Source organism: Pongo abelii, chromosome 11 (assembly GCF_028885655.2).
Source record: "Pongo abelii isolate AG06213 chromosome 11, NHGRI_mPonAbe1-v2.0_pri, whole genome shotgun sequence".
NCBI classification, from domain to species: Eukaryota; Metazoa; Chordata; class Mammalia; order Primates; family Hominidae; genus Pongo; species Pongo abelii.
In genome coordinates this window covers 96,219,304-96,291,392 of record NC_071996.2, presented here as the reverse complement: position 1 = coordinate 96,291,392, position 72,089 = coordinate 96,219,304, and the positions used below count along the sequence as shown (strand labels likewise).

Genomic DNA, 72,089 nt, shown 5'->3' with positions numbered 1-72,089 from the left:
ATTAAATTGGCAATGGCAACGCATATAGTCAATAATATTTCAATGATCAAATAATGAATGATGAGTAAAATCATTGTAGAACATTTTATTCAAACTTTTCTTATCTCAATGAAAACAGTGTAATGTCAGTAAATCAGGACAATTTCAATAAAAGAAAAATATTAATGTGCTATAAAAATACCAAAAGTAAATTAGTTCTATGAGGATTTTAGTAAAATACATGCAACTTAATTTTCCCACAAACATGGTTTCAAGTAATTTTAATAAAAAAGATAAAAAATTTTAATAAAAAAGATAAAACATAAAAGGATAATAAAAATGTATACAGAGGGAGTCAGTCAGAGGCATAACAAATTAATCACACATTATCAGTGCTTAGAGTACATGCCAATATTAAGTCTGTTATTATCATTATATAAATTATATAATCTGTTTCTAATTATGACACAACTGAATGAGGAAAACATCTTCCATATTTCAAATAATTTTAATAAAATAATGAAAAAGTTGTTACAATTGACAATATTAACATTTATGTGATGATGTCAATAGTGTTTAAAATTCTGTAGGTTCAGTATTATAGAAATTAACTATCACATAATTTTATATCAAATTTTGGATAGTTGAGCTTTTTTGTTGTTTAGAGCCAGAGTAGAAGACATTTTAATATTAGTCCCATCATATTTTCCATTTTTACATACAATTTTTATGTATTTATGTACTTATGCACTGGGACAAAATATCAAAATACATAATTATACTGTTATTTATTCATAGTCAAATGTGTTGCAATTATGTCAACATGTAAATTTCTCAAGAAATCTGTGGTCCACTGAGAATACTGGAATGACTTCAACATTTTAGTAGAGCAGATATTTATTTTTATTATTGTGAACTAGGAAAGTCAAGCCTTCTATGTTTGGAACCTATATCTGCCTCAAGCGTCTGTCCCATTTTTCTGTTCCTATTTCCAAACTCCCAAACTTTCCAAACATCAAAACTTGAACTTCAAATTAAATGTTGTTCATTTCCTTTGAAACCCAAGCCAATTAAGTACTTACTTGCTTACACTCCATGAAAGTAACTGTTAAAAATGTCAACAGTGATCTTCATGTTATTAAACTCAATATTCAATTCCTATTATTCATCTTACCTAACTTGTTAATACTTGGCAAAGGATCTTCTGCTTGCAGTTCTCCACTGGCTTTTATTCCTTCTCAATCTGCTTTGGTGGTTTCTCGTTCATTAAATGGTAAATGTTGGCGTAGCCAATGACAATTACTCCTATCAATTTTTACACAGTTACACTCATTCCACAGGTGGTGTCATTCACTGACAACTTTAAATATCAACAATTCCCTAATGATTCACAATAATTATACTTTGCTTAACTAGACCTCTGAACTCCAGACTTTTATGACCAAATTTGCCAACTTGTCATTTTTTCTTAGATGTGTACTAAATATCTCAAAATTATATAGTACAGATTCAAACTACTGATTCCCACCAACACCAGATTTCTCATGTCCCATCTGTGTCTGTTTTTAGGCTGCCATCACAAATTACCACAAACTTGGCGGCTTAATACAACAGAAATTTATTCTCTCGGTTCAACACCTTGAAATAAGATGTTATCAAAATTGGTTTATTCCAGAGGTGATGAAAATGAATCCACTTCATGCCTTTCTCCTAGCTTCTGCTGATCACCAGTAATCTTTGGTGCTCCTTGGCTTGTAGAGACTTTACTTCAATCTCTGCCTCTATCTTTACATTGCCTTCTTCTCTTTGTGTCTCTGTGTCCTTTCCTGTCTCTTATAAGGACATCCTCATTGAATTTGGGACCTGCCCTAATCCAGTATCATCTCATCTACATCTTTATTTTAAGGATCTAGAAATACCCTGATTCCAAATAAGATCACATTCTGAGATTCTGTGTAGATAGGAATTTGGGGGAAGATACTAGGTAATCCACCACATCCTCTATTACTCATTTCACTAAATTACAACTTTATTCTTGTAAGAGGACACAATCCTCATGGTGATTCTTCACGCTTTTCTTTCTCTTCTATGCACATTTGATCCATCAGATATTTTACAGTTTTTAGCTTCAAAACTACCTCCAGAATTCAACAGCTGCTAATCACCATTGCTTAACACTGGTGTAAGTTACCATCATTTCAAACTTGGGTTATTTAAAGTGACTCCATAATAAGCCCCACGTACTTTTCCTTTGAACTTTACCCTTAAAAACACTCAGAAAAAAGCCAATGTCTTCACATTATCCTATATAATGTTCTATTCCCACACAAGCATCTCTTCTTTCCTTTGTTTATTTTAATGCAGATATGGTTCCCTCCAAGTTTCTCAAACACAGCAAGCATCCTTCTTTAATAAGTAACGCGCAATTACGGTTGTATCATTTAGAAAAAAATTTCTCTATACGTTCTACATTGTTCACTCCTGTACTCTTTAATGGTTCTGTTCAAACAGCACCTTTTCAGAGAGAGCATCCCTGACCACCTTAGATAAATAATATTATTTCTTCAATAATCTCTTTATTCTACCCTTTTTCCCCAGTTCTTATAACCACTTGATCTTATTTATTTATTTGCTTAGGTGTTTATTGTCTTTCTTACCCAATAAAATGCAAACTTCTTGAGGTTAAGGACTATTTTACTTTTAGGTCCATGTATATTACATAATAGGTACTCAGATAATATTTCATGAATTAACGGATTAATCCATCTGAAGTTCTGTCTTTACATGATCAAACTCCACTTGCAAATAAAAAGTCTGTCAAAAAGCCAGGAAGCTTCTGCTGGCATCGGCTTCTGTACCATGCTTCTTTGACAGTGATTCGATTCCTGAAATAAACATTGACTTAGAAATATTCTTAGTGTCAGAAAATGAAAAAAAAAGATAATTTTTAACTAGTGCAAAAGAATAACATATTTTTCACAGAGTAAAAAATAAATTGGTGTTTAAAATATAATTTTTAGCATTCTCTTTGATATTGCTTTGTCATTTGTAATGGACAACTTAAACTCTTTAATAGATATTTTATGGTTTATCTATACATTTTAATGAAATGCAAGAATGTTATGACTGCAATAAGTGGAAAAATAGTAAAGTTCCATTTACAGAACAAAAGGTTTTTGATGTGATGTCAAAGGCTCTTTAAATATATAATTCATCCCATCTGTTAGTCTCACCACATAGCCAGCTGTGAGGTTTATAAGTTAAAAAAAAAAAAAAAAAAAAAAAAAGGAAAGAACGAAAGCTTGGCAATTCATAGCTCTGTTTTGATTAGCATAAACTTCTGCTTTCTTGTCAGGAAATCCCTCTCTGTAGATCAAAATATCTTGCAAGTTGCCATTTCTTCTTCTCTCATGATGTTTTATGATTAAGAAATGAAAAAATATAAGCAAGATACCACATTTTGGCTGAACGAAATTTTCTATGCAATGTCCAATAGTGCACGTTGCCACAGTTTGTTAGATGGTGGCACACCTTAAATATAAAGATGTCATCGATTCCAAATTTCAAACTGTGTTGAAAAGTGAAATTCCAAGGGAGAACATATACAGGAAATTTGTGCCAGAACTACTTCCCAAAAGCAATATCAAAAAGAAATGAAAAAATAATTTTTCTAATTGGAAATATGTGGGGAATATAAGGTAGGAAGAATTTAATTAATAGATTTGGAGTAAGGCCAGAACTGCAGGGTTAATACCTTTGGTTTTTCAAAGAGTGCCGTGGGATCTTGAATACCTATGGTAGTCAGTAGAACTGGCAAGTTTTACTCCAGATTAATCATAAAGCAGCTTTAAAAATTTTTTTGGGGCCGGGCGCAGTGGCTCACACCTGTAATCCCAGCACTTTGGGAGGCTGAGGCGGGCAGATCACCTGAGGTCAGGAGTTCAAGACCAGTCTCAATATAGAGAAACCCCATGTCTACTAAAAATACAAAATTAACTGGGCGTGGTGGTGCATGCCTGTAATCCCAGCTACTCGGGAGGCTGAGACAGGAGAATTGCTGGAACCTCGGAGGTGGAGGTTGCAGTGAGCCAAGATCGCACCATTGCATTCCAGCCTGGGCAACAAGAGTGAAACTCCATCTCAAAAAAAAAAAAAGTTATTTCGAGATAACGTTTTATGCAAAGTATGTCATGTGTGATTTTCATGGTTTTTTTTTTTTTGGGCAAATGACATACTTTAGCACAATATGACAATTTTGAGGGTCTTTCTTAGGAGAAATTGTCAGCATCCAATAAAGCTATTTCAAAATATTAAACATGCTAACATTTACAAAGCACAGCAAGTGAAATTTCTTACTGTATTTTTAAATAAGCACATTTATTTTAATACTTCTGATTCGTGTGTGTGTGTGAATGTGTGTGTGTACATGTGTGTGTATGTTTTCCTTTTCATTTTTTTAAACTTTTATTTTAAGTTCAGGGGTAAAAGTGCAGGTTTGTTACATAGGTAAACTTGTGTCATGGGGGGTTGTTGTACAGATTATTTCATCACCCAAGTATTAAGCCTAGTACCAATTAGTTATTTTTCCTTATCCTCCCCCTCCTCCCACCCTCCACTCTCCAATAGTCCCCAGTGTGTGTTATTCCCCTCTATGCATGCATGTGTTTTTATCATTTAGCTCCCGCTTAGTGAGAACACGCGGTATTTGGTTTTCTGTTCCTGTGTTGGTTTGCTAAAGATAATGGTCTCCAGCTCATCCATGTCCCTGCATAGAACATGACATCCTTCTTTTTTATGGCTGCCTAGTATTCTACCATGTATATGTACTACATTTTTTTTTCTAGTCTATCACTAATGGACATTGAGGTTGATTTCATGTATTTGCTTTTGTGAATAGTGCTGCAAAGAACTTATGCACACATGTGTCTATATAATACAACAATTTATATTCCTTTGGGTATATATTTAGTAATGGGATTGCTGTGTCAAATGGTATTTATGTCTTTAGCTCTTTGAGGAATTGCCACACGGTCTTGCACAATGGTTGAACTAATTTACATTCCCACTAATTCACAATCCAAGCTGATTCCTAACAAAGCTATGGCAGAATGTAGTTAACTACCAACTCTCCACCATGCATACTAATGTAATTCATTTATATTTAATAAAAAGCTTTTAAAGTAATTGAACACCTATAGGAACCATAATAATTGGTGGCCGAGTATCTCATGATACTAGTTTCCCATTGGGAAACTGACAGTGACTGTGCTTATATCATCCCATCACTCTTCTTGCCTCTGTTGAAATGGCTGATTAACTCCATGGATGGCCACCTTAGGGAGTGGTTATCTAGCCACATCTTTGGAGTTTTCTTTAAAACACATGTTTTATTTTTTTGCAGTATGGATAACTGAGATTTTTCCAAATCTTTTAGTCCTGGTTTCCTTATGGTTAACAATTTATTTAATTTATTTTTCTTATCCTGTACTTTACTATAAGCAATAAAGAGAAATCAGGTGATATCTTTAACTCTTTGCTTAGAAATTTCCTTAGCTAAATATATAACCTCTTTGCTTTTAAGTTCTACTTTCCACAAAACACTAGAACGTAGTTCAGCCAAGTTCTTTATAACACGGGTCATCTTTCCCTCAGTTTCTCATAGCACGTCTCTTATTTCCTTTTGAAATCTCATCAGAATCACCTCTAACATTCACATTTCTACCAATAATCTCTTCAAGGGAATCTAACCTTATTTTAGAATGCACTTCAAAATTTTCCAATCTATACCCATCACCCATCCAAACCCAAAGCCACATTTTTAGGTGCTTGTTACAGCAGCATCCCACTCCTAGTACCAAAATCTGTCTCAGTCTGCTTGGATTGCTATTATATAATACCACAGATTGAGTAGGGGAAACCACACCAATTTATTCTCTCTGAGTTCCAGAGGCTAGAAGTCCAAGATCAAGGTACTAGCATGGTTAGTTTCTGGTGAGGTTTCTTCCTGGCAGACAGACAACTGCCTTCTTGCTGTGTCCTCATGTGGCCTTTCCTCTGTGCACAGGTGAAGAAAGAGAGCTCTGATGTCTCTCTCTTTTTTTATAAGGATGCATGTCCTATTGGATTAGGATTCACCCTTATGACTTCCTTTAACCTTAGTAACCTGCCTAAAGGCCCTGTCTCCAAAATAGTCACTTGTGGGTTAAAGCTTCACATATGAATTTTGGGAGGACACAATTTGGTCTACAACAACTTACATGTGCACATTATATATCTATCTAAATTGTTGCTCTTTGCAATAAAAATATGAACATTATTAGAATGTCTTTTTGAAGGACAATCTAACATATTTGGGGAAATATTCCAAATGGTTTCATAAAAGAGTTTTCAGAATGAGTAACGTCATTAGATTATTTTTACTTACAATAATATATTTTATGTATTGTATTAATATTGTGCATGCACACACACACACATATCCCTTAATATATGATATCTAACTTCCCCTAAATTCTTCATATTACTATTTTGGTTACATCATGGAATGACAAAAATGAATTAAGATGTGGCATATGGGTCAGAAAACTGAAATATGATTCACCATGAATAAAATTATAGTTGTTAAAACTATTAATGTTTTTTATATCATTATTTATCATTTGTTTCTTATACCTGTCACAAACTTAATCAAATCAGTTGCCTGTAATTCTATCAATACAGCAGCTAAACCATAAAGTGCACTTAAATGTTTAGTGTCAGATCAAATCTCCAATATTACACTTTGTCACCATATCTAACTACTAAAATATAAATTGTTTTGTTTCAGTGTGCTGGCTTGACTGCTATTGTGAGTGCAATAAATAATATTCCCTGGCACTATAACAAAAAAGATTATTGAAAAGAGATAGCTCTGTTTGATAAAGAGGTGTGAAATCTGTGGGAAGGAGAGGTTTAGTTTAGAGACCATTTCTGCCACTGAATATTGTACAAACAAAGGAATATTTTTACAAACAAAGCAATACTTTTACAAACAAAGGAAAAATTTTTCAATTTTATTCTGAATAGACAAAGATTGCTCTCCTCATATTGGTTTGTTCAATTCATATGTATTGATTTAGGTAAAAATATTTTGTATTATTTTATACAATTAGAAAATAGCCTACGTGCCCCAGTTTTTTCTAATTTATACAGCCTCACTCCAACTTATAGACTAACTAATACATGTTCTTGGTTTGAAATAAGGAAGCTAAGAATTAATTGATTATAAAAGTATAGATTAGGATAGTTACAAAAAGTTAATGAAAAAAAAACAGCAAATGATTTTGTGGAACATGTGCCACTAAGGAAACATGCTATTTTTCGTAAAAAATAAGACTGCATTTATCATGATTTATTTCACCATCACTAAGACACTGTAGGAATTTCTAAACTCTTCTCTATGTGCAATATAAAGTATTATTCCTTTGTTTTATATTTTTATGATCGTGATATTGTTTCAAAATGTATTTGTTTTCATCAGGATGTTAAGCATTTCTTTAATATAATATTTGTATAAAATTAGAAAATATTGAATTTTATACAGATTCTCCTTCTACTACAAGGATACACATATATATGTGTGTGTGTGATATAACAATATGTGAATTTTATAATCAATTAATTATAAAACAATATATTAATTATTATAAACATACACACACATACACTTGTATATATACACATACAGTCAATCATTTTAGATTCTGGAGATATACTGTTATTCATTTAAAGTGATAATATTCTAAACTGGGAAATTCATTCATATTTATTAGTTTGATATAATTCAATTAATTGGAAAGACTACATATTTTGCTTTCTTTTATTGATGTGATTTTTAAAATAAACTATATTTTGTTACTTACCTTGCTGACCATGCTAGAATAAGACATTCACAACTTGAACTTGCAACATAAACAGTTAGAAAACTACATGAAACAATTGTTAGCAGATTTTGGACAAGAGGAAGCACCAGACTGTGATCCCTAACAAATGGAAACAAAGAAAGTTGAGAGTTCATTCACTATGGCTTTATACTTGAAGGCAATTTCAGAAATTCAAGGACGTGGATAAGGTATTCAATATGAGCCTGGCAGTTTCACTGAGTTAAAAAAGATAATTGGCATTTAGAAAGTCTAAGGAAGCTTGAAGTCAGAGGGCAGAGTTTCAGGAAGGAGATATGTAGAAAAATAATCTCAGAGATATACAAAGAACCTTTGCTGTATATTGGACTGCACATTTATAGATGCCTCCCCTTAAAAAACAACGGAAATTTGTAAACTGAACTATTCCCAGAGTTCACCCAGGTTGGATTGACTTTCAAGTTTTGACCAGCCAAGGTGGAGAATTGTTAGGCATCAACTGGGGTATTCAACTTAATGGGCACACTCAGTGTGAGATGATATACCCATGTTAGCATGTATTTCTGTCCTGTGTTAGCAATGTTTACAAGCAGATAACTGATTTGAAAGTAATTTAACTGCTTTAACAATAAAAGCCACAAATTTTCTTTTATGATGAAAAAAATAATATTCAAACATTTAAAAGCATAATATGTACCATTTTTGACATCAAAAATTCTGTTTCTAGACATGCCAAGAGGCATAAATGTGTATGTCGAAACTCCTAAGAAAATTACAAAACAATAAAAACTTACTAAAATTAATCAGAGCATTTAGTCAGTGAGTTAATCAGCAGGAAAGGTCACGGGATACAGGGGAATATAAAATATCAATTATAATTTTATAAAGTAGCAACAAACAATCAAAAAGAGAGATTTTAAAGGTAGCACTCATAACATAAAAAATAAAACACAAAAATTTAACAAAGATGTGCAAGATTCAAACCTGAAAACTATAAAACATTGCTGAGAAAAATTAACAAAGACATAAATAAATGTATAAAAAATTTGATATATAAGATGATGATTCTTCCCAAATTGAAGTATATGTTAAAGGCAATCCCAATCAATATTAATCACATGAGGCTTTAATATAAAAATAAATCAATAATAAAATTTATATGAAAATCCAAAAAATATTGCACAGTCAAAACATTTCTGATTTCAAGATTTATTATTTTCCTATAGTAATCAAGACAGTTTGGTGTTGAATTAAGGTTAGAAACAGATTGATAAAACAAAATAGACTCTAAAATAGGCCCACGTATACATGACAAAAGGGTGCAGTTAAGTCAATGGTCAAAATTAGTCTTTTCAACAAATAGTGCTGAAATTTCGAGATATTCCAATGACAAAGGACTTTAACTTAAACTTTATCTCTCACTATGCATACACACACACACACTCTCTGTCTCTCCCTTTCTCTTTTTTTCTCTCTCACCCCAAATAGTCAAAATGGAACACAAAACTAGGATAAAACTAAGGATAAACTCTAAAACTACTATATTTCTAGAAGGCAACATAGGGAACAAGTATTGATGATGTCGGGGTAAGCCAAAAAAGAAATAACATTAAAGACAGCAAAAAAAATTCCAAACAGTGTGAGAAGAAATATAAAGATTGTAGTTCATAAATACTAAAACGTTTTGCAATGAAGAAGACAAATTAAGGAAATAAAAATATAAGTCACATAATATGTGAAATCATTAATTATATATGTATCTCAACAAACTACTAGTATCCAAATCCATGAAACTCTACAATTTCATAACGAAAAGGCAACCCAATCTGAATAGATGTTTTATAAAATATGCAGGTAACCAACAAGGACATGAAAATAGGCTCAACAACATTATTCATCAAGCAAATGTTAATTAAAACTACAAAGAGGTAAGACTACAGACTACAAACTACATCATATTATAATAGGTAAATTAAAGTGACTGGCAGTACCAAGTGTTGGCCAAGATGTACACTTAGGGAAATGATCCTGGCCAGAATGCAAAAGGTTAAATTCACTTTGGGAAAACACTACAGGAGTTTGTTCTCAAGTTTGATATGGCTTTAATGTATGATTCAACATTTATACTCCTAAATATATGAATCTGGAAGACATTACGAATAAATCTGAACAAGTTTATAGAGAGCAAAAAAACCAAACCCACAAGAGTCCATACTATACATTCTAATTATCTATAATTCTAGGCAAGACAAATCTAATCTACAGTGACAGAAAGCAGTTCAGTGGTTACTGGGTCCAGGTGTGTATAGAGGTAAAATGATGAGAAAGTGTCACAAGAAATGTTGTCATTGTTATGGAAGCCTTCTGTGTTTTAATTGTGGTACTGGTTACATAAACATACGCATTTGCCAAAACGCATCAGTATGGGCATTTAAAATGGGTGCACTTTATTGTTTGAATTGCACCTCACTGACCAACAAGGAGACCACCAGTCTCTACTAAAAATACAAAATTAGCCTGGCGTGGTGGCATATGCCTGTGACCCCAGCTACTCGGGAGGCTGAAGCAGGAGAATCGCTTGAACCCAGGAGGCAGAGGTTGCAGTGAACTGGTATTGTGCCCCTGCATTCTAGCCTGGGCAACAAGAGCAAGACTCCATCTCAATAAATAAATAAATAAATAAATAAAGTTTCTTTTAAACTAGATTTTTTTTTCTTTTTGATTTACTGCCTTTGAGAGACAGAGTTCATTTTTAGCTAAAGTTTAGGCCTTCTTAGAATACAACCTCATAAAAGATATATTTGTATAATTTGTTTTGAAAATAATTCATTTTTTTTTATTCTATGAGATACACTATAGACTGTTCAACCAATCACATATTATACAAATTTAAAATTAAGGTATGTTTTAGAAATACAAAGATTTCTTACTTCACAAAAGGAAGAATACATTTAGAAATAAAATGTTTCACTAACACAATTGCTAATTTTTTTGTATGAATATGTAGCAGAATTAATTTCTGCTTTCAAAACATTAAAAAATGTAAAACATATAAATGCTCACTTTTTATTATGTCTTCTTAATTTATAACATGAAAAATAGATTTTATAGTCCTCATCAATTTTCTGGAAAAAAAATGATTGATTGATAAAGGGGATACGTTCCAAATGATAAACATATTGTAAATCTTTCACAATTTTATTATCATCATCTAAAAGCTATCTGGATAGTCAATGAGATTTTCCTCTTTCTGATTATCATTTGCCTAACAAATCACCTCAATACTTAGTAGAGCAAAACAATGGCAATATTTATTTTTGCTTACCAATCTTTAATTGGAGTAGGTCTTGGTGGGGACTTCTCTGCTTGGCACGAACTGGGGTGGCATGAAGGTTGGAAGTGAGATTCATGTGAGGGTTTTCTCACTCATATTGAGTAGTCAATGCATGCTGTCAGGTGAGACTATCTGACATCGTCACTTCTTAACTTTCTCAAAGTATAGTGGCTGGGTTTCAAAGTAGAGTATCTTGAGAGAGAGGAAGACAGAGAGAGAGAGAGAGAAGACAGAGATGAAAACTTCTGAAACCACTTTGGAAAACTATTGGCAGAATTTACTATCAACATATACATACGTTATGACCCAGAAATTCTAGTAACAAGGTAAATCCAATACAGAAATATATTTATACCAGAACATATATACAATAATTCTAATAGTAGCAGTTATTACAAATAAGGAAAAATAAATACTGGAAACAACCCAAATATTCATCAACAGTAGAATGGAAGTACAGCTACTCAGTGGAACACTATACAAATTATTGCCCATACAATAACGTGGATAGATTCACAAGCCTTTTTCTAAGAGGATGCTTGCAAATAAAGCCAGACTCAAAAGTACCATAATGTATAATATAACTTGTATAAAATTGAAATCTCTAGAGAATAAAGTCTGTGGAGATAGAAGTCAAAATTGGTGTTACCTTGGGAGGGGGTTATTGCCCTGTGGAGGGGTTAGGGGGAGGTGGTTTTATTTCTTGTTTGGGTGCCAGTTATATTGGCAATTTTATTTGACAAAAATGCATTGATCTGTGAACTTATTATTTGTATGCTTTAGTGTGTGAATATTATACTTTAATAAAAAGTATACTGAAAATACATGCAGAGATCAATATTCATGTAATTTATATATTCCTTAATTACATTATGCTTTGAAATTATTTTAAATGCATGCCTGTGTGCAGTTAAAATACAATTTTCTTTTCTATATTTTTTAAACTAAAAACAAATATAAAAAGTTTTAAGGAGCCAATTTTTATGTAAGAGCTGTTATGTAAAATTCAGTCAGGAAAATGATTGCCTGTTAACAAGGAAACAGCTCAGGAAGAGTGTAAACCTAGTCTTTGAAGGCACCAACTTCAGAAACCTAGCTCAAGAACATATGGGTTGGCATAATATAATCACATTGAATTTTTCTGTTTTTAAGACATTCCTTTTTAAAATCCATATGTAGATGAAATGGAAAATGACAGAGAAAACTGTGAATTAATATTATAGTCAACTTCAAAATGACTATTATTCTCTTAGATTGTGAATATATTCCTACTTGATTTAAGCTGTTCAATCACTAATAGATTGAGGAAGTCAGCTTTATTTAGACCATATTGTAAGTAAAAGTAAAGTCACAAATTGCTTCCACATATGAAGCAATGTTCATTTATACATTTTTTATTCATTCATTCAGCAACTATATAAAAGTATGAAAAAAAGACAGTCGTGCTACCTTTTCATAAAGCCCAATCTAATGGAGAGTGCTATGGACACAATTATGCTATCTCCTCCCCAATTAATACATTGAAGTTCCAACCTCAGGGCCTCAGAATATAAATAAATGGATCCATTAGGGTGATGCTCTAATCCAATATGACTGGTGTCCTTATAAAAAATGGGAATTTGGCCAGGTGCGGTGGCTCACACGTGTAATCCCAGCACTTTGGGAGGCCGAGGCGGGCAGATCACGAGGTCAGGAGATTGAAACCATCCTGGCTAACACGGTGAAACCCCGTCTCTACTAAAAATACAAAAAATTAGCCGGGCATGGTGGCGCGTGCCTGTAGTCCCAGCTACTCGGGAGGCTGAGGCAGGAGAATGGCGTGAATCCGGGAGACGCAGCTTGCAGTGAGCAGAAATCACGCCAATGCACTCCAGCCTGGGCTACAGAGCAAGACTCTGTGTCAAAAAAAAAAAAAAAAAAAAAGGGAATTTGGATATACAAAGAAACACTAGGAATGTACACACAGAGAAAAGGCCAGGTGAGGGCACAGCTAGAAGGAGACTATCTACAAGTGGAAGAGAGAGGCCTCAAGAGAAATGTAACATGCAGACACCTTGTCTTTAGGCTTCTAGCCTCCAAAACTGTGAGAACTGCTCTTCTATCTTCCAGAAAATAAATTTCTGGTGGTTAAGTCACCCAGTCTGTGGTTATAGCAGCCCCAGCAAACTAATACAGGGAGTCATATCATTAGAATATGTATTTTTATAAGTACAAGATTTTCATTTTAGTAAGTATTACAAAGAAGAAGTATAGAGTTTACAAAACAGATGGTCAGTTTTTATCTAGCCAGATGTCAAAGAAAATCCCAATAGTTTTTTATTTTGAGCCAGAAGAGTTGGATTTAAAAAGATGAAGTGGAGATTACTCCAGGAAGACAAAACATGGTCGATAGAAATACCACTGACTAATTTTAAGATCAGTGTGTCAACAGAGTAGGAAATAAAGAAGACAATGGCACAAGCTAAAGTTGTATTGGTCAGGGTGGCCAAATCATACACAATTATCTCCTCCTGTAATAATACTCTAGTGTCAATTATTATAGAATATATATACATATATGATATATATGTAGCTATATCTATCTACTTGTCTATATACCCAATCTATCATTTATTCTTTGTTCAACACAGCCTTGGGGTTTACTTTTCCGTATAATTTTTGCCACTAATCTATCAAATTTGACTAAAAATCCTATTATATGATGTGTTTTTTGGATTAAAATTCTTATACTTACAAGATATTTGGGAACACATTAAATCTTTACAATTCTGAGAGTATACATTCCTGTATATATTACTCATGTTTTTGTTTAAATCACTTTATACTTACCAAAGAACTACAAAGACAGTTTAGAGTGTTCCCTTTTCATTCAGCTTTCTCTATTATTAACATAAGAACATAAATATTACATAATATAATATAGGTTATATTCCTCAAAACTAAAAACTTCACATTGGTATGTGTGTTAGCCTATTCTCACATTACTATAAAGAAATACCCGAGAGTGGGTAATTTATAAAGAAAAGAGGTTTAATTCCTGCAGGCTGTGCAGGAAGCATGGCAGCATCTGCTTTTGGGGAGGACTCAGGGAGCTTTTACTCATGGTGGAAGGCAAAGCAGAAGGAGGCATCTTACATGGCAGAAGCAGGACCAAGCAGTGGGTAGGAGGAGAGATGACACACACTTTTAAACAACCAGATCTCATTAGAACTTACTACGGCAAGCAAAGTACCAAGGGGGGATGTTGTTAAATCATGAGAAACCATCCCCATGATCCAACCACCTCCACCAGGCCCCACCTCTAGTATCGGGGATTACATTTCAACATAAAATTTGGGTGGGGATGCATCCAAATCATATCAGTACGCTACTATTAACTACCAACTTTCTTCATATTTCACCAGTTTTTCCAATAATGTCTTTTTTCTGGTTCAGGATTTAAACCAATATGTCACGTTGCATTCAGTTATCTTGCTTCCTTGGTCTCCTCCAATCTGTGACAGTTTCTTTAGTCTTCCCTTGTCTTTTATGACCCTGATACTTTTGAGGTATCCAGTCAGGTATTTTGTAGACTGTCCCTCAACTTTGGTTTGTCTTTTTTATTTCTTCATGAATATGTTAAAGATGTAGAATGTGTTAAAAATTACTACAGAGGCAATGTGTATATATTGGCATGACTGATCTCTGATGATAATCTGATCACTCAGTTAAGATAGTGGCATATCCAGTTCAAAATAGCCAAGATATGGAAGTAATTTAAATGTTCATCAATTTATAAATGAAGAAACTGTGAAATATACAGAGAGTCACCCATTGGTATCCATAAGGGATTGGTTCCACGACCTCCTGTGGGTACCAAAATCTTGGATGCTCAAGTCCCTAACATAAAATGGGGAAGGAAGTGTTTGCATATAACCCATGCACATCCTCCTGTATACTTTAAATTATCTACTATATTTCTTATAATACTGGATACAATGTAAATGGTATATAATTATTTGTTATATTGTTTAGAGAATAATGACAAGAAAAAATAGTCTGTACATGTTCAGTACAGATGCAATTTTTTTCAAGTATTTTCAATTCATGGTTGGTTGAATCCATGGATGCAGAACCCACAAACACAGAGCAACAGCTGTGTGTGTGTGCATGTGTGTGTTTGTGTGTGTGTATTACCTTGGATTGGGCAATGCATTCTTAGATGTAACACAAAAAGTACAAATGACAAAAACATAGAGGTAAGTTAAACATCATCAAAACTAAAAATGTTTGTAATTGAAATGATATTATTAAAAAAGAGAAATGACCACTTGTGGAATACAATAAAATGTTTGCAAATAATACATCTGATAAGGATTTTATCAAGAAAGAGAAAAAAACTCTTACACTCAAAACGGAAACACAAATAATCCAATTTTACAAATGGGCAAAGAATTTGAATAGACATTCCTTAAAAAAAGTAACTAATAAGCACACGAAAATTTGCTCTCGACACCATCCTGGTTAACATGGTGAAATCCCATCTCTACTAAACATACAAAAATTTAGCCGGGCATGGTGGTGCGCACCTGTAGTCCCAGCTACTCAGGAGGCTGAGGCAGAAGAATCACTTGCACCTGGGAGGCAGAGGTTGCAGTGAGCCGAGATCACGCCATTGCACTTCAGCCTGGGTGACCGAGCGACACTCCGTCTCAAAAAAACAAACAAACAAACAAACAAAAGAAGTTGATAAACATCATTAGACATTAAGGAAATGCAAAACAAATCTATAATTAGAGATTACTAGAATGGCTAAAGTAAAAGTGGCATGCAAGAACAAGTGTTACAGAGCAAGTGGAGATATTGGAACCTTCACACATTGCTTGCAGAAATGTGAAATGGTTTAGCTGTGGTAGAAAACAACTTGGAGCTTCCAAAAAAAGAAAAAAAAATCAGAGAGTTTACCATATGACTGAGCAATTACAATCTTAGCTGTATAATCAAAAGAACAAAATAACAAACAGATGCGCATACAAAAACCTGTACATTAATGTTCATAGTGACCTTATTCATCAGGTCAAAACTGAAACAACCCAAATGTCCGTGAACCAATAAATGGGTAAACAAAAGTGGCATATCCGTACAATGAAATATTTATTAATAAAAATAAGTGAAGTACTGACAAATACTAAAAGACTGATAAATCTTAAAACCTTATGCTAATTAAAAGAAAAACCTAAACGCAAAGGCTACATGTTATATGATATAATTTATACAAAATATTTTGAATAGGCAAATCCATAGAAACAGAAAGTATATTAGTGTTTGCCAGAGGATGGTGGCTGGGGAAGGAATTCAGACTGCTACTGGGCATGTGGTTTCTTTTTGAGGTGATGAAACTATGCTGAAGTTAGTGGTGATGGTTGCCTACCTCTATGAATTAAAAAAAACCACTGAATTTTATGCTTTGAAGGGATGAATTTTATGGCATGTGAATTATATCAAAAGAAGCTGTTATTAAAAAAACACATAATGAAAATGTTTCTCTTTGCTTCACACATGAAAGATATCACTAATTGGAAAATTGGAGTAATTGTTCTAAAAATATTAAATGTTAACAGTTCATATTTATAATGAATGCATTTTACTCAATGGTGAACCACATAGTGAAATAATTCTCATACTTTTCTGCATACAAGAATCATCTAATGAAATTTTTTGAACTCTAATGTTAGCCAACATGCAACATAAATGGAAGAGAAATTTTGGGAGTGTGAAACAATAATTAGTATTTCTTAAAGCTCAGCAATGGCATTATTATGTAGCTAAATTACGGAACCACTACAATTGTGTTAAATGTAAAAGAATGCAGACTATATTTTAAGAGAAATAAAGAGATCAAATGACCTGACAACAATTTACAAAAGTACTCAACTCCTACTGAATTAAGTATAATGGGAAGGTTTAGATGTAGCAGGTAAATATCATAGAAGTTACCACTATTTTTTATTTATATAATGTGTTATTTGTTTGAAAAGAAACTAAAAACACACACACACTTATTTCTACATGATAGATTAAAACTTTTTCATTCAGACTTTATTTTTACAGGATGAGTGATAGGAATAATATTTTGATAGGATATATATGAAATGAATCGCATGACTCAAATTGATAAATCCTCTGATCAAAAATTTTATCATCATGATTGAAAAAATGGAAGATTCTATTTGCTTTTAACAAATTTGCAAACAAAACAAAACAAAAATACTTACAGGGAAATAGTTCCTATTTTTTGAAATGTGGTTTACATGTTTGAAACAAAAATTGACTCTGTGTATGGGAGTGTGCAGGTGCATATGTGCTTGAGTTAACATATATTATATTCCAGTTGTACATAAAGGTCATTTGGAAGACAATTTGAACTCAAATAGTATATATAGGCCTATATCTGCATGACAATTCTCCAGCACAATTTCAAATCCACTATTAATTATGTTTTGAATATTCATTTTTTCCCTTTCCAGGAAAATGCTTTAACTTATTTATTTATTTATTTATTTATTTATTTATTTATTATTTATTTATTTATTTTGAAATGGAGTCTTGCTCTGTTGCCCAGGCTGGAGTGCAGTGGCATGATCTTGGCTCACTGCAACCTCTGCATCCCAGCTTCAAGCAGTTCTCCTGCCTCAGCCTCCTGAGTAGCTGGAATTATAGGTGTGCACTACCATGCCTGGCTAATTTTGTTTTTTTTTTTTGTATTTTTAGTAGAGACGGGGTTTCACCATGTTGGTCAGGCTGGTCTCGAACTCCTGACCTTGTGATCTACCCACCTTGGCCTCCCAAAGTGCTGGGATTACAGGTGGGAGCCAGAGAGCCTGGTCTAACATTTTTAAAACAAAGCTTTTGGGGGAAAAGTACAGATTTGAAGTAATTAACTCCTTATAAGAAAGAGTAATTTTTAACTGACATGTTTGGTTCTGTGTTCCCACCCAAATGTTGTCTTGAAATTATCATCCCCATTTTTTTAGGGAGGGACCTGGTAGGAGCTGATTGGATCATTGGGATGGTATCCCCCACGCGGTTCTCCTGATAGCGAGGGAGTTTCAAGAGATCTGACAGTTTAAAAGTAGCAGTTTTCCCTTTGAGCTCTGTCTCTCCTGCCACCATGTAAGAGGTGCCTTGCTTCCCCTTCACCTTCAACCATGATTGCATGTTTCCTGAGGCCTCTCCACCCATGTGGAACTGTGAGTCAATTAAACCTCTTTTCCATATAAATTACCCAGTCTCAGGTAATATATTTATAGTAGTGTGAGATGAACTAATACAATTAACACTAAAGGAAGAATGTTAAATAAAATTTGGGGGAGATATAAAATTAAATATTCATTAAAACCCTGTGAGGTGTGAACAAGATGGAGCCAATTCACAATTTTCATTCACTGAGAAGATGTTTTCATTACTGAATTTTTATAATTTAATTTTCTAGATTTAAAATGTATTCTCAATTTTATGCTGAAATTTATAAATTTGTAAGTAAATGAATAAAATGAAATATATATAAAATAAAATATATAAATAAATTTTATGACTCTTATCTTATAAAAATTGTATTTTATAAGTTTCAGCATAAAATTGAGGATTCATTTTCAATCTAAATAAATCTAACTCTAAGTAAGTAATAATTTAATAATAATAAATTTAAACCTAAATAAAAAATAATCAAAATATAAAACAGAAATCTTTCTTATATTTTACTAAATAGACAAGAGTAGATATTTTATTTACCTGACTTATGTTTGATGTGTTGCCAAAAGTACAACGAAGAAGATTAGGGCGAATTAGTGGTCACTTTCTCATGTCTTTAAGCTCACTTTAATTGTTTCCTATTGGAACGAGAATATAGAAGCCTACAAATTCCTAAGCAATAAAATCTCATAAAATTTCTATGCCTCAAAATGTATTTATTGAATATCTTTAATGTATAATAAAGTGAGTTATTAACTAGCGCCTACTTCCTCTTTGCCATGGTTAACTGGTATTCAAATTTCACTTTTGTTCTGACTTCTCTAAAAAGCTTTCACTGAAAATTTTAAATTATTCTCTAACAGATAATTGTTCTTCCTCTATGTATTCTAAAATTTGATGTAAATTTATTCTTGACTTACTTAGTTTCCCTCTTATATATCACACTGTATACTGCAAAGCGTTTTAACTCAAAGTATTTTAAATATGTGCCATAGTTAAGAAAGAGCCCATATGTGGTTTCTGTCACCATCCTTAGTGGGGAGAAGGTTCTGTAGTTATGTTTTAATCATATGAATGAGACACTCTGTGGTAACAGCTAAGAGCTGAGTGGATAAATGAACCAACTTGGCCAGTCAGATGTTCTCTCCTGGAATTTGATTTGTTGATTGAGAATGTAGTCAATACCTAATGGTATTATTCTTGAGAAAAAATGCAATTGTTTATGATATTGGAGCAGAAATATTCTGATGAGACTAAGAAGAGAAACCCAGCTTATCAAGATAGTGATATAGAAGAGATGAGATATCTCACAGAGAATGTCTGAGAATTTAGATGCCAAGTCTCAATGTCTTTCTACCTGTAGTATCTCAGGTGGCCTCACTTCTTTATACACTTCCTCCTCCACTTCACTCTGTTGTGTGGGCGTGTGCATCTTATTTTGCTTCTCCTTTTAGGGTAACTTGGATTAATTTTTAGTTCTTGAATCTAAAATGTTCTTGACTAAGACAAAAGGAGTGTTCTTAACCAAAATCCAAGCCAAAAATTTAAGGACTATATTAATACAGTTAGTTTCTACTTATAAAATGTTGCATTTAAGTAAAATTTATATTGTTTAAAATCTTCAGTTTATAGTTATAGCAGTTTATAGTTATAGTCTTAATATTTGAAGTTGTTTTTTAGAAAGAAGTGTCATGAAAATGTGACTGGATTGAAATTTTTTTTCATAAAAATGTGCGATTACAAGGAAATTAATTAGCTTACCAGAACATCTTGAAATTTCCAAATAATACTACATTAGTTTGCAAATAGAAAAACCTAGGTACATTAGAATGTCCTATATTGCCCATTTCAAATCAGAGTGTCTGCGGCATAGTTGCTAAAAAATCTAATTTAAAATAATTAAATTATCTTACTATTCCCCAAATTTCTCTTGACCTGATAGCATATACTATGTGTGTCTGTGTATACACTTTCAGATTAACAGCAAATTTACTCTGTGTTATTTACCCAAAGTGTAAAGCTAAATTTATATATCAGAAACCCATCAATGTGGTTTAAATATATAAAGATACTTGTGCTTATTTATTCTTGCTGGTTGCCAAATTTCACTCATCAGAATGCCTTATTTAAGAGTCACTAAAAATAACAGCAATTTAGAGTGTAATGTTGCCGAGACAAAATTAGTCAAGTCAGTGAAGACAATTAAATAAGACAGTTTAATACAAACTCTATAAATATTTTATTTATCTCATTAGTGATTTTCCCTTCTACTAAAAATAATACCTCCTTTTCCTCTTAAAGTACATTTAATTAACCTAACAAAATGTACAATTTGATTAAAGAATTTCCCTAGTTATTTTTTACACATTAGCATAAGAACAATGACAACATATTTTGAATGTATTACGGTAGAAGATTGAATACTTCAGGTTTCCGCGGGGTTAGGAGGTCATGAAAGGTAGTTATACCATTACAGAATGGTATTGAAGAACATGGATTCTGGACACAGATGACTTAGATTTGAATATTAAATCTAGTTTACCAGCTGTGTGGTAAGTAGGTAAGTTACTTCACCTCTTTATACCTTAGTTTCTCCATCTGGAAGGTAGCAGGATATAGATTTATCCTAAACATAAAAGGAGGTAATATTTGTAAAATATGTAGAACAGAATCTGGTACAATTAGCATAAATTATTTCCTATTATTGTTTGTGTCTATGTTTGAATTTATGATTATGTGTATGGAGAAAATATGGAGGATAAAAATCAGGTTGAAAATGTGGTAATTAGTAATAAAAAAACAGATATGGATAAAAAATGGAAAAGGAGAGATCAGGTAGAAACAAGAAAATAAAGGAGTAAAAGACTAACCTAATATGTAGAAGATATGATCAATTATAGGCATTTATGTAAAATGATATATACTTACATATGCTTTTTTGAAGCATCTTTTAAATCAATTTACAAAAACATTTTCAAAACTATTTTGTTTATGTCTTATTCCTAAAACTACTTTTTTCTTTTTTTCTGTGTATCTCTTAGTAGTAAAACTGCTTTTTTCCTGTTTATCTTTTAGATAATCTAAGAGATAAAAGAGATCTAGGAGATAAGCAGAATAGAAGTAGTTTCAGTACTATTTTTAGTACTGTATGGTTGTCAAGAACATATTTATGTTACAACCATATACTACAAGTAAGTTGTAGCTATTATTTCATTTATGACAGTTTCAAACTGGTTGCTAGTAATTCTAAGATAAACGTAATTATTTTTCTGAATCTTACCATTTTTATTCAAACGTATTTTGTGATCTAGAAAATCCTAATACATTTATTTATTTAAGTGGTGTTAATATGTGATCATTATTCAACTAGATTTTATGGTTGTGTATTCCTGAGTCAACCTGTCTCCAAGAGGTCATGTAGAAGAGGAATAGGCAGAAAAGGAGGACAATGGGAGTTTGTGATAGCTATCTTCTGAGGTTTCCCTTTTTTAAATGAAGTAGGAAGGAAGTTATCAACTAAGAAGGATGGAAAAAAGATTTGGAGGTAGAATAAGAAGGTGTCAAAGCCTTGTAAAAAAGAACAAAATTGTGAGACATTATTTTTGGAATTGTACATATTGTTAGGAAATTATTTATATCCTTTTGCTTGTCAACTCAGTTGTCATAAAGTTACTGGAAATACTTTACTCTCTCCTTTATCTGTCATTATGCGATGTAATTATTATTACCAAGGTTGTCCATTTATTATTCTCCTTTTATTTTCTAATAAGGTCTCTAGGGCTTTTCCTAGTTTCAAGCTTTAACTTTATCCTTTCTAACGTTTTGATTTTTCTCTGTTTTTGTACCAGCTTTTAGTTTTATTAATGCCCACATACTTCCAATAGAGAGGGTTTCTTTTTCTACTATTTTTCACTTAATTTTTGCCTCACCTTCATATCCTCCGTTTCTTCCTTTAGGAATTTGTATTTTATAGGCTACCATCCTGAATCAATCCTTGAAATAGCTTTTCCATCATGATTTTTAACTTTTTGTGGGTTTTGTTTAACAATATTTGTTTGACCTAAATTATTTTTTAATTTTTTATGAGATTGAATTATTTCTTCCATTTGATTTTCCAGGTTCTTGTTTGGGTTGCAAGCACTACCATTTTCTGCTTTGATTGTTCTACTGAATTATTTGATAGGAAAAAATCGTGTTTTTTGGTCTGCAGTCCTCAGAAAATTTTTTGTGGTGGTTTTCAGTGTATGTAAAGGCTCTAGTTTATATTATTTTTAATTGACATATTTATTTATCTTGTTCAGAAGTTCTGTTTCACTGAGAATGAAAATGAATTTTCAATGCCTGATCTTGCTTTCTATAGGATGTAATAGATTTAAATTAATTTGTCACTTTGCATATTCTGTTCTGGGATCCCACAACATCCTGCTTGACATTCTTTAATGTGCATACAAAAAAGATCATTGTTGTGGTATACATTCTATGGGATTTGCATAGTCATGAATCCACCACTTCAGTATCATACAGAAAGTTTATCACCTTAAAAATTCCCCTTTGGGGCACCACAGCAAACCGGCAATCACTTTTCTCTTATATTTATATTTAACACAATTTCTTATACACAGCATTAAGTTCATCTCGGTTTTTTATCTGATAATCTCAGATATCAGAAAAATACACTTTAACTGGTATATTTAGACTAATCATAGCTAAAGTGATCATTGAAATGGCTGAATTAAAATGTATCATCTTGCTGAGTCATTTTCTGTTTATTCCATTGGTTCTTTTTTGCTCCTTTTTGGTCTTCTCTGTTTAACAGAGCATGTGCTATGATTCCATACTGTTGCCTTTATTGACTTATTATTCATACTTTTTAAAAATATTTGTAGGGTTTGCTCTTGGGTATACAACCTATGTTTTAAATAATCTGAGTCTACCATTATATAATAAATATTGTACCGCTTCATATACAATATAAGAACATTGTAAGAGTATATGTATTCCTAGTTTTCTTTCCCATCTTTTGTGGTATTTTCATGTTTTTACCTTTATATATTCTAAAAGGACTAAATAGATTGCTATTTTTGATTCAAACAGTCTTCTAGAGCAGTTAAAAAGAAGGAAACAGATGAAATTTATTTTGAATTCATTTTTTTATTTCCAGTGATTTTTTTTTTTTTGTAGATCCAAATTTCTACCCTAGATCTATATTCCTTCTAAGTTCATTTTTTGACCCTTCTTTTAGAGTAGGTTTGCAAGTGTAACCGAGCAGCTTGGCTTCAAATGACGTTTTAAAGCTTTGTTTTCTTTCCTCCTCTCTCCCCAATCTCAAGATTTAACTTTGAGACAAACTACGTATGTGTATCCTTTCATCTTGAAATACAGCCTGGGAATGCACTGTGAACCTCCACTCCGTTTTATTTACCATTCTATGCTCCCATGCCTTATGCACAGTTATTTACCTGGATACTTGTTAAGCACACACCATACTCACTTATTGGGTCGTACATTTCCTTAGGAGCTTCGAGGGCCAGATTCTAATATGAACCAAACACCTCTGGCCACAACAGCACTGGCCCCTTCACCAGATGGAACAATAATTCAAGACAAGCCACTGGAATGGGTCACGACACCTGACACTTCCCAGCCCCCTGCCTCTGCTGCACTCCAAACCTTCTCTTTTACAACCTCTGTGTTCCCTCCACAAATTGAAGAGTGGAAATTTTGGGGAAGCGTTTCACCCACTCCTCCCCCTTTTTAGCATGCATAATAAAATATTGCTTTCTGTTTATCACATCTCACTCTTGTTATTCTGGCTTCTTTCTACAAGCGGCGAGCAACTGGACCCTTCGGTGGTTATACGATCAAAGAATTCCCTTTTTTGGTTGTTCTGATGAAGTCTTTATTTCTCCTTCATTTTAAAGGACACTTTAATGGGTTTAAATTTCTGGATTGACCTTTTTTTTTGTTCCTTTTAGCATTTTAAAGAGTTTTTGCCTTAATATTCTCGCTTGCAAGTTTTCTGGAGAGAAGTCTGCTATAATTCTTATCTGTCCTACACTGTAGACATGTGTATTTTTATCTGGCTGCTTTTAAGATTTTATCTTTGCCTTTCAGCAATTTGAATGGGATGTATGTAAGTATGTATGGTGTTTTTGGTGGTCTTTACCCTGTTCATTGTCCTCTGTCATTGTACCCTGTTTCTCATAACTGTATTTTGATGTTCACCACTAACTTTGGAAAAAGTTTTAGATTAATTTTTTCAAACATTTTTTCTGCTTCCTTCTTGTCTTCTGAGATTTCAATTACGTATGTCCTATAGTGCCTGACATTGTCCCACAACTCTTTAAACCTATGTTTTGTTCTCTTTGTATTTCTTTTTCTTTTTTTTTGAAATGGAGTCTCACTCTGTCACCAGTCTGGAGTGCAGTAGCATGATCTCAGCTTACTGCAACCTCCACGTCCCAGGTTCAAGCGATTCTCCTGCCTCAGCCTCCCAAGTAGCTGGGACTACAGGCATGTGCCACCACACCCAGCTAATTTTTTTTTTTTAGTAGAAATGGTGTTTCACCATGCTGGCCAGGATGGTCTCAATCTCTTGACCTTGTGATCTGCCTGCCTCGGCCTTCCAAAGTGCTGGGATTACAGGCCTCTTTGTATTTCTATATAAGTAATTTGTCTTCACCTTTCCTTCAGTTCACTAACTTGTTTTTTTTTTTTTTTTTTTTTGAGATGGAGTCTCGCTCTGTCGCCCAGGCTGGAGTGCAGTGGAACGATCTCGGCTCACTGCAACCTCTGCCTCCTGGGTTCAAGCGATTCTCCTGCCTCAGCCTCCCAGGTAGCTGGGATTACAGGCGCCTGCCACCACACCCAACTAATTTTTTAGTAGAGACGGGGTTTCACCATGTTGGCCTGCCTTGGCCTCCCAAAGTGCTGGGATTACTGGCTTGAGCCACTGCACCCAGCCTAGTTCACTAATTCTTTGCTCAGCAGTGTTGAGTCTAATGACAAGCCCATTAAAGACATTTTTTATTTCTTTTTCTGCATTTTTAATTTCTAGTATTTCCATTTGATTCTTAACTACACTGTTATTCCTCCACTTAAATTGCCTATGTGATTTTGCAATTGTCTAACAACTGTTCCCTGAAAGTCTTTAACATTTCAGTGATATTTATTAAAATTCTCTGTTTGAAAACACCCATATGTATAATGTATTTGAAATTGATTTACATCTTTTGACTGTGTTTGTCTTGCAGACACAGACTGTGTCTTGTGTGGCATGTATATTTTTTGTTGAAAAGCAAAAATGTTGTTTAAGAGAGTAGGAGCATAGAAATCGAATTAAATACATTAGATACAAATACAAATATAGATACAGACAATCTATTTCTTATGGACATCCCTGCTTTATTTTGTGGATCAGAACAGCAAGCAGTGATTACCAATGCCAGAGAAGAACTCCAACTATATGGAAGATAGCAACAATTATCACTAAGCAAACTATCAGAAATAGAAATCTAAACACTTATGCCTACTATCTTGTTATTAAAGTCACTATACTATACTAACATCTTGGTATTAAAGTCACCAAGGACAATACAAGGCAGTCAATCAAGCACTGGATTGACAATGCTTCACACAGAGAAGAGACAGAGCCAGATCAGCAGTTGGCCTATGCATACACGTCTCTTGCTGCAGCAGAAGGACCCCTTTTCCTTTCTCCCTGCCCCCGTAGAGTCTGAAATACTAAAAGTTGGGGGCATATCTGAGGGCCACTGACATACACGCTTGGCCATGTGTGTCAAAGTAATATTCATTTAAGTCTGTATTGGGAAAGATATCTTCACAAAATATGAGAAGTCTAACCCAGGCTGTGCAGGCTCTTTATCTCTTGGTAAGCAACTATTCCAGGCCCAACATCTATTCTTATGTGGGCAAGCAGGTATTGAAAGAGTGTGCACATGAGATGCCCTTCTCAACATATTTTATGTTTAGTTTTACTGTAGGTTTGTTAGCATTGTGATGGGGTATGGTAGAGGAGCATTCACATATGTCCTGATTAAGTCAAATCCTAGACCGGCTTGCTCTGGGAACCAGGGTCCTCGAGATGTGGTTTTTACCCTCCTCCAGCTATAGTGCTGCGTTTACGTATTCCCGCACTTCCTCCAGGGGCAGAGCTTAAGTGCTATTTGAAGTGTTGCTATTACAACATTAGGATTTCTGTTTATGCAAAAAAGAAATAAAATAAAAAATTTAAAAAAATAAAAATTGTCCTAATATGGGCTAAACATCAGATTAGTCAATATGATTTTCTTTATCAACATTTTTTAGTTATTTGCAGACAATTTTTAGATAACTACTTTCTGATTATGTAGAGTTTGGTAAACTTGGAGGTCTTTCTATTCCTATTGCTTCTATAAGCTAAGATGAATGTCTATATACTTTATAGAGTGAGAGTGAGCAGAACTCCTTTTCTGGAACCATGAATGACAACCTAATACATATTGAAACAAAATTATAATTTTTCTTGAAGTACTTTTATGAACTGCTTGGAACGTATTTAAATAGCCAAGAAAAGTTATATATATTTCCTGGATAAAAAATATTGTGATATTACACATAAAAATGATTGGCCATTTAAAAACTCATAACATAGAGGAATGTCTTTAAAATAAAAAATGAAAATATGCACAAAGACTGATGTTTTATTACTCCGCTACTGGAGCACTAAAATCCATTCCTTTCCAGCATTTGCCTTTTATTATCTATGAAAACTATATTGAATATCTAAGTAACGTTATTTTTTAAAAAAACTTTGAAAAAGTGATATTAATGACTATGCATTTAAAGTTGGAAAATAATATACAAAATATTCCTTGTTCATAATTCTTTGTTTTAGGCTAATAAACAATTTGTATGCCTGAAAGTAATCTCAATGTATTATAGTATTATACCACCTTTAAAATCCTGTCTGTACCATTCATTTCAAGCACATTCTTTTTTATTTTTTGAGACAGTCTCAGCTCTGTTGCACAGGCTGGTCTTGAACTCCTGGTCTGAAGCCAACCTCCTTGCACTCCTGAGGTGGCGAAATTACAAGTGTCAGCCACCGTACCCAGCCCATTCTTACCTTTTTTTTTTTGTCCTTACTCTTTTACACCTTTAGAAAATAAAAATCACTAAATATATGTATGTATATATTTTTAAATATATTTTAAATACATTTTTAAAATCTGTATTGGGAGAGATATCTTCACAAAATATGATAAGTCTAGCACAGGCTGTGTAGGCTCTTTATCTCTTGGTAAGCAGCTATTCCAGGTCCAACATCTATTCTTATGTGGGCAAGCAGGTTTGAAAGAGTGTGTGGTTAAAAAAAAAATATATATATATATATATATATTTTTTTTTTTATAACAGGCTGTTGCTCTGTCACTCACAGGTGAGTGCAGTGGCACCATTATTGCCCACTGCAGCTTCTACCTCTGGGGTCAAGCAATTATTCTGTGTGTCTCCTATGTAGCTGAGACTATAGGCACGCACCACCACACATGGCTAATTTTTATTTATTTTTTTGTAGAGATAGGGTCTTGCTATGTTGCCTAGGTTGGGCTCCAGTGATCCGCCCACCTCAGCTTCCCAAAGGGCTGTGATTACAGGTATGTGCTACAGTACCCTGCCTCTATACATAATTATTATTTGCTAATATCTCCTGTTCTTATCTGTCATCACTGGAAACATAGATAACATTTTTCCTATTGAAATATTCCTTATTTTTTATTTAAATGACAAATGATCCAAATTCATTATATGTGATATGAAGTGTCTAGTAAAATATTTTCTTTTGTTCCCAAATTGTGATTAAGTCACAAATGATTTGGAGATATATATATATATATCCCCTGGAACTAGTATTCTTTAGTGTAACTTTCAGGAAATGCTGTCCTATTGCAAATGAATCACCTAGGAATTTCCTTAGTCTAAAAGAAGGAACTCTAGAATAATTACCATAAGCAAACACATACATACCCACTTATCCTTCCACTCACATACTTATAAACTATCTCTCTGTAGCTGCACATACATACATATAAACACATATACACAAATACAGAAATACATCTTTTTTGATTATTGAAATCTAGTGTTTTCTTTTTGGTGAGTTCAGTTTTTCCCTCATTGAGGTATAGTGGTGAATAATAGAATATGTAAGTAATTGATTCAAAGTAACAAACTAAACAAGTCATAAAACAGAAAAATTAAACCAATTTTAAATATTTTTTATAGTAAACCATATTAAAAGATACATATATTGAGATGAAAAACCCTCAGAACCAAAGAAAATATACTTTGAGAACTAATTTTAAAAAGTATTTCTTATTTGCTCTTGCCTAAAATATGTTAATTCCTTTAGTAAACACTCCTATTATAATTCTTGTACCAAGATATTAGGATGAACAATAGTAACGCCGAATAAAAAAGTGTCAATATTCAGTGGCAAAATTTTAACTTCTTAAGATATGATGATTCCCACCCTTTGTTTCTGGTACATCAAAGCAAGTGCCTAGTCTTTAAAACCATTTTAGTTAGTGACTTCTATATACTGGCAGTTAAAGTGATCAGCCTTTAATCTTACTCATTATAACATAGCTGAAAAGATATGTCCGAGAAGCATAGCAAGCTGCTTAGAATCTAAAGAAATGGTAGATTATAGGATCAATAGGCAATCTGGAGAAGGCTGGGTCAGCTCTCCAGTTAATTTTTGAGCTTTATATGTTGTTATATGGATTGTAGATGGCAGATGGGACTTATCTTTCTTGAGCAAACATCTAGGTGCTTTTGCATACGAGGAATGAATCCCCTTGTAGTGCTGGTATAGTATTATCTTTTTAATAAGCAATGAGGCTTAAGTTTCAGAACACCATGACACATAGGGACTAGTCCAAAAGAGGCAAATGAATCCTCAGTATTCGCTATACAAAATAATATTATACAATATTATTATGATACTGTGATATTTTTGTTGCATTTTTCATAAATATTTCAGATATAGATTCCTTTTCATTTTTATGGTGGAGTATGTAGTTTACTCAGTATAGACACGCACTGTTTTTCCCACACGAGTTATCTACTTCAAAGCAAGGAGTTCTGTTTCTTTCAATCAACTTCTCCTGGAGTACATTAGATTGGAAGTGTTAACAATCAATCATAATTTTAATATCTCATTAGAAAAGCCTTCAATACACAGACTTATTTAATATAACATTAAACAGAAAGCTTAAGAAAACATTTAAAACAGAATTGCAAGCATTTCATATTACATCTACTGGAAAAAAATGATGTTTGAATTCCATTGAAATAAATTAATAATGTCCATACAGAGATAAGTGCAGTATATTTGAGAAATAACAGTAATTGCAATTATTTTCCCCTTATTTCCTAAACCAGAAACTAAAAAAAAGAAAAAAATCCATAAGCATATGGTGGGTTGTAGGGTGAGAGTATATCTTCAGATCTCTAAAGGATCTAACAAAACAACAAAATTAGAACATGATTTTTTTTCATCATTCCATGTTATAATTAATTGGATCAATTCAGTGCTATTATAATATATTTAAGTTGATGCCTTTCTTTAAAAAGATGAAAATGGTGGTAATAAAGAACAATAAAAAGCTTATACTTTAAAGATTCAGATATTTCATTTCATTGTTTAAGAAATCAGGTGTGTGGTTGATTTCCTGATAAAGTAAGAATAGATAATGAGAGAGGTTTTAAAAAAGTAGTAATAAACAAAAATACATTAAGTGATTCATTTCAAGTTATTTCTCCAATTTATGGTCTAAGATTATTTGTCCATCTGGAAAGAGAAAATAGCATTTTTATGATTGTTATGAGTAATAGTTACTTAAAATTTACATACTATTGTGAATCTGAAAAATGCTGCATGATGTTGAGTAGCAGCATTTTCTTCCAGCTTACTTATGAATAGCATCCCAGCTGTGAGACTTTGAAAATCAACAAAATATATATTCAATACTATGTCAAGCATGAGGTCTTCTAAATAGGATGCAGTTTACCAAACAAAGAAATTGTAAGAGCACAAGCATGTAACAAATGCTAATTTGGGTGGGGGTACAGATTTCAGAAGTGTCTTTTAAAGTCATATACTTTAAATCAGACAGCTAGTCAATAACTTAAAATTAGTTAATGGGCATTATCACAAGGCGGAAATAATTTGGCATTGTTGAACTCTGTAATTTGCTTATAAAAATAATGTTTATGTATTATTTTATATAACAAATTAAAATCATACAGTGAATTCTTTATGAAAATGTGAAATTTAATGTGATAAAATTTATAAATTATATATTTTTGCTTTACTCTGGAAATTATGTATTGTAAGAGGCCATTTAGGTCATCATAACATCACAAATCAACATAACAACTTAATTTGACATTTTTCAAAGACCACTTGTTTTCCTAGAGACAAAATGTATATGTTTAATTAAACTTTTTGTTTAGTTTTTCACTTGTAATTTTATTAAGTCTCAATGTAATATAGTGTTTCTAAAATTCTTAAGTATTTGATTATCAAAAAATTAAATTAGAAGCCAGAAAGGAAGAGACCAAGAGACTTTTTAAATAACGCAATATCCCAAGTCCAAGTCTTGAGATAATTATAAATATACATATTATATTGATCACTGAATGATTGGATTTTTGTATGTTTTCATGCACATCCCAGGAAAAAAAGTTATTCTTAGATTTTAGACTCAAACTATATATAATCACAGGCAAATAAATGCATAGACATGTATCTTTTTTTAGAAATAGACATTTTCCTAAAATCTTATTTCTCTAGGTTTTGTTAATTCATACTATTTATTTTAGCACCTGGATTTATTTACTTCTAGTGTTTTCTAAATTCACTTTGTCTCAAAATTTTCACAATATTTTGAATAGCAACATTTGCTTTAGTTGATACTATGTAGCTTAATATACACACATGATTTTATTTCAAGCATAATTGCATAATTGCAGTTTTATGTTTATCCTTGCTATTCATCACATGAGTAATGATCTGGAAATGCAAAATTTCTTACTGGGTAAACTCTGTGCAGTTTGTCATTCATTCATTCTATTTTCCTACGACCTTGGTAATCACAACCTTTCCAATTATATGACTTCGACTTACATTAAGTTATTATTTTACTCATTCACATTCATACCACACACAATTTTTATGAACAGTTCTCAAATGTTCAACTCGGCAAATCACAGGCTCAATTATTCAATATTTATTACAGATCTGACATTGTATTGAACCCAGAATGCAATGAACTCTCCATTCTCAAGTTCTATGTCTATGTACAAGAAAAAGAGAACAAAAGGCAGCAAATAATGTAATATTTATGTCTTAGCAGTACAAAATTAGAGTAATCAACTATAATTGGATGTCCCAGAAAGGACTTCACTTGTTTTGTGTTTTGAAGGATGAGTGGAAGATGTTAGGAGGACTATGATGCAGAGTATTCCATTAAGTGGGATGCGTTACAGCTGATTGAACAACTTTATTGTAGTTGCATAAAAGCAAACACTGTCATCTGTATTATAAGCCACTTGTAAATATACAAGTAAATCTAATCAGTATTCAACAATGTATAAGATAAACCTGTAAAGCTTGAAAGAAAAAGAAAGTAGCAAAGGAAAAAAGAAAGGGAGGAAGAAAAGGAGGAAGGGAAGGAGCAAGAAAGCTAGCAAGAAAGGAGAAAATCAAATCAGATATTTGAGAAGTCTTCCTCGAAAGCTCCTCTCTTTTTATTGAGTATTTTAGGATGCTGGGATAATGATCTTGTTATCTATCACTACATAACAATGCACCTCAAAATTTTGCACTTTAAACTCATAAAAATGAGTTATTTTGCTCATAAAAATGCAATTGAAAAGAGCTTGGTAGGGACAGAAAATCCCTGATGCAGGTGGCATCAGCTGCTGTCATTCAACTGAGGCCTGGAACATCTACTTTTGAGATGGCTCAATCATATGGCTGTCAAATAGGGCTGAAGGTCACCAGGCACTTCCGCTGGGACTGGAAACTGGGGGTTTTGCTTCCTCTCCACATGCTTGTCTGTAGGCTGCCTGAGTTTCTTCAAAGGATGATGGCTGGGTTCCAAAGTCAAGCATTTCAAGAGAATTAAGAAGAAGATGTATTGTCTCTTATAAAATAGCTTTGAAAGTCACAGAGCTTCACTTCCACTATAGTCACAAATCTACCCATACACACAAGATGAAACACTGACCCCAACTCTCTAAGGTAGGCTTGTTAAGGTCACATTGAAGGAAATGACATTCATAGATGATGTTGTTCCCTTTTTGGACAATAAAATATTCAAAAGATAAAGTTACTGAGAAATTTGTCCCAAATACTAGGTACACTTTCAGTAACGTTTTTATGGTTCTCTTTAATTAGGGGAGCATTTCCACATCAATGGATGTTTGACAGCATCTGGAGACATTTTTGACTGTTGCAAGTGAACACTGCCACTGGCACCCAATGGATGGAGGCCAAGGATGCTGCTAAAAAGCCTACATTGCACGGGACATCCAACAATGGAGAATTATCTTCTCTGCTGAAAGGGTTCATAATGTCAAGGTTGAGAAGCTCTGCTTGAAAGAATAAAAGCTTTAATATTTACCTGGAAATAGAGTATTCTCTTACTGCTGGAAGTCATCCATTTTGGTATTATATAAATTTCTGATGTGGATTTTGCTCCCTAAAGTACTATAGTAAGAATTTCTGAAGGAAATGAAACAATAGGTTATCAGGTTACTTGAAAATAATCAACTTTGATATTTTAGATAATGTATTTGTTTCCTATGGTTTCCATAACAAATTACCATAAGCTTGGTGACTTAAAACCACATAAATATATTCTCACAGTATTGGAGGCCAGATTTCTGAAATTAAGGTGTCAGCAGTGTTGTACTCCTGCAGAGGTTCCAGGAGGAAATTCAACCTCTGCATCTTCTAGTTTCTATGTGGTTCCTGGCTCCTTGGTTTATAGCCACAACACTCTGATCCTGACTCCAGGATCATGTTGCCTCCTCTTCCTTTCTGTGTCTTCTGCATTCTGCTTGTTTCAAATCCTCCTTTGCCTTTTTCTTATAAAAACACTTGTCATTGAGTACAGGGACCACCAGATAATCTAGAATTATCTCCACATTTCAAGATTGTTAACGTAATCACATTTACAAAAACCATTTTTTTCCAAATAAGTTTCCAGGAATTTGATGTATAACTTTTAGGACATCATGTTTTAGCCTACAACACAGAGTAAATATATTGCAACTACCAATGTTTGGCCATCACAGATTAATTTCCAGAACCAATTGAACTATTTACAAGCATTCACAAAACTAATATAAAACATAAAGATTACTTTAATATCTAACAAAATATACAATGATATAATAATTTATTTGTGTATATTGTTGATTAATATATCATCTCTACAAATCACAATATATAAAATAAGACAAACAAGTACCAATGAATTCTGAGATTAAAAAAATTCTAATTACTTAGAAAGTTATGAAGAACTAATTCAAAACTGAGAAGTTTTGGCATTCAGATCAAAATTTTAGAATGTAATACACTATAATTTATTTTACTTAATTTCAGAATTTTCAGATTAGAAATTAGTCAATTTGATACATAGAATAAAATAGTTTAGAAAATATTAGTACTTTAAGATATAAGAAATTATTTTTTATCAAAATAATATCACTTGGTTTTGTACTAATCTCAATTACTTAAAATTTAAAAACAACAATGATTATTGTAAATGTTAACATGAGATTAAAGCTATAAGATGTACACTTATGCATACTTATGACTACATAATCCTTAGATCTTATGTGTTTTAATTATACCTACTGATAGCATAACTTTAAAAATACTAAAAATTTTAGTCTCTATGTAGAACTTACTTTCACAATTTTATTTTCACAGAAAGAGCAATTTTACCATTTAAAATATATTTTAAAGAGAGTAAACCATTCAAAATAAAAGAGTGTATTTTCAAATTAACTTTTCAAAAATGAATTTTTCTTTACTCTAATACATTAACTGTATATGATATACAAAATAATTGATAGAAAATAATATGCTATTAAAGCTGGGACCCTCAATGTTAACCCAAAGTAAAAACCACTCTTGCTGTACCTCTGTGAACAGATTAAGACATTCTAACTTCAGCTTTCTAAGATAGTAGTCTAGGACTGTACCAAACTTGTCCTTCTAGTATAATTAAATTGGCACAGTTAATATGTTAGTATTTTTTTTGGAGCCTTGTCATGTCATATTAAAGTCTTCCTTTCACACAAAGGACACTTATGGAAGTCATTAGCTGGTTTCTCAAGGCAAACATGGTAAATTGTCCTGTTTCTTCAAAGCGGTTGGCAAATATTTTTGCCCTTATCCTCCTGAAGAAAGAAGGCTATCACGGGTCTTTTTTTCCCCATAGAATATATTGATTGACTCACTAAGAATCAATACTTCTTTTTTTTTTTATTTTTTGCCAAAACTCAGTGAATTATTTACGTACTAATGACATACATATTCTTGGAAGTTTCTGAATTATTCTATGCTTCTTCTGTCTCTAAATAGAAACCATCTATATTCTATTAAGCCATCATATTAAAATTAAGTGTTATTTATTTTGCAAAACCATCTTTCATACTTTCAATCATTATATTTTTATTTGTAATAGTTTTTTAAATTATGATTTAAAATTTGTCACTCATGTATAATAGTTTCAATATTATGAAAGTTATGGTTTATAATTGACAATTTACATCTCATTTATAGTGATTACTTTTTCTATAAACTGCAGACTTTGAATTCTATGTGATTTTAATAGTTATGCCTATTTTCCACTTCTTTCTCAGTGTGCATTGTAAGCTATTTGTCAACAGGGACATTGTGCTTCTCTTACATTTTCAAAATCCACTACAGAGTGATAAATATATTGTGAAGACACAATAAGTAATTGATTATTTGATTCATCATAGCTTTTCAAATATAAAGATTTCCACAACATAGGAAAAGTGAAATACAATTTTGGAAAAAGTAATTTTTTAAGAGAAGATTCAATACATTGGAGAACAAAACCAATAAGATTTTGGTGAAAAAAAAATGTAGGGTATAGGATTACAGAAGACTGAGAAGACAGCTTGAGGTTAGCTTCCAAGCCCTGCACTGCTCAGTTCTCTCAATTAGTGATTAGAAAAGAAGATAAAATGGAAGAGTGGGATCAAGAGTAAAAGAGAGCAGGCTGGGTGAGGTGGCTCACACCTATAATCCCAGCACTTTGGGAGGCCAAGGTGGGTGGATCACCTGAGGTCAGGAGTTTGAGACCAGCTTGAACAACATGGAGAAACCCCGTCTCTACTAAAAATACAAAATTAGTTGAGCGTGGTGGTGCATGCCTGTAATCCCAACCACTCAGGAGGCTGAGGCAGGAGAATCGCTTGGACCCAGACAGGTTGGGTTGAGCCAAGATCGTGCCATTGCACTCCAGCCCGGGCAACAAGAGCAAAACTCCTTCTCAAAAACAAACAAACAAACAAACAAACAAAACACGGAGCAATAGAAGCTACTGCTTTTACTGTTTTCATTTACAGTATCTCTGTAGTAGTAGGTCAGTAGCCCTCCTCTTTTGTTGTCCATGATTGTGTCAAATACAGGTGGCTGAGGATAAGGGAGATATTCTACATACTTATGAATGAAACTAAAGGCAGTCTCAGTGCCTTAATTATTCTGCACAACTCAAGACCACTGTGGAGCCCTGGCGACAAATCATTATTTCCTATGGAGGGATGCCACAGCAAATAATTTCATGGGGAAAGAAGAGAAGTAGAATAAAACGGAAAGATAATTTACAAGGCATCTGTTAATTGGCTGAATATATTAATGAAAATCCATGAGGCACCCATTAAAACAGCTGCATAATATAGATGCTGCAGGTTGTGAGGGTAGCATTTACAGTTGAATGAAAGTCATTCAATATAACTAGAAAAAAGAAGTAATTGTGATTATTTTCTTGTCTTGATTTTAAATTGCAGGCTTCCATAGCTTTGGAAATCATGCAGAATTCTACAATTTATTCTTCAATTATATTTTCTTCAAATTTGAGCTTTTTAAAGCTTATTCATGTATTTTCCATCTCCTTGAAGGAATATTTGTATCATTTTCATTACATCAAATTTAATACTGTATGGGTAGCATTGTCTTTCCTGTGACCAAGTACCTATCTTCCATGTTAATGGAATTACCATTATGTTTATTTGAAAAACAACATTGAGAATAGGTTGGCCTGAGGTTGATGTTTTCCACATTTTCTGAAACCTTTTTACGCTTTTTGTCTCATTATATTGAAAAGACTTAATACAAACACTTACTAAGTACCCATAAAAATTTAAAAAATATTTACAAAATAAAAGACTTCCAATTTTAAAACATCAGACTATTGTATGAACATCCTTGAAAGTCTCAGTTAGAGCCAAGCTTCCTAACAATGCATTCTATGTGTTTTTCTATACCTTTTGTTTCAAATTACTTTTACAAATAATTAGGACATTGTCTTCCCCAAATCACTATAGATGTCCTTATTGATAATAAACAGACAAAAATGATTTCTTAATTCAGTAATATACTGATGCAATTTAACAATATAGATATTAAATTAGACATGAACATTGAAATATTAGAACTAAAAAAGCACAAATTTTTAAAAACATGAATTTCAGAAATTTTGCCCGCAATGGCACTCTTACATAAAAATTATTTTCTGTCACTCTAAGTTAAAAATTAAAGCTGTATTGCAACACCTGCAAGAAAATCACACAAAATGCCAAATATTAGCAGGAATGCTAAAAACCCAACCATTTCAAAATGTGAGAGACTATCATATGCTGAGAGAGAACACATTTCAATTTATGAAATTGACTGCCCAGTATGTAATCACAGCCACTAAGCTAATGAGATATAATTTGTAAGATTTTACTTTTATTGTTCTAAAAACACTGCTAGTTATCAGTGTATCAATTAATATTATTTATTTTCTCAATACACAGAAATGAAATACATATAGTCTAGTTTAAAAGAGATAGTCAAGTGCTATGGGGTGCTGAGAAGAATGTATATTCTGTTGATTTGGGGTGGAGAGTTCTGTAGATGTCTATTAGGTCTGCATGGTCCAGAGCTGAGTTCAAGTCCTGAATATTCTTGTTAATTTTCTGTCTTGTTGATCTGTCTAATACTGACAGTGGATTGTTAAGGTCTCCCACTATCATTGAGTGGGAGTCTAAGTCTCTTTATAGGTCTCTAAGAACTTGCTTTATGAATCTGGGTGCTCCTGTATTTATTGGGTGCGCATATATTTAGGATAGTTAGCTCTTCTTGTTGCATTGATCCCTTTACCATTACGTAATGCCCTTCTTTGAATTTTTTGATCTTTGTTGGTTTAAAGTCTGTTTTAACAGAGACTAGAATTGCAACCCCAGCTTTTTTTTTTTTTGCTTTCCATTTGCTTGGTAAATCTTCCTCCATCCCTTTATTTTGGGCCTATGTGTGTCTTTGCATGTGAGATGGGTCTCCTGAATACAGAACACTGACGGGTCTTGACTCCATCCAATTTACCCGTCTGTGCCTTTTAATTGGGGCATTTAGCCTGTTTACATTTAAGGTTAATATTGTTATGTGTGAATTTGATCCTGTCATTGTGATGCTAGCTGGTTATTTTGCCCATTAGTTGATGCGGTTTCTTCATGGTGTCGATGGTCTTTACATTTGGGTTTGTTTTTGCAGTGGCTGGTACCGGTTTTTCCTTTCCATATTTACTGCTTCCTTCAGGAGCTCTTGTAAGACAGGCCTGGTGGTGATAAAATCCCTCAGCATTTGCTTGTCTGTAAAGGATTTTATTTCTCCTTCACTTATGAAACTTAGTTTGGCTGGATATGAAATTCTGAATTGAAAATTCTTTTCTTTAAGAATGTTGAATATTGGCCCCCACTCTCTTCTGGCTTGTAGGGTTTCTGCCAAGAGATCTGCTATTAGTCTGAAGGGCTTCCCTTTGTGGGTAACCTAACCTTTCTCTCTGGCTGTCCTTAACATTTTTCCCTTCATTTCAATCTTGGTGAATCTAATGATTATGTGTCTTGGGGTTGCTCTTATCAAGGAGTATCTTTGTGGTGGTCTCTGTATTTCCTGAATTTGAATGTTGGCCTGCTTTGCTAGGTTGAAGTTCTCCTGGATAATATCCTGAAGAGTGTTTTCCAACTTGGTTCCATTCTCCCCATCACTTTCAGGTACACCAATCAAATGTAGGTTTGGTCTTTTTCACATATTCCCATATTTCTTGGAGGCTTTGTTTATTCCTTTTCATTTTTTTTTCTCTAATCTTGTCTTCATACTTTATTTCATTGAGTTGATCTTCAATCTCTGACATCCTTTCTTCTACTTGATTGATTCGGCTATTGATACTTGTGTATGTTTCATGAAGTTCTTGTGCTGTGTTTTTCAGCTCCATCAGGTCATTTATGTTCTTCTCTAAACTCGTTATTCTAGGTAGCAATTCCTCAAACCTTTTATCAAGGTTCTTAGGTTCCCTGCATTAGGTGAGAACATGCTCCTTTAGCTCAGAGGAGTTTGTTATTACCCACCTTCTGAAGCCTACTTCTATCAATTCATCAAACTCATTCTTCATCTAGTTTTGTTCCCTTGCTGGCGGGGAGTTGTGATCCTTTGGAGAAGAAGAGGCATTCAGGTTTTTGGAATTTTCAGCCTTTTTGCTCTGTTTTTTTTCTCATCTCCATGTTTTACCTACCTTTGGTCTTTGCTGTTGGTGACCTTTGGAAGGAGTTTTTGTGTGGTCGTCTTTTTAATTGATGTTGATGCTATTGTTTTCTGTTTGTTAGTTTTTCTTCTAAAGAATAATTTTTCAAATCTATCCATCTGAGAAAGGGCTAATATCCAGAATCTACAATGAACTTAAACAAATTTACAAGAAAAAACCACCTCATCAAAAAGTACGTGAGGGATATGAACAGACACTTTTCAAAAGAAGACATTTATGCAGCCAACAAATATATGAAAAAAAGTTCATCATCACTAGTCATTAGAGAAATGCAAATCAAAACCACAGTGAGATACCATCTCATGCCAGTTAGAATGGCGATCATTAAAAAAATCAGGAAACAACAGATGCTGGAGAGAATGTGGCGAAATAGGAATGATTTTACATTGTTGGTGGGGTGTAAATTAGTTCAGCCATTGTGGAAGAGACTGTGGCGATTCCTTAAGGACCTAGAACCAGAAATACCATTTGATCCAGCAATCCCATTACTGGGTATATACCCAAAAGATTATAAATCATTCTACTATAAAGACACATGCACACATAATGTTATTGCAACATTATTCACAATATCAAAGACTTGAAACCAACCCAAAAGCCCATCAATGTCAGACTGGATAAAGAAAATGTGGCACATATACACCATGGAATACTATGTAGCTATCAAAAAAGAATGAGTTCATGTCCTTTGCAGGGACATGGATGAAGCTGGAAACCATCATTCTCAGCAAAATAACACAGGAACAGAAAACCAAACACTGCATGTTCTCACTCATAAGTGGGAGTTGAGCAATGAGAAGATATTGGCACAGGTAAGGGAACATTACATACTGGGGCCTGCGGGTGGTGGGGGGCAAGGGGAGGGATAGCATTAGGAGAAATACCTAATGTCAATGATGGGTTGATAGGTGCAGCAAACCACCATGGCACATGTATACCTATGTAACAAACCTGCCTATTCTGCACATGTATCCCAGAACTTAATGTATATTAAAAATAAATAAATAAATAAGCTGCCACTATGCACTGCCTTAATTAAAAAAAAAAGAGATAGTCAAATACAAAGTCATTGCTTCATTTAAAGATAAAATTTTTTCATCAGTTCAGAAACTAAACATTGTTCAAATGGAGGAACAGCTGGCACAGATGTCAAAGAATTCTGTTTGGTGTTAGTCACAGCTGAAGTTTATATCTAGCCTTCCTTAAAGCTTTGGAAGAACATAATGAATGGTCACCTTGAAATAAAGATGACACATTTTTCAACTAGTTAACTTTATAAAAACATTATATGCCTCCAGTACAGCAATGGTAATCTTCTCAAATGGATAAAAGTGTTGAACTACATCAGTTGTTACCTAACAACACCCCTTGAGTGTGACATATAACCCTGTCTGTGGCAGCACTGTAGAGAATAGAGGGAGAGAATATTTAGATTATTATTTCATACATCTCACTGTAAAACATTAAAATATGCAGCAAAACAATGTGCACAAAGACCGGATTTCAGAACACTGTCAGCAGAAGTCCTCTTTCATGACCTGAAAGTATTTATCAATCGTCCATAAAAATGAGTTTTGGCAGAAAACTAAGAAATGTTTGTACTCTCATATAAGCATAAAGACTTCACAAATATTGTACTTTAAAAAAATTCTAGTAGATTTGTGCTTGTTTGTGGATGGACACGCTCACCATAGACCACTTTTGCCTGATTATTCTTAGAAGCATTATACATGAATTAGTACAACGCATTTTGTAAGTGTGTACGTCTCTTCTTGCTCATAATGTTTTAAAATCCATTCATGTCACTAGGTCTATCAGTAATTACTTCCTCTTTATTTTTGAGTCTTCAATTGTACGAATGTAACAGTGTGTTTATTCATTCTCCTCTTAATGGACAGCTGCTTTGTTTACATAATTATTATAAATAAGGCTGTTATGAACATTTTTGTATGTCTTTCTGAGTTCATATGTTTTTATTCATTTCAGGTAGATTCCTAGTAGTGAAATACTTACCTATTCAAGAAACACTCCAACAGTCCTGCAACGTGGTTATGCATTTTTCTATTTTAACCGGCAATGTATGAAACTCCCTGTGGCTCCACACCTTTGTCAGAATTTTTCAGTTTGCCTGTAGTCATTCTAGTGGGAAAAGAATGTATATCAATAATGTTTTAACTTGCATTTTCTCAACTCAAATTGACATCATGCATTTTCACATGCTTTTTAAATTTATTCCTACTTAAAGTTGCTTTTTAAAGTTTGTGCCAATTTTAATTGGCTTATTTATATTTTTACTATTGACTTGTGTACATTTTATGTATCCCTGATATTAGTGAATTGCCATATATATGCTTTTTAAGTGTTTTCCCTCCTGTAGTCTGTGGCTTTTCTTTTGATTTTCTATTCAGATGACAACAAATATTTATTTTATATTAAGTCAAATTATCATTTTTTTCTTTTATAGTTTTCTTTTTTTCGAATGCATTTCTGCTTAACCTTAGCCATAATGGTAATCTTTGTTCTTCTAGAAGTTTTATGGGTAGTGCTTATAGTTAGGTCTAAAACTCAAACTGATTTTTTTGAGCTGTGATATAAAAGTTTATATAAAAATAATAAAAAGTTTCTTAAAAATAGTTTTGACTAATATATCCAGTTGTTCCAGAACCATTTATTGAAAAGATATATCTTCTCCTTCACATTGACTAGGTCAACATTTAATTGATTATAAATGCACACATCATTTTTGGATTATCTTTTTGTTCCCTTCTTTTTTAATCCATATACCAATATTGACTATAGTAACAAAGCTTGTATTCTTGAAGTCAGATAGTAAAAGTCCACTGTGTTGTTTCTTTTTTACAAGGTTATTTTGGCTAATCTATAGCCATTACATTTTCACATAGTTTTAGAATCAGCATACCAATTTCCACAAAAAAAGGTTAAGCTGATGAGAATAAACATCATAACAATATCATGAGATATATATTATTTAGCTTTTTAATTCTTTAGCTCTTTAATTTTTATCAGTAATGTTTTGTAGTTTTGGTGAAAAGATCTTAGAAATTTGTCATTATATTTAATATCAGGTAATTTATATTGCTTTATTTATATTGATTTATTGCTAGAGAATTCATTGTTTTTATATAATAACCTGGACATGGCAAATTTGCTAAATACATTTATTAATTCTGGTAGAGATTTTTTTTTTCTCGTTGAACCATAAGGTTTTCTTTTCTTTTCTTTCTTTCTTTTTTTTTTGAGATGGAGTTTTGCTCTTGTTGCCCAGGCTGGAGTGCAGTGGCGCCATCTTGGCTCACTGCAACCTCTGCTTCCCAGGTTCAAGCAATTCTCCTGCCTCAGCCTCCCAAGTAGCTGGGATTACAGGCATGTGCCACCACAACAGGCTAATTTTGTATTTTTAGTAGATATGGGGTTTCTCCATGTTGGCCAGGCTGGTCTCAAACTCCCAACCTCAGGTGATCTGCCCACCTCAGCCTCCCAAAGTGCTGGGATTTCAGGCGTGAGCCATAGCGCCCGGCTGATCTAAGGTTTTCTTATACATAATAATGTCTATTTTAAGTAATGGACTTTTACATATTTTTAACCTACATATTTTAATTTTTTTCCCTTATTGTATAGGCTAGCACTTGCGGTATAATCATACATGGAAATGGAGATAATTTACATTCCTATATTGTTTAGAATTTTTCTTGTAGGTCTGTCATGAATGTCCAATATCATATTGGGAAAGCTTCCTTGTATTATTGGGTTACAGATATATATATAGATATATGCACAGATATATAGATAGATATAGATAGATATAGATATAAATATATACATATTTTTATATATATAATTTTCCAATCAGGAATGGATGTATATTTTTAAAACCTTTTTTTTTTGCTGCGACTGTTGACATAATAATGATTTTTCTCTTTATTTCTCTTAATGTGGCAAATTACCACTATTGACTTTGATTTTTAAAATATTTATTCCTAGGAAAACCCTACATGAGCACCATGATATATTATCTTCTTTGTATATTGCTGTATAGAATTTGATTATATTTTATTGACAGTATTTGTGTCTAAATTCAAAAGAGATATTGGCCTGTATTGTTTTTCTTTTATAGTTTAAAATGGCTAACCTTTTGGTATTGAGGTTATGCTGGCCTCACAAAACAGCATAAGAAGTGTATCATCCTCTTCCATGTTTTGGAAGATTTGTGTAATTTTGGTATTATTTTTCCTCAAGTATTTTATAGACTTTACCAATGAATCAATACGATTCTGGGTTTTTCTTTGTAATAAGGATTTTTTTTTACATCATCTATTCAATATATTTAATAGCTATACAGCTATTTAGATATTTAGTTTTGTTCTTTCAGCATTAGTTTTGATAAGATTTTTAAACTTTATTTTACTGTTGTGTTTAATTAGTAGTTGCTCATATTATCCCATCATTATCCTTTTATGAACTATATCAATTCTTATTTTATAGCTAGTGTTGGTAATTTATTTTTACCTTTATCTTTTTCATGATCAATCTTGCTAAAGCTTCACCAATTTTACTAATCTTTTTGAAGAACCAACTTTAGGCTTTAAAATTTTCCTTCATTGTTAATTTTATGGTTCAATTATTTAGTCCTTTTTTTAAAATTTTATTTCCTCTACTTATTTTGGGTTTATTTTGTTCTTCTTAAGTTAAAAGCTTCTATCATTGATTTTAGACCTTTTATTTTTGTATAGTATAAACTGTTAATTTCACTCGAATTACTGCTTTGTTGAATTTTGTAGGTTTTTGTAGGATGTGGTTTGATTATTATGGAATTAATAATATCCTATAATCCTTCTTGTGATTTATTCTTTGACATATAGGATATTCATAATTATTTTGCTTGATTTCTTACTTTTTAAAAAATTTTGTACATGTATTGATGTCTTAATTATGATCAGAGAATATGCTGTTTTATTTTAGTCCTTTAATATATATTGAAAAGAAAAAGGGGATTATGGCAGATGGAAGGCAGGACTAGATTGCAGCTCTGGACAGAGCAGAATGTGGAGGCTTGCATTGTGAATTTTAGCTCAAATCAACTGCAAGAGCAAACCAGCAACTCTGAGAGGACCTACAGACCAACTGAAGGAAGCAGACTGCTCCTGCAGGACCTGGAAGACACCGCAAATATTGTAAGTATCCCAACTGTGGAAGTGGGAAAGGCAGATCTTCCTCTCCAGAAAGGAACACACACCCCCTCTGGAGAGGTTGAAGGTCTGTTTGTGGGAGACATTTCTGACTTTACCTGGAGCTGAGTCAAGTCAGAGAGCCAAGTGAAATATAACGGTAAAGGAAGCAGCAGAAAGGCCCTGAGAGCTCGCTCGGTCCCCAAGCAGCCTATTCCTACCTGGCACTACAGGGATCCACCGAGAGGGTGGCCAGAGGAGCAGGAGGTAAAACTCCACAGGGAGAAGGAATTCTCTAGCTGAACTTTGTAACAACTTGAATGGGGCGAGAACCCTCCTGGCCAGAACTGAGGGCTGGGCAGACTTCAAGGAGGGGGGGAAGAACTAAAGCCCTTTTATTTAGCAGCTGGGAGGTGGATAGCCCTAGGCAAGTTTTCAAGCCAGTCTTGCCCTCAGCCTGGAAATGGACTCCGGGCTCTTGGGGAGGCACGGTGGGAATGAGACCATCCCTTCAGTATGCGTGGGAGCTGAGTGTGGTCTGTGACTGCCGGCTTTCCCCCACTTGCCTGAAAACCTTCATGACTCAGCAGAGGCAGCCATAATCCTCCCAAGTACACAACTCCAGTGACCTGGGACTCTCACCACCATCCCCCACAGCAGCCCCAGCAAGACCTGCCCAAGGAGATTCTGAGCTCAGGCATGCCTAGCCCCGCCCCCACCTGATGGTCCATCCCTACCCACCCTGGTAGCAGAAGACAAAGGGTATATAGGAATAGGGGAAGAGTACTACATCAAGGGAACACACCGTGGGAGAAAAGGGTCTGAACAACAGCCTTCAGACCTAGACCTTCCCTCTGACAGAGACTACCCAAATGAGAAGGAACCAGAAAACCAACCCTGGTAATATGACAAAACAAGGCTCTTCAACAACCCCCCCAAATCATACTAGTTTATCAGCAACAGATCCAAACCAAGAAGAAATCCCTGATTTACCTGAAAAAGAATTCACGAGTTTAGTTATTAAGCTAATGAGGGAGGGGCCAGAGAAAGGTGAAATCCAATGCAAGAAAATTCAAGAAATGATACAAGAAGTGAAGGGAGAAATATTCAAGGAAATAGATAGCTTAAAGAAAAAACAACAAAAAATTCAGAAAACTTTGGACACACTTTTAGCAATGCGAAATGCTCTAGAAAGTCTCAGCAACAGAATTGAACAAGTAGAAAAAAGAAATTCAGAGCCCGAAGACAAGGTCTTCAAATTAACCCAATCCAACAAAGACAAAGAAAAAAGAATAAGAAAATATTAACAAATCCTCCAAGAAGTCTGGGATTATGCTAAACAGCCAAACTTAAAAATAATTGGTGTACCTGAGGAAGAAGAGAATTCCAAAAGCCTGGAAAATATATCTGGGGGAATAATTGAGGAAAATTTCCCCGGCCTTGTGAAAGACCTAGACATCCATGCAGCACAAAAAACACCTGGGAATTCTTTGCAAAAAGATCTTCTCCTAGGTACATTGTCATCAGGTTATCCAAAGTTAAGATGAAGGAAAGAATCTTAAGAGCTGTGAGACAGAAGCACCAGGTAACCTATAAAGGAAAACCTATCAGATTAACAGCAGATTTCTCAGCACAAACCCTACAAACTAGAAGGGACTAGGGACCTATCTTCAGCCTCCTCAAATAAAATACTTATCAGCCAATAATTTTGTATCCAGGAAAACTAAGCATCAAGTATGATGAAACGATACAGTCATTTTCAGACAAGCAAAGGCTGAGAGAATTCACAATTACCAAGCCACCACTGTAAGAACTGCTAAAAGGAGCTCTAAATCTTGAAATGAATCCTGGAAACATATGAAAACAGAACTTCTTTAAAGCATATATCACACAGGACATATAAAACAAAAATACAAGTTAAAAAACAAAAACAAAAAACAAAACAAAACAAAACACAAAATAAACAGGCAACAAAGGGTAAGATGAAAGCAATGGTACCTCACATTTCAATACTAACATTGAGTGTAAATGGCCTAAATGCTCCACTTAAAAGATACAGAACTGCAGAATGGATAAGAACTCAACAACCAACTATCTGCTGCCTTCAAGAAACTCACCTAACACGTAAGGATGCACATAAACTTAAAGTAAAGGGGTGGAAAGAGACTCTTCATGCAAATGGACACCAAAAGTGAGCAGGGGTAGCTATTCTTATATCAGGCAAAACAGACTTTAAAGCAACATCAGTTAAAAGAGACAAAGAGAGACATTATATAATGGTAAAAGGCCTTATCCAACAGGAAAATATCACAGTCCTAAACATATATTCACCTAACACTGCCGCTCCCAAATTTATAAAACAATTACTAACAAATCTGAGAAATGAGATGGACAGCAACATAATGATAGTGGGGGACTTCAATACTCCACTGACAGCACTAGACAGGTCATCAAGAAATTCAAAAAAGAAACAATGGATTTAAACTATTCCTTGGGACAAATGGACTTGACAATACATACAGAACATTTAATCCAACAACCACAGAATACATATTCTATTCAACAGTGAATGAAACTTTCTCAAAGATAGACCATATGATAGGCCATAAAACAAGCCTCAATAAATTTAAGAAAATTACAATTATATCAAGCACTCTCTCAGACCACAGTGGAATAAAACTGGAAATCAACTCTAGAGGGAACCTTCAAAACCATGCAAATGCATGGAAATTAAATAACCTGCTCCTGAATGAGCATTGGGTCAAAAACAAAATGAAGATGGAATTAAAAAAATTATTTGAACTGAATGACAATAACGACAATAATGACCTCTGGGATTCAGCAAAGGCAGTGCTAACAGGAAAGTTCATAGACCTAAATGCCTACACCAAAAAGTCTGAAAGATTGCAAATAGACAATCTAAGATCACACCTCAAAGAACTAGAGAAAGAAGAACAAACCAAACCCAAACCCAGCAGAAGAAAGGAAGTAACCAAGATCAAGCAGAACTAAATGAAATTGAAACAACAACAACAAAAACAATACAAAAGATAAATGAAACAAAAAGCTAGTTCTTTCAAAAGATAAATAAAATTGATAGACCATTAGTAAGATTAACCAAGAAAAGAAGTGTGAAAATCCAAATCACCTCACTAAGAAATGAAACAGGAGATATTACAACTGACACCATTGAAATACAAAAGATCACTCAAGGCTACTATGAACACCTTTACACACATAAACTAGAAAACCTAGAAGAGATAGATAAATTTCTGGAAAAATACAATCCTCCTAGCTTAAATCAGGAAGCATTAGATACCCAGAACAGACCAATAACAAGCACTGAGATTGAAATGCTCATTTAAAAATTACCAGCACAAAAAAGTCCAGGACTAGATGGATTCACAGCAGAATTCTACCTGACATTCAAAGAATTGGCATCAATCCTTTTAACACTATTGCACAAGTTAGAGAAAGAAGGAACACTCCCTAATTCTTTCTATGAAGCCAGCATCACCCTATTACCAAAACCAAGAAAGGACATAACCAAAAAAAACCACTACAGACCAATATCCTTGATGAACATAGATGCTAAAATCCTTAACAAAATACTAGCTAACCGAATCAAGCAACATAGCAAAAAGATAATCCACCATGATCAAGTGTGGTTCATACCAGGAGTGCAGGGATGGTTTAACATATGCAGCTCAATAACTGTGATATACCACGTAAACAGAATTTAAAACAAAAATCACATAATCATGTCAATATATGCAGAAAAAGCATTAGACAAAATCCAGCAATACTTTATGATTAAAATTTTCAACAAAATCGGCATACAAGGGACACACCTTAATGTAATAAAAGCCATATATGACAAACCCACAGCCAAAATAATACTGAATGAGGAAAAGTTGAAAGCATTCCCTCTGAGAGCTGGACAAGACAAGGATGCCCACTTTCACCACTCTTCTTCAACATAATACTGGAAGTCCTAGCCAGAGCAATCAGGCAAGAGAAAGAAAGAAAGGGCATCCAAGTCAGTAAAGAGGAAGTCAAACTGTCACTGTTTGCTGATGATATGATCATTTACCTTGAAAACCATAAGGACTCCTGCAGAAAGCTCCTAGAACTGATAAAAGAATTCGGCAAAGTTTCCTGATACAATGTACATAAATCAATAGCTCTTCTATACACCAACAGTGACCAAGCAGATAATAAAATCAAGAACTCAACCCATTTTACAATAGCTGACAAAAAAAAAAATATTTAGGAATATACCTAACAAAGGAGTCAAAAGACCTCTACAAGGAAAACTACAAAACATTGCTGAAAGAAATCATAGACAACATATACAAATGGGAACACATCCCATGCTCATGGATGGGTAGAATCAATTTTGTGAAAATAATCATACTGCCAAAAGTAATCTACAAATTTGGTGCAATCCCCATCAGAATACCACCATCATTCCTCACAGAATTAGAAAAAACAATTCTAAAATTCATATGGAATCAAAAAAGAGCCCACATAGCCAAAGCAAGACTAAGCAAAAAGAAAAAATCTGGAAGCATCACACTACCTGATTTCAAACTATACTATAAGGCCACAGTGACCAAAACAGCATGGTACTGGTATAAAAATAGGCACATAGACCAATGGAACAGAATGGAAAACCCAGAAATAAACCCGAATACTTACAGACAACTGATCTTTGACAAAGCAGAGAAAAATATAAAGTGTGGAAAGGACACCCTTTTAAACAAATGGTGCTGTAATAATTGGCTAGCCACATGTAGGAGAATGAAACTGGATCCTCATCTTTCACCTTATACAAAAATCAACTCAAGATGAATTAAGGACTTAAACCTAAGACCTAAAACTGTACAAGTTCTAGAAGATAACTTTGGAAAAATCCTTTTAGACATTGGCATATTCAAGGATTTCATGACCAACGACCCATAAGCAAATTCAATAAAAATAAAGATAAATAGCTGGGACCTAATTAAACTAAAGAGCTTTTGCACTGCAAAAGGAACAGTCAGCAGAGTGAACAGACAACTCACAGAGTGGAAGAAAATCTTCACAATCTATACATCTGACAGAGGACTAATATCCAGAATCTATAACGAACTGAAACAAATAAGTAAGAAAAAAATAATCCCATCAAAAAGTGGGCTAAGGACATGAATAGACAATTGTCAAAAGAAGATATACAAATGGTCAACAAACATATGAAAAGATGCTCAACATCACTAATGATCAGGGAAATGCAAATCAAAACCACAATGGGGTACCACCTTACTCCTGCAAGAATGGTCATATTAAAAAAATCAAAAAACAGTAGATGTTGTGGTGGATGTGGCTAACAGGGAACAGTTCTACACTGCTGGTGGGAATGCAAACTAGTACAGCCACAATGGAAAACAGCGTGGAGATTTCTTAAAGAACTAAAAGTAGATCTACCATTTGATCTAGCAATCCCACTACTCAGTATCCACCCAGAGGAAAAGAAGTCAATATTAGAAAAAGATACTTGAACATGCATGTTTACAGCAACATGATTCACAATTGCAAAATTGTGGAACCAACCCAAATGCCCATCAATCATCGAGTGGATAAAGAAACTGTGGTGTGTGTATGTGTGTATATATATATATATATATATATATATATATATATATATATAATGGCTGCATAGTATTCCATCATACATATATATGTATACATGTATGTATATATACATGTGTATATATATATATATGTATATGTATGATGGAATACTATGCAGCCATTAAAAGGAATGAATTAACAGCATTTGCTGTGACCTAGATGAGACTGGAGACTATTATTTTAAGCGAAGTAACTCAAGAATGGAAAACCAAACATCATATGTTCTCACTGATATGTGAGCTAAGCTAGGAGGACGCAAAGGCATAAGAATAATACAATGGACTTTGGGGAAGGATGCAAGTGGGGCAAGAGATAAAAGACTACAAATATGGTGCAGTGTATACTGCTGGGGTGATGAGTGCATCAAAATCTCACAAATCACCACTAAAGAACTTACTCATGTACTCATGTAACCAAATACCACCTGTACCCCAATAACTTATGGAAAAATATAATAAAATAAAAAATAAAAAAGTTATCGTGGTACTAGGTAGTTCAGTAGTGGAAAAAAATATTTACAGAGCCATAGTAACAAAAATATTGACGACAAATTTAATTTAAAAAAATGTATATATATATAGAGAGAGGGAGAGACCAGATCCATTATTTAGTATATATGTAATGTCCCATATATTTCAAATAAATATGTATTGTTACTAGATAGAGTGTTCTATAAATGTTAATAAGGTCAAGTAGATTAGTTGTCAGTTTTTATCTAATTGTTTTAAAAATTACTGAGAAACAGATATTAAAGTCCTCAATTATGGTCATGAGTTTGTCTCTCTTCAATTCTCTGTGTTTTCTTCATATATTATAAAATTCTTCTTTTAAAAGTATGCACATGTAAGATTGCTATGCTATCTGATTAATAGCTTATTTTGTCAATACGTTTTTCTTTGTTTTCCTAGATGTCTTAAAGTCTACTTTCTGTCATTAATATCCTCATAGCATATTGCTTATTGATATGGGTAAATTTAAGTCTCTCTCTCGCTCTCTAAAAAAAGTACATATGTGTATATATATTTATGCACACATATACTTTTTTTGCTTACATACTTTTTTTTGAGTGAAAGTGACGGTCAATGGCAACTTTTTATATTCTAAGTGGAGAAAGAATTCAACTTTTATTTTACTATCCAAAATATAACAATATACAATTTTCTTGAGAGAATAAAAATCTATGAGTTATGACCACCCTTCATAAGAAAACTAATCTCATTTATTCTAATAAGCCTGTGTCTACACGGAACCCTCCTCTGTGATTTCATAAGGATGTACCATTCCAAAGAGAAGTTTTTGGGTTTTAAAAGTGATTTACTATCTTGGCCATACTGTATTATGGCTGGTATCTTGTGAAGAGTGGGGAAGCAGTAGAAAAAGTCCTTTTATGTTTAGTCTCCTAGAGGCTTCTATTCTGATCATTCACATTGCTACTTTAGGCATCACTACTTTTGATAAAGAAACAGGAGAGGAAAATGCTATGAATAAACACGCACACTCGAAGATACCATTTTTTTAAAGTTCTACAAAAAGCCTATTTTGCTAATAGAATCTCTTTACTTTGGTGTCACACTTGAGCTTATCTAGTGTTTTCCAGATGCACTTTCTTCACCTCAAAAGGCCATATTTAAACAACAACCACAAAAAAGTACATTAAGAAAAATTCTTCATACTCTCTGCCAAAATCACATGTACTTTACTGAAATAGACGATACCTTTTTTTGATATCCAATGAAATATACGTTGTAAAAAAATTAAGATAATGTCAAAGTTACCATATATTTGTTTTTCACAAGTTATCAACACGAAACTTGCTCTTGGGGTGTTGGTTATTTGTCAGCAATTATTAATAGGTATTGACACCAACAAAGTCCCCACTGGGGTTTAGCCCTCAAAATAGCTGAGGACTAAAAACCCATCAGTAAGCAGCTGCTGCTATCATGAAGTGCACACTGCAGTTAAAATTTACATGGAAGTGTTCATATTAAATATAAATTTTTAAATTACCCAATGGTGATAAAATTGCCTTTTATTTAAATTTATTTTTAATTTGCAAGCATATTAATTAGAACAGTTGCAGTTTTGTAAAAACATTTTCAAAATCTCAAATTTAAATTAAATCATTATTTGTATTAAGATTTCACAAAAACATACCTTAAAACTTAAATAACTCTAGAAAAAGCATGATACAAATAAGCAATGCTCAATTTCAATCATTTCACCAGTTGTCTTTGGGTCAGTTGGTGACTTCGTTGTTCTTGGCTAGGCCCACTTATGTGTCTGGGGATTAACTAGCCTATTTGCTTATCTAGGCTGTGCACACCTGGGATGACTAGAACAACTCAGATATACTTCACATTTCTTACCCTCCAGTAGACTAGTCTGGGTATGCCATTGTGGTATTAATAGAAGAATGAGAGAGGAGAAGAACCCAATCATATAGGCACATTTCAAACTCCTGTTTGCATGATATTGGCTAACATTCAATTGGTCAAAGCAAATCACATGACCAAACCCAGAGTCAAGCAATGGGCAAATCCAAGTGAAGTGGCAAAGAGCATGGAAACAGGGAGGTGTAAAACATAGGCGGGTGGTGCAGTGGCTCATGCCTGTAATACAAGCACTTTGGGAGGCTGAGGCCAGAAGATGGCTTGAGCCCAGGAGTTTGAGGCCAACCTGGGGAACAGTGAGAACTGGTCGCTACCAAAAATATTTTAGAAATTAGCTGGGTGTGCCCAGCGTGGTGGCTCATGCCTGTAATCTCAGCACTTTGGGAGGCTGAGGTGGGTGGATCATTTGAGGTCAGGAGTTCAAGACCAGCCTGGCCAATATGGTGAAACCCCATCTCTACTAAAAATACAAAAAGTCAGCTGGGGGTGGTGGTGGGGACCTGTAATCCCAGCTGCTCGGGAGGGTGAGGCAAGAGAATTGCTTGAACCCAGAAGATGGAGGTTGCAATGAGCCAAGATCATGCCACTGCACTTCAGCCTGGGTGACAGAGTGAGACTCCATCTCAAAATAAATAAATAAATGAACAAATAGCTGGGTGTTTTGGTGTGCACCTATAGTACTAGATACTAAAGAGGCTTAGGTGAGAGGATTGCTAGAGCCCAGGAGTTCAAGGCTGCAGTAAGTTATCACTGTGCCACTGCACTCCAGCCTAGGCAAGAAAGACCCTGTCTCAGAAAGATTTTTTTTTTGAAGTGGGGGGAAAGAACACATAATGTTCATTGACACAACATTCTCACCATTTACAGGCCTTAAACTTAAATTTTTATGTCTTTCACATTTATCATATTTTTGAATATATCTAAAGTCATATGAGAAAATTTATGGTTAATTCAAGATTATTAGGATAAATAATATTTTTTGTTTCTATGTCTATTGGCATATCTGCACAACCCATATAAAGGTGATTTTAAAAATTACTTGTGTAAAGGGAAGATTTTGCTGTTGGAAAGCATATAGAATTCATTAGCATTGAAAGCAAATTTGAATGGTCTGTCTGGAGTTCTTGGTATCCTATTCTCTCTATATATGTAAGAATGACTTTTGTCTTTAACATATCAGTTGTTTAGATGAGTATAAAAATAATAGTCACTAATCCAGATGTTTCATAATATCAAATTAATTCAAGAAAAATAAGTTTATATAAATTAATAATATCCATCGAACTCTTCCCACCTCTCCAATAAAGTCAAAAAATTTAGAAAGTGAGAAAAGAATGCACAGTGGATCAGTAGAAAAGAACATAAAGGCATAGAAAGAGGTGAAATCACATAAGGATGGTGGAGAGGAAATTTATATACATGAGTTAGCGTTGTGCATGTTATTCCAAATAGTAAGAGTTATATACTAACTAAAATATTATTTTTTCACGGAAGACTTGAGGAAGGTAGCATTCATTTAATTTTCTATCTGCAGCTATAACCAAAGGAAAAAGCTTGTGTTGAAATGTCTAGCTGTGGAAGGTAGCATTCATTTAGTTTTCTATCTGCAGTTATAACCAAAGGAAAAAGCTTGTGTTGAAATGTCTAGCTGTGGAGATGTTTGTCATTGCAGACACTTTTATTTGTAATTCATGCAATGTAAATAAAGCAAAATAGAGGAAATATTGTGGTAAAAGAAAAAGCTATATATTTTTTCTTTTTAAAATAGACAAAAAATTTGGCAAATAAAATATAGAATTTCTAAACCATGATTTACAGAAAAGTGAGATTTTATATATATATATATATACTTGAATAAGTACATATAAGAATATGTACTGAATAAGATGGAGTGAAAAATTTTTATACATGTGTAGATTTGTAGACAAAAGATGATGTCTGACAATGCTACATGATATCAAGAAGTAAGCAGAGTACATATCTTAGCAAATTTTGATGCATAAAATCAAGATTCTTGACAAATAACAAAAATTCATATCAAAGCACATTTTCTCAAAAAAAAGCTTTACATAATGAAAATATTTAACACTATACATTGGTTTGTTCTTTTTAAAGATGTGTTTAGTGTGAAATGTAGCACATAAGGATAATTAATTACACTTAGTTAAAATATAAACCTCAATGAATTATCAAAATATGAACTCATGTAATTTATAGAAAAATCAGGAAATAGAATAACTTAAACTAACCAGAATCCTATCTCATGCTATATCTTAATGATTACCTCCTTTCTCCTGGGGTTTTTAGGATGCTTCTAATGTTTTGCATCTTAAACTACAGAAGATTCTATAGGATTGCTAATTTTGTATAAATTGATCAAGTTATACACTTGTAATTTGTGTACATATTTTATATTTCAATTTTAAAAATGTAACAATGCTTTGTTATCATAAAGTCCTTTAACTCTCCTTAACTGCTAGTTTATTAGGACATATTTGACACACTATAAGCCCCTAGTATAGGAAAATTTTAACCATGAGTTCTCTGAGCAGCAAAATAACAATAATAGTAACAACATCAAACTAACAAAAGATATAAAACAAGTTTTAAAATGAGAGTTTGGGAGTTAGAAGTTTGTTTTCTAAAGGTAAAATTTTCTGCTCTCCATCTTTATTGGGATGGAATTTGTTCACTTATGTGAGCAAATCAATACTCAAAATTTAGAGGCTATAACAAAATAAAAGGGGAAATAACTGGATTAATTTGAAAAGGCCTGAGTTTGCATAATAATTATTTATTTGAAATCTGTGAAACATGTCTCTCAGTACAAGAACTAAATCTTACACTTGGGTGTATGGACAGCACAAAGTACATCACTTTCATTTATTTTATGTCAAATAAATCATTGTTGGAAGGAAGGAAGGAAGAAGAGCTATTAAGGTACAGTGGAAATACATGAATCTTAGATGTAGGTAGGGCTGAATTGGACCCTGGTTAAGCTATGTACATATTTTCTGCATCTACAGAAAGTTTTTCATCTTTTTAAGTTTTGGGCTTGCAATATTCAGATTCTAAGTAACATCATGTGAGCTGGAAAAATTAACTGATACATTTCATGCAAAATTTGTATTTTAATAATGCATCCAAATGTGTCCAAGGGAAGATAAATGTTAACTTCCCTGTCTCTGAAAATTTTATACTGTGAAAGTGTCTGTTTTTATTGACTTAATGGTTTATTTTGTAAGGATTAATTGAAATGATATATGTGCATGCCCCTTGTAAACCTAAGGGTACTAGGGATATTATGAGTGTACATTTTAAATAACATTTATATTATTCACTGGATACCAGCTTTTCTAGGCTGAGCCAAAATAGAAAAACAGGCCATAAATCAAATCAATCTGCAATGATCACTAAAACATCACTGGGGTAGATCCACAGTGCCAGTTATTTTTGGTCTCTATAGTGAACAGTCCCTTCACAAAACTAGCAAATCCTATTTTTTCTGACAAGACTGGTTAAATTCATTTTCCTCTAATTGAAGTTTAATAGAGCAATGGTAAAGTGTGCTCCTAAATAAGTAAAATTAAAATAACCTCAAATCCAAAAATCTTTCATCTGTTTTCACAAAGTGAAAGGATGCAAAATGATTACCCTATATAGAGATTATATTTAGGGCTGTTTTCTAATATATTATATTACTAAGACACATCATTAAACACAAGTAGAACCAAACTTTGCAGGCCTCAAATATAATTAATAGCCTTATAATATTTGTCTTGGAATTTCTCAGCTCAAGCATCTATAAATTGGGTTTTCCTGAATGAGCGCATTTTTTGCTTGAATCTTTAGTACTTCTGATGTAATCTGAATAATACACATGATTCCAAACTTTCTATACTCAATTTTTAAAATGTGTAAATGCAGTACAGACCAATCCTTTTTTTTTTTTTTTTTTTTGAAACACAATCTCACTCTGTCTCCCAGGCTGGAGTGCAATGGCGCGATCTCGACTCACTGCAACCTAGCCTCCCAGGTTCAAGTGATTCTCCTGCCTCAGCATCCTGAGTAGCTGGGATTACAGGTGACTGCCACCACATCTGGCTAATTTTTGTATTTTTAGTAGAGATGGGGTTTCACCATGTTGGTAAAGCTGGTCTTGAACTCCTGATTTCAGGTGATCTGCCTGCCTCCACCTTCCAAAGTGTTGGGATTACAGGCTTCAGCCACCGTGCCTGGCCATTACAGACCAATTCTTAGAAACTTATTTTCGACTTGTTGAATGTATTTGTAAAGATGAGAGAAAAATATTAAAATGTTAAATAAGGTTTCTATTTTACACTGTATCAATAAAATGTACATATTTTTAATGATTTTCTTAAACGTATTTTTTTCTCTCATTTTTTTCTGTCAGGTATAATTGCACCCACCCACCAATTTTAAATATAGGATAATGTCAAAATCGTCAGGAAATTAATAGAAATTTTAAATTCACAAACACGTGATATGGAACAGATATTCAAAAAACCCCATTAAGTTAGACATTATCTCCTATTTCAGGAACCCATCTGCAATATTTTAATTAGAATGCTTCTTTCCTGAAAATGCACATTCATTCTGTATGCTATTAAAGTCATCCATAACTAAAAGTAAATAATGCTGTTTTAAAATATTGCAATGCATTTTCATGACTTGCCTTGCTTATGAACACAGGAATTTGTTCATAAATTATCTTTAAGAAATATGTAAATCTCCATACTTTATGAATGAGAAGACCAAATCAAAATAATGTGGCAGTCTGGGTTCATTTGGGAGATAAACATCACACAGTAGATTATCAGGGATGTTTGATACAAAGCACTATTAAGTATGGTTAAAAAAAAAAAAAAAAGAAAGAAAATAAAGAAAAATGGAGTACGAATCCGTCAGGTTAGAACCATGGCAGTGACCAAGGAGCTCTTACAAATGGACCTATACATGCTGCTAGACAGCTAGACATTGAGGAGAAGGTGGCAGACAAAGAGGTGGAGAAGGCACATAGGCAGAAGGCCCCCTCCTGCTACCCTGAACTCTTCCACTGGCAGCTGAAGTCTTCCACCAGCATTCTCAGGCCTTGGAGGTGCTGACCGATGCTGCAGCCGGGGCTGCGTATGACAAGGTCAGGAAAGCCAAGAAGCAGGCAGCAGAGAGGACTCAGAAACTAGATGAGAAAAGGAAGAAAGTGAAGCTTGATCTGGAGGCCCTGAAGCGGGAGCGGCAGCACGAGGCGGAGGGGGAGGGAGGGGGGAGGGGGAGGAGGAGGGGGAGGAGGGAGGAGGAGGAGGAAGAGGAGGAGGAGATGGAGGAGAACCTGAGCACCAGGACACTAGGGCGAGAGATCAAACGCCTGAGTGAAGAGGGTTCCCGGCAGCTGGAGGAAGAGCAGAGGCTGATCCGAGAGCAGATACACCAGGAGCGTGACCAGAGGTTGAGAGGAAAGACAAAATACTAAAGGCCAAGGAACCTCCAAACTAAAGCTAAAATGGAAGTGCAAGAAGGCTCGGGGGGAGTCAAAAAGTGGCCACTCCAGAGACGTCCTCCTATGGCTTTTGCAAAAGTATGGTGAGGTTCTCAACCTGGTGCTTTCCAGTAAGAAGGTAGGCACTGCTGTGGTGGAGTTTGCGACTGCCAAGGCTGCGGATCTGGCTGTCCAGAATGAAGTTGGCCTGGTGGATAACCCTCTGAAGATTTCCTGGTTGGAGGGACAGCCCCAGAGCACCGTGGGCCCCAGCCACCCAGCACTGTCAAAGGGCTCAGTGCTGTCGGTGAGGGAATACGAGAGCGTCATCATGATGCACATGCGCTGTGCAGCCGAGCTACAATGGCTGATCTCAGAGATGCACTGGCAAGACCGAGAGGGGCAGCCCACGTAACGCTGGCTCCAGCCACCCGCCCGCAGCCTTTTTCTTTAACGTCACCAATAAACTTTTGTTTGTTTGTTTGTTTTTAAGAAAAAAAAGAAGGAATGATAAGATGTAAGGAAACTCTGTATGGTATCTTAGGGCTGATGGAAAGTACTCAAGGACAAACTTGGAAGGTGTTCAGACTTTACTGGAGAAAATGTGGGTCAGTTCACTGGATACCAGGAAAGTTCTCAATTTTGGCCAGACCAGAGCTGATCTGAGTTCCTTGGCAAGTGAAAGGCCACCTCCAGGGTGTAGGGGATCAACAACTCTAAGTAAGTGTATCCAAGGGATTTCCGGCAATTGGTGGGGCCGGAGATCTTTAGAGTGGACAGTCTGTGGGGGCTCCGGTTTCCAGAGAGTGCTGTGGAAAGATTTTCACCAGACAGAGGCTGCAATGTCACAGAGGGACAAAGGCTGGGCAGGTGACTGGGGCAGGCTCTACTAGCTATCCTCACCCCAGTCCTGCTGACACTCAGCTCACACAGGAAGTCTCTTTCTACTGCGCTATTCCTTAAGCACCTTCTACTGCTCTTATCAAAGGAAAAATTATTTAAAATATTCTGTTTTAGAGCATACGTTGAAATGTGAATTCAGAGCCGAGAAATAATAAACTGACAACTGACACAAATGATTATTAGGGATACTTTAAGTCATTTTTAGTCATCTGAGGAGAAAACTAAGTCGTCAATGAACTGCATTGAAGTAAAAAAGTCAAGTGATAAAACCATAACTAAATAAACCCAGACTGCCACATCATTTTGATTTGGTCTTCTCATTCATAAAGTATGGACACTTACATAAACCTTACAGATAATTTATGATCAAATTCCTGTCTTCACAAGCAAGTGGCTTAGTTCTAAATGCAAACATATTATTCCAAGTATACTTTAAATACTAGAAATTCCTCACAAAATTGCTATACTAGGTTTTCAGTTATGGGCAGGAATACTAACTGAGATTGCAACCTTCTTTAGGATTTATAAGTTTACCCAACAAGCCTAAGCAGATTATATTCACATACTGATAAATTTAATTATGGCAGATGAGTGGTTCTTAAATTTATTTTGTTATTTGTCCTTTGTTTTGCTATGTCTTGTGCTTCCTCAACTACTCTTAGTTCAAAATTCGTATTCATGATTTCAAATTCAGGCTTCTCAGAGTTGACGTTTATTGGGCTTCACCTGAGCTATTTGAACATATTCGGTAAAATCATTATGTTCCCAATAAACATGTAATAAAAGAATTTGTCTAGTCTTTCTTACTCTCTGTTACTGAAATAGTGGTAGAGGGTGTGGAGGGAGAGCTGGATAATTCCATTACATTTTCATTCTCCCAGAACCCAATAACTGACATGAGTTGCCTGCTACCCTGGCCCAGCCAGGGTTCCCTTCCCACTACCTGCAAAGCAGTCTCACCCTAGACAGATTTGGATCACATCGAAAAAAATTAATAAAATTAAACAAGAAATAGGCAGGGACATATAAACAAACAAGATATGATGTTTCTTTAGCTCAGACAAATATATAGAGCAATCAATAGAAATAATCTAGGAGAAGAACATAAACTCATTACACTAAGCACTGATGAGAATCAGAAACAAGTTTCATTCATTGGAAAGCTTCCAGACTTGAGTTTCTAGGTGACGACTTAGTCAAATCACCAATCAGATGTTCTTATGAAACTAGCAATATTTTGAACTGTGCTTGCTTGGGATGAATGAAAGAAAAATTGAGAAGTATCCCCTTATTTATTTGGAGAAATGTAGACTTCGTTTGTAAAAATCAGCAATAAAATTTCCTAATGTTTAATAAGTACTCAAACTATTACATCATCAATCACCTTATATAACAAAAGTATGTAGTGTTTTTATTCCTACAAATGGGTTACTTTTTAATGCAGTCATTTGGAAACAGATCCACTTAGTATAATGAACTTTTTTTTTTACAGCTTTAAAGCATTTTCTCTTTATTTACTATTTACTTATTCATTAATTTTACTTATTTAGTTCTTTCTTTCTTCTTATGTATTTTTATTTCACATTTCTTTACCGTTTATTTATTTATTTTTTTGAGACGGAGTCTCGCTGTGTCGCCCAGGCTGGAGTGCAATGGCGCAGTCTTGGCTCACTGCAAGCTCCACCTCCCAGGTTCATGCCATTCTCCTGCCTCAACCTCCCTAGTAGGTAGGACTACAGGCACCTGCCACCATGCCCAGCTAATTTTTTGTATTTTTAGTAGAGACGGGGTTTCACCGTGTTAGCCAGGATGGTCTCGATCTCCTGACCTAGTGATCCACCCGCCTCAGCCTCCCAAACTTTTATTTTTTATTGTTTTAAATTTTGGTAAATACATACCAAGAAATAATATATGGCAGTTAGAATTCCCAATATTGGATGTGAAGCACACATATGAAAAATTAGAGAATATTTTGATAAGTATAATGTCATATATGTTTAAGAAAATTTAGAAGATACAGATATGTGTGTACATTGAAAAATTCAGACACACCAAATTTGATAAAAGTAAGTGATGAGGGCTCCCTACTCGTACTAACACCAGAGTAATGGACCATTCCTTAGTGCTGTCTATTAACTCTGTCCGCACCTTGCAACTAGTTTCTTTGTTAAACTTCCCTAAAATCATTCAAGTTGAATATGCCATCCATTTTGTGTCAGTGCTCTGAAGTTTTAGAATGACTTCATTTCAATATTAAACCAAAATCATTCCCATGAAATAAGGATAGTTTACTTGATTGCAATACAGCAAAATATGATCATCAAGCTATCAGATTACGGCTTTGTGTTATGCTAACAGAGAAAGATTCCATGAGTAATTCTGAAAGCCTTAAGCACATTTTCATTTAGATATAAAGACAAAAATATGTCAAGAAAAAAGTGATAAAAATATATATGATAATATATATTTTAAGAAATGAATTAAAAATGTTTATTTAAAAAAATTAAACAGAGGACACTTTACCATATCAGAAATAAGAATGTAAATATTAACATAAAGTCATTACAAGACTCTGATTTTTAGCATCACTGAAAGAATCAGATCAAATCATATAGAAAACTTTCAAATGACAGGCCATTGATAGAGGGTAACTCTTTGTTTGGTGAGTGGGGAATTCTTTGCAAAGAATTTTGCATACTGTACTTAAGTATCTCCTCAGTTAGAAATAATTCATTCAGTTTTTCTTAAGTTAAAAATAATTTGTAACCCTCAACTCATACTTGTAGGTATATTTTTAAATTTTTTGTCTCCTTAACGTTTTCTATTAGTTAAGACACCAACAATGTTGTCTAACAGTACGTGTCAAGGTTCTTTACTCAGTCTTAAAAAGGCCTACAAACAGATCCTATGAAACTTTTATTGTTTGATGATAAGATGAGAATATCTTGTACTATAAAGTTTGCAATTTGGCTTATTTTGAAATATTGTCAAGAGCTAATATAACCAACATTTTGAAGAAGTAAATACATTACAGTAAAGCAAACACTAAAACTCAGTGAAACAAAACAAACAAAAAATATGGTTTTAGAAAACAAAATAAACTTCCCAACTGGGATTTCTCTCTGTCTTTTTATTGCTGTGTTGTTGCTGTTCCAGCTTGCTGTTACTATTTTTTAAAAATAATTTGTCAAAAAAGAAAAAGAAAAATGGCATATTCAGGTATTTGGTTAGATTGATGAACTGAACAAATGTACATGTCTCACTTCCTTCTAAAATATCATTTCAATTTTAGTAAATAGGTGTCATAGTTTGGATGTTATCCTCTTTAAGTGTCATGTTGAATTGTGATCCCCAGTGATGGAGGCGAGGCCTGGTGGGAGGTGTTGTGTCAAAAAGGAAGATCCTTCATGGCTTGGCCCTGTCCTCATGGCAGTGAGTAAGTTCTTGAAAGATCTAGGTATTTAAAGGTGTGTGGCATTTCTCCCATCTCTCTCTTGCTCTTAGTCTTGTCGTGTGATGTGCCACTCTACCTTCCACCATGAGTAAAACCTTCCTGAGACCTCCCTAGAAGCCGAGCAGATGTCAGCATCATGCTTCCTGTACAGTCTGCAAAATCATGAGCCAATTAAATTTCTTCTCTTTGTAAATTACCCAATCTCAGATATTTCTTTATAGTGACACACCACAAGAATTGCCTAATACAGACAGTTGGTACCAGGAGTGAGTTTTGCTATAGAGATACATTAAAATGTGGAAGCAACTTTGGAACTGGGTAATGGGCAGAGGTTGGAAGAGTTTGGAAGGCTCAAAAGAAGACAGGAAGATGAGGGAAAGTTTGGAACTTCTTAGAGACTTGTTAAATGGTTATGACCAAAATGCTGATAGTGACATGGACAGTGAAGTCCAGGCTGACAAAGTAACAGATGGAAATGAGGAACTTGCTGGGAACTGGAGTAAGGGTCTTGCGTGTTATGCCTCAGCAAAAAGACTCAGCTGCATTTTGTTCATGCCTTGGGGATCTGTGGAAGTTTGAAATTGAGAGTGATGACCCAGAATATCTGGCAGAAGAAATTTCTTAGCAGCAAAGTGCTCAAGATGTGGCCTACACTCAGATGTAGGGGCAAATAAATAACTTAAATTTGGAAGTTACATTTAAAGAGGAAGCAGAGTATAAAAGTTTGAGCAATTTGCAGCCTGGCTATGTGGCAGAGAAATTAAAGGCATTATCAGGAGAGAAATTCAGAGGGCTGTGAAGCAATCACTTGCTAGAGATATTAGCATGACTAAAAAGGAGCTAAGTGACAATAGCCAAGACAATATGAAAAGGGCCTTAAAGGCATTTCAGAGACCTTCAAGGCAGCCTCTCTCATCACAGGCCCACAGGCACAGGGGGACTTAATGGTTTCATGGATCAGGCACAGGGTATCACCATATTGTGCCATTCCAGGAGGGTATTCTTAACATTCTGGACACTCTGGTTTCAGCTTATGCTCAAAGGTCCCAAATATATCTCAAGTTGCAACTCTCAAGGATGTGAGCCATAAGCTTTGATGGCTTCCATGTGGTGTTAACCCTGTTGCATACATAGTGCAAGACTAAAAGAGTCTTGTCAGCCTCTGTCCATATTTCAAAGAATGGATGAGAAAGCCTGGGTGCCCAGGCAGAAGCCTGCTGCAGGGGCATAGCCCTCACAGAGAACCTCTACTAGAGCAGTATGGAGGGCAAATATGGGATTAGAGGCCCCAGACAAAGTCCCCACTGGAGCACTGCCTAGTGGGTTTATGGGAAGGTGACAACCATCCTTTATATTTCAGAATGGCAGCTTGAACCTGGAAAAGCTGCAAGCACTCAAATCCAACCTGTTAGAAGAGCCATGGGGGCTGTACCCTGCAAAGCCACAAGGGCCGAGCTGTACTAGGCCTTCGGAGTCCGCTTCTCACACCAGTCTGACCTGGATGTGAAACATTTAGTCAAAGGAAATTATTTTGGAGCTTTAAGATTTAATGGCAACCCTGCTATGTTTTGGACTTACTTGGAGCTTGTTGCTTCTTTTGCCTTTTGGATAATTTCTCCCTTTTAGAGTGATATTTACCCAATTCCTATATCCTCATTGTATCTTGTAAATAAATAGCTTGGTTTTGATTTTATAGATTACTAGGTGGAAGGGACTTGCCTTGTCTCAGATGAGAATCTGGACTTTAGAATTTTGAATGATGTTGAAACAAGTTAAGACTTTTAGGGTACTATTGACAGGGGATGATTGTATTTGCAATGCAAGAAAAACATGAGACGTGAAGGGCTGGGGTGAAATGATATAATTTGGATGTTGTCACCTCTAAATCTCATTGTAATTCCTGATGTTGAAAGAGGGGCCTGGTAGGAGATGTTTGGGTCATAGGTGAAGACCCCTCATGGCTTGGTGCTGTCATTATGATAGTGAGAGAGTTCTTGGGAGATCTGGCTATTTAAACGTATGTGGCATCTTCCTCCTTTCTCCCTTTCTCCTGCTCTCACTGTGTGATGTGCCGCTCCTGCTTTGCTTTTTGCCATGAGTAAAAGCTTCCTAAGTCCTCTACGGAAGTGGAGCACATGTTGGTGCCACGCTTCCTGTACAGTCTGCAGAACTGTGAGTCAATTAAACTTCTTTTTTTATAAATTACCCAATTGCAGGCATTTCTTCATAGCAATGTGAGAATGGTCTAATACAATAGGTATGAAAAAATAACATAGCGATTCAGAAAAAAAGGTCTTCATTATCAGTAAGTCAATGGTTTAGAGATTCTCTGAAAGATGGGAAGTGAAACACTCTGCCTTGATTGCGCAGAAAGAGAATGGAAGAAGCCACAGGCCAAAAACAAACAAATGATTAATACAGCAGAGATGGGAGCATGGCTTCTCGAGAGACAGCAAAAAGGGCTCCAGACGTGAAGTAGCTACATATGGAAAATGTTAGAATTAGTTATAAAAGCTAGAAGAGTTAACTGGGTATGTACTATTTGCCAGGCCCAATAAAACAGCAACCTGACTAGGTAGGTGTCATTTTTATTTCCATTTTAAAAATAAAAAAAACAGAACACAGTGTCACATCATTACTAAGTGTGAAAACCAGAATTTTATATGCTGACTTTTTCGAGAGAGGCTGAGTTTTATCAATTAAACTTTACCATTCCCTTTACAGCGTAGGCTAGAAATCACTGAATTCTACAGAAAAGCCAGGCCTGTCTCACACTTGTCTTGCATTGTACCTCCTTCTTCCATACTGTGAAAATGTTCTTTCCTGCATGAAAATATGCATTCATTTTCCTCTCCTCCCTCCAACATCACATTTTGATAGAATTAATCTTTGGATGTGCAGCATAATGTCATTTTTATTTTTATATTTCTGTTAATGCATATTTTCCTATCCTATATTGCATTGTAATTGTTACAAATCTACATTAATCTTTTTATTATTAGCACAAGGTATAATACCTAAAACAGAGTAAGTACTCAATAAATTTTTATTGAACAAATTTGAATTATGCAGACGGTATTTTTGTTGAAAAAGTTGACTAAACTGATCAGAAAAAAATACATAATTCATTCTGGCAATGCAAAAAAACACATATAGGTAAACTTTAAAATAATATAAATATAAAATAATACAAGCTTACTCAATATAGAAACAAAAGCAACTAAGGATATATATATATATATATATATATATGTGCAGAGAAAGAAAAGTAAGGGTCATTTTCTATCATTGATGGTTTACAATAAAGAATATTTTGTTTAGCATGATTTTTTCCAATTTCTATTGACTAGCATGTAATAAATAAACCGAAGCAGAGATATGAAGTTGAGCTTAGTCTTAGTTTCTTGAATTCTTAGAAAAATATTCAGGTTGAAAGTAAAAAAATAATAATACCGCTTTAACATTTTATTTTTGAAAACTCACAAATAGTGTTAACTTTTCCTGTCTGCACATTATAATGTTTCTCAGAAATATGGACTTCATTTCATAAACTTTTTTTTTTTTGAGATGGAGTCTCTCTTTGTCGCCCAGGCTGGAGTGCAGTGGCGCGATCTCGGCTGACTGCAAGCTCTGCCTCCCGAGTTCAAGTGATTCTCCTGCCTCAGCCTCCCGGATAGCTGGGACTACAGGCGCCTGCCACCATCCTGGCTAATTTTTGAATTTTTAGTAGAGATGGGGTTTCACCATGTTGGCCAAGCTGGTCTCGATCTCCTGACTTCATGATCCACCCGCCTCGGCCTCCCAAAGTGCTGGGATTACAGGCGTGAGAGCCACCTCAGTAGAGACACAAGCCACCTTAGTAGAGACGGGGTTTAGTGGAAACCCCGTCTCTACTAAAAATACAAAAATTAGCAGGTCGTGGTGGCAGGTGCCGCTGGGGGTAGTAATCCCAGCTACTCGGGAGGCTGAGGCAGGAGAATTGCTTGAACCTGAGAGGAAGAGGTTGTAGACAGAGCGAGACTTCATCTCAAAAAAAAAAAAAGAAAAAGAAAAGGAAAAAGAAAGGAAAGTAATCAGTGTGTCAGTGTGTCATTTAGAAAGCCTCCCTACAGTATTTCCCAACATTTATCTCGAGTAAATTTTTATACAAATGCCCACAAATTCTAACAAGAATTTGAATAGTTAACATTTTATTTTAATATCTCTAAATTGCTCTTCCATAATATATTGTTAAACCACTCCCACTTTCAAATTTTCTTTCAAACATGTATTTACTTATAAGACCATGTTAGCCAACTGAATTAGAGAGCATAAATATCATCTGAACTAAAGATAATAGAAATAAATTCCAGGCATTGAAAATGTATGCCTGAAGACCCCACAATGACCACAAAGGATATAGATGGCACAATTTAATATTTTTCATCCCTTAGAATAACTAGCTGGTAACTCATTCAGATTTTCTTTGTGTTTTTACTGTGTTTTCTATTGCATTAAAGAAATCTCCTTACAACAGTCTTTCTTTTAAAAAGTTGCTTTATTTGGTTTAATGTCAATTAGGGCTTTTAAAAATTAGTTTCTTTTCTAGTTAATTCATTGTAGACGTTCTTTATTTTCCTTAGAAAGTTTAGCCTCAGGGTTTCATGACACTGCTACTATATTATAGAATATAAATAGAACTGCAGTCTCCCTTTCCTCTCAACCTTTATAAATTCATTTCTAATGACTGAAGAGCGTGCAGCAGCACTCAAAAATATATCAGAGTTTTGCAAAGTCCTTATTTTCAGCATGAAAAAAGAACTCCAAATTGGGCCCCATTACTTATAGTTCATTTATTTGCTGGACTAGAAAGAAAAAAAAAATGAATAACCTCATTATAGCTCAACTTTGTCTTACACATACAAGAAATCTTTTATCATTATGATGTAGCAGTTATCTTGAGTAAAAAAATGAAATTATTCTTTTAGCAGACTGTCTTCCTCTCTACTTATTAGGTTCTGTTAAAAGTACATTTCTTACAGAAAATGCCAATGTCTGATTGGATTTTCAACACACTACATTGAACTCACTGCATATTAAATTGAGTTTTCCTCTCTTTTTCCTCATCCTATTTTTTTTTGTTTTCAACTTTAGAAAGTACTTAGAATATGTTTTATTCTATTTGCATTTTAGAAGTTCTACCTTATTATAGGTTATATTAAACGAGAAACTGGACTCAGTGAATATGATTATTAAATTATTACATTTCAAGAATTATATATCTTTATTTTTATGTGAACAAATACGGAGATTGGCTTGAGGCCATGGGTTTGAGACAAGCCTTGGCAACATAACGAGAGCCCCCAATCTCTACAAAAGATTTGAAAGTTAACCAGGCTTGGTGGAGTGCCCCTCTGGCCAGCTACTCCAGAGGCTGAGGCAAGGATCCCTTAAACCCAAGAGTTCGAGTTTACAGTGAGCTATGATTGCACCACTGCATCCCAGCCCTGGTGACAAAGCTTTAAAAGTAAATAAATAACTAATCAAATTCTTCTTTGAAACAAAGTACGTACTAATGAAAATGTATTATGAAGAAACTGATAAGGTTGACTTTATACTCAGCAAGTAGTTAAAGGAAGTACAGTGAAGACAGAAGGCCAAACTAAATGTATCCAAAGAAATTAATGTAGTTACACACTCAGATAGCAAATATGCATGGTACACCAATAGCTAAACATAACTTTAAATGACTCATTAGTTTTATCTCATCTTATAAAAAGTATATTTAATTAGTTAAAATTTATTAACTATGGAGGCCATTTGAAAAATTAAAAATGAATAAATAAATAAATTTGGTATACAAGATTATGTCTTCAATCACTTCAATGATTTGCAATACATTAGCAATAAAGTCAACATTTTATAAATCATGGTACATGGTAGAGTTTTAAAACATAGACATCAATTAAAACCAAAACAAAAGCTGTGTTGTGTTGAAAGTAATAGTAATTAAGTATATATTTACTCACTCTCAAAAATGGCAAATAGTGTTTTTTCTTACTTTGTTTTAGTTTTGATTCTCATTTTTGACTTCTTTTATTATAGATATTTTCAGATGTACACAAAACTACAGAAAATGGTAAAATCAACCATCATGGCCTATTCTTGCTTTCTTTCTTTTCACAAGTTCATTTAAACACAAATCCAACCAGGCAGGATGGCTCACACCTGTAATCCCAGCACTTTGGGAGGTCAAAGTGGAGGGGATTACTTGAGTCCAGGAGTTCGAGACCAACCTGGGCAACATAGCGAGACCCTGTCTCTACAAATAAATGAATGAATTAATTAATTAGCTGAGCATGATGTTGTGTGCCTGTAGTCCCAGCTACTTGGGAGGCTAAGGTGGAAGGATCACTTAAGCCCAAGATGTTGAAGCTGCAGTGAGCCATGATCATGCCATTGCATTCCAGCCTGGGCAGCAGAGAGGGACCTGGCTTTATAAAAAACATATAAAAATAAGTAAGTAAAAAACAAATCCCAGACATCATATGTGATAGACAATACTTCAACATATTTGTAAAACCAACATCATAGTCAAAAAATTAAAATTCCTTAATATTATCTAATAATGCCAGTCTGTAGTCTCTCTCAGTTGAAAGTTTTAATTGTCATACAAATGCATTCTTTATAACATTGCTTTGCTTTAATCAAGACCCAAATAATTGTCTTATCTTCATTGACATGACTTTTAAAATTATTTTTAATCCCACTGTTGTTTAAAACTGTTTTATTGAAGTACAACCAACAGTATAAGAAACTGTACATATTCAAATTATATAATTTTCATGAGATTTGGCATACATCCACATCCATAAAGCCATCACAATCAAGGAAATGAATATGTCCAGGTCTTTCTAATCAATTGAGATGAAATATCTTTTTTTCTATAACCATTTATCTCTCCTCCCATCCCCCATCACATACCTGTTAAGGGATACTTGTCACGTATTTGTTAAAGACATCCAGTCTGCTGCAGTAAACACTGGCTGTCAGTGCCCATATATTTGGACTTCACTTTAAAAATGTAGCCAGTGTCTATTTCTTTGCCTGGGGTTTCCTTCAAAGCTTTATAAAAGGTAGTCTAATCCTGGATGACAAACTGGAATTAACATGCCTATGATTGAGGTATAAACCAAGGAATGACAGCTGGTGGTGCAGAAATACCTCAGTTCCCTGGCTCTTTGGATGGAATATCTCTGAAGAATACTGTGTACCCTTTTTCCTAGTGTTTCCTGGTGTGATAGGATTAGGCTTTTCTCCCTAGTGGTAGCTGGTTCATACGTAGGCTTTATGGCTGTCTTCCTTCTCCTCCCACTTTACCACTCCCCATCCATGGTCCATATACAATAGTCATTGTTTAAGGATCTCCTTCTGGGGAACACCAATTAAGACATTTGTCTTACAGATCTTCTTACTTTCAAGGTTTGGTTAATTCCTGAATTCATTTAACATTCCTCTAGTCCCCTTATAATCTTAAACTTACAGTTATGCTAGATGTTTTAGTAGTTAAGAATGCTTTTCCTTTGGCCATAAGTACTTAATAAGTGGGGCTTAGTCTTCATATTAATAAAATTATATTTTATTACATATTGTATAGGTTTTATCATATACTATATGTTATACATCATGTTAATAATAACTTTTGGGGGTATAGAGGAAAAATTTACAAGGTGAAAATCTGGGAGAGTGAATTGCATTATCAGTACTATAGAAAGTGATAATATGGACTTAAATTTTCACAGATAAAGCACTAAAATAAACATTATCTTGTACTTACATTATATCTTTAAAGAGATTTTGTAGAGTTACCCAACTAAAATTTATACATGAACATTCAGTAATTATATTGGAGAAAGTCTTTCAAAGTGAAACCCATAACATATTTTAAAATCAATGTCTTAAAATAATTTTTTAAAATAAAGAGTTTGACTTGAATGGACTCAATGAATTTTATTTAATGTTCAACAGTAATGTTCATTTTACTTACAATAAAAACACTTTAAGTTAGACCATTTGAAATAAAATATTTATAAGTGAATTAATTAATCCCAATTACATAAACAATAATAAATAATCTACTTCTAGTCATAACATTATTAAACTGTATACAGCATAAGCACTTTCAGAAAGTAAATTATTGATGGGGCCACAAATCCCAAATCTAAAATATCTGTGAGAGAAAGTGAAAAATTTTCTGTTTTTATTTTTTTTCACGAGTTGTAATTTTGTCCACCAAAAATGGTTGGCTGTGTGATAAAAGGACATTCATTTATTTATATTTTTTATTCATGGCACTTAGCAAAGGGCTAACTTGATAGCTTGGAGCTTAATAGCTTGAATGGATATAGTTTTATTAAAACAGAACACTAACAATTAAGGTCTTGATGAAATCTCATTTATTTCTCTAATGTATTTATATTTTTATATACATTTGTCATTGTATATTTATGTTGATTTTATCAATGCTACACGTGCATAGTGAGAAGAGTGGAGCTAATGATTATTCATATGCAACCTGGCATGCCTGCAATTTGTCCACCACCATGTATTCATAAACAGGCTTTCACAATGAAAATAACATTCCTCATTACCTGCAATAATATTTCCCCTTGATTTCTTGCATATTGACATTTGCTATTTACTACTAGTTTTTTAGCCACCTCATTTAACTACTCTCAAGTTTTCCAGATATTTTTCATTGTCAAATTACTAAATTGGTGCAAAAGTTATTGCAGGTTTTGTCATTGACAGTAAAGGTAAAAACCACAATAACTTTTTCACCAACCTAATATTTAAAGTTTAGTGTTCTGTGAGATACAAACAAAACCTAATTCACTTTTCTTCATTACCAGCCCCATTTTACAGATTGTGGAGCTAAAATATAGAGAGATTAAATTTTAGACCATAAGAAACAATGGTTTGTCTATCCAACACAATTTATTGACTGCCTAATTATGTGCTAGACATTCTTCTGGGTGCTAAAGGTAAATCAGTGAATAAGATAAACAAGGGCTCTAGTCTTTCAGAGTTTAAATTCTAGTTAAATGGAGAAAAAGCAACAATGAATGATTAGAACAATTTTTTTCAGATAGTAATAAATTATAAGAAGATAGTGACGGTCTTCCAATCATATTGTTCAGAGACAAAGGAATTGTCGAAGTTAATACTTCTCGTTGTAAAATAACAACATGTAATGTGCAACTATAAAAACACAAGGATTGAAATGATTGCATTTAAAACCATAACTGAGACCTCAAAAAATACAGTAAGGCAGTGGCTTCATCTTTTCAGCCATATGGATGTGGTGGCCATTCCAAAATTCATTATAGTAATATAGCAACTTGTTTTAATGTAAATTTACTTACCTAAATGTTTGTTACATGTTATTTCAAAATATTGATTAAATTTCTAATTAGTTTTATCATGACTTTCTGACCTATATTTCACAATATTCCAAAATTATAGATATTCCCCAAACTGATTATCTTGGCTGTTGATGCTAGTAACAGATGCTGTATCTCCTTAGACTTGCTTTGCAATTTGTCATAGAAACTGATGGCCTGATAACCTGATAACTTAATAGAGTGATTG

At 34.0% G+C, this 72,089-nt stretch overlaps 1 long non-coding RNA gene and 1 pseudogene across 1 annotated transcript; one reads left to right on the top strand and one right to left on the bottom strand.

The window, feature by feature from the left end:
* Window positions 1-32,217: 32,217 nt before the first annotated feature.
* LOC129057882 (uncharacterized) lies at window positions 32,218-58,388 on the bottom strand. Its single transcript, XR_008522660.1, has 4 exons — window positions 58,221-58,388; window positions 41,370-41,495; window positions 33,135-33,235; window positions 32,218-32,601 (listed from the first exon to the last, which is right to left on the bottom strand). It is a non-coding gene; the product is annotated as an uncharacterized LOC129057882 (long non-coding RNA).
* LOC112132359 (dnaJ homolog subfamily C member 17-like) lies at window positions 57,411-58,517 on the top strand (annotated as a pseudogene).
* Window positions 58,518-72,089: the final 13,572 nt, after the last annotated feature.